This window comes from Pinus tabuliformis, chromosome 1_2 (assembly GCF_031772625.1).
Source record: "Pinus tabuliformis cultivar Carrire ecotype Pingquan chromosome 1_2, CPIR1, whole genome shotgun sequence".
NCBI classification, from domain to species: domain Eukaryota; kingdom Viridiplantae; phylum Streptophyta; class Pinopsida; order Pinales; family Pinaceae; genus Pinus; species Pinus tabuliformis.
This window is the reverse complement of record NC_142298.1, coordinates 100596743-100668831: the sequence shown is the minus strand read 5'-3', so window position 1 is coordinate 100668831 and position 72089 is coordinate 100596743. Positions and strand designations below refer to the sequence as shown.

At 39.0% G+C, this 72089-nt stretch overlaps 1 pseudogene; it reads left to right on the top strand.

Annotated features, from left to right (window-relative positions):
• The first annotated feature begins 20669 nt into the window (after positions 1-20669).
• LOC149204681 (serine/threonine-protein phosphatase PP-X isozyme 2 pseudogene) lies at positions 20670-69278 on the top strand (annotated as a pseudogene).
• Positions 69279-72089: the final 2811 nt, after the last annotated feature.

The following is a 72089-nucleotide window of genomic DNA, read 5'->3' as shown; positions in this document are numbered from 1 at the left end:
GCTGTCAAGTCTATGAAGTAAACAAATGACAGAAACACAAATGAAATGAATAAAAAAGTTCTTCCCCAGTGGAGTCGCCAATTTGTTGTGGGGAAAAATGCCTATTTAGGACGATCCTATCCACCTAAGGTGTGACAGCGCCTTAGCAACAAACGAATACAGCTATCATGATTTCTTCCTTTATGAAATATGACAGAAAGGAGATCGGCAGACTTACTATTTTCTTCCGGTTGTCCCTCGAACTAGATCCTCTTCTCTTTGTGTGTCCACAACTACTTGCCTCCTCGCTTGATCAAGAGAACAGCTACTTGAATCCCACGAGATCACAAGAGAACAGCTACCTGTGACAAGAGAACAACTACTTGCAACAAGAGAAGAACACAATACAAAGGCAAATATACATATTCATAAATGATTCAAGATTAGAAGTAAATCAAATATACTAATGCAATTACACAAAATACACCAGCATATAGGAAAGAATCAAGATAGCTTTATTGAAAGTAACAGTGTTTAGGAAGAGATACAACCCATAGGGCTCCAACCCAGCATCTCCTTCCCAGCAGAATGGACTTCCTTCTTCAGCTCCTTTCAAAGCATAACACACCCAATGTTTCTAGCCACAACCAACAGCAATTCTTTGCAAATACCAAATTCGAGCCTCCTCTAGACCTCATGAGAGAGATCTATATATAGGAGTTTTGGAGAAAGGATGAGTCAGTTTGAGGCTGGCATGAAGCTGACTAGTGTCCTCTCCCACTTCAGTTCTTGAGTCCACTTGGAGGTTCTTGCTTCCACTTGGAGATTTGGAACCTCTTACTCATCACCAATCGAATTCCTTGATCCAAGTGTCATTTTGGAAGCTTCCTGGGCATTGACACCTTGAGGAATGACTCTGCCACATGTCCAAACTCGCCCAGCGCAGGTAGCCTTATTTTCAGTTGACATTAAACGCAGGTAGACAGTGGAGCAGTTGACATTCAGCGCAGATGCTCAGTGGAGCAGTTGACATGATCCAGAATTGCCTTGTTTTTGAGTGTTTTCAGGTGGAGAACTTTTGTTAAGTGTTGTGGTTTGCTGGCCTTGTTCTTCTAGGGGTAAGAACAACATGTTTAGGGACTTTGGATCCCTTGATTATTGACATTTCATGCTCAGTGATGCAAGGCACAAAAATGTCTATAACAAGCGGATACCCCTATTCTGGTATCAGTGGGCGAAGGTACCAGATCCTACCCCCAAAGACCCGAGGTTAGTGAGATGTAGTCAACTCATGCCTCGAGGAGGGATGGGTCAGAATATGCACTACCCTCCATAGTTCTTTAGTTGGTTGCAGTGCCAATTACTTGTGGTGGAAGATTATGCATATGGTGGCACAGATTTCCGATGGGATCCAAATCTACCTCTACCACCAGGAGAGAAGTGGATCGATGCAGGTAAAGACTTGTTTTTTGGATTTTTTCAAGTCTTATGGTTTTTTTTGTAAAAGTATAAACTGATACTCAACTTATGATAAATGTGCAAATACAGGACCTAAAATACCGCCTGGCATGTTGCCAATATCACGGCAGGCTTCTCATCAGATAGTGGGCATTGACTATGAGGAAGGGGAAGACCCCTTAACTGAGATGGATCACAACCTAGAAGCATTTACTCGGGGAGTTCTGGGGTATGCTACTATAGACTAGGTGCCACTGTGCTGGTAGAGACACATAGTTGGAGTGTCCACGAGACTGCGTCGGCTGTTAGGTCGAGTGATCAAAGCAGTCTCGTGCTATCATGAGCATCGTGCATGCTGATAGCCTTTCTAGATTTTTTACACATTTTGTAGGCTTTGAAAGCCAAGTGTCCCATAACACTTTATTTTTTAAGATTTTGATGAAGAAACTTTGACAAACTCAATACACACACACACACACACACATATATATATGCATGTGTTATTTCCTACTTATGCATCCAGAATATGATCAATTTTATAAATGATCCAAATGTCGATCAAGAACATAATTGGCTAATGCATCTGTTAATGTATTCAAATTGCGTGGAATGTGTTGATATGTGATAAAATCAAAATTTCTTTCTAGTAATCGAACACATAGATACATACACAATATTTGTGGATTTCTCACTGAATAATGATTGTTTAACTGTAACACAATGAGCTATGAATCTAACTTGACAACTAAATTTCTAATGCCAAGAGCAACTACTTCTGACAATAGTTCAATGACTGCACTGTATTCAGCAATATTGTTAGTTGTTTGACCGAGGCATATACCTTGTAAATAAATCAACTCATCATTAGGGGCAAATATTGTCCAAGCTGCAGAGGACAAATTTGGTGTGCTACGACAAGCACCATTAGCAAAACCAAGATAATTTATTGAAGACATCAGCAAACCGAGTGGAACACAAGGTAAGTAGAAAAACACATGTCTGCAAAGAAAACAAACATACCAAAAATAAAAAACGCACACTAATGAATTCACACATTAATGTACAAAAAGGCATTACATGAATTTCACGCATAGTATATTTTCAAATACAACCCATTTTGGGGTTGTGACAATGCATTTCCTTCATAATCAACTAGCTCATAGGCGCCTTTCTTCAAAATAGGTTTGACAATATATGGCCCATGCCACATAGGTTCGAACTTTCGAGTGCCTAAATTATCATTAGCCTGATCATAAAGGAGGACTAGGTCTCCTTCAGAAAAAGTGCAGGGAGATATGGTTTGATCAAAATGACCTTTGACATGTTTCTTTTGGGCTTCGATTACCATCGTGGCAGTGCGACAAGTCTCATCAAGCCTCTCAAGGTAGAGTAATGCTCCTCTTCAAGCGAGGTGTTAGGAAGGAGTTCGAAAGCTAATTTGAGTGAAAGGATCTCGCATTCAATCGGAAGAGTTGCCTCTAAACCATAAACTAGCTGGAATGGAGTGAATCTAGTGGTCATCTTAATGGAAGTTCTGTAAGCCCGGAGATCTGAGAATAACATCAAATGCCAATCCTTTTTGTGCTTCCCAATCGTGCATTGAAGCATAGTAATCAAAACTTGATTAATTGCTTTGACCTGGCCATTGGCCTATGAATAATAAGGAGTTAAACTATCATGATGAAGGTCCAACTGAGCAGTCAGAGGAACTGAGCAACAGTAATACCGTCGTCATTGTATGTGGGCATCACCTCAGCCCATTTAATGAAATAGTTGATGGCGATGATAATATATCCATACCCCCCAGCAGAGCGAGGGTTACATGTCATAAAGTCTATGCCCCATTTAGCAAATGGGCCAATGGTAACTAGTGGGTGTAAGGGTGCTGGTAGGGCGCACTACTTATGTTTAAAAATATGGCATTCATGCCATTTCTGAATAGCCATAATACAATCCTGAAAGATAGAAGGCCATAAATAACCAGCACATAGGATTTTCTAAGCAGTGGCGTAGTCAGACGTGTGACCACCACAGGGACCAGATTGGCAGTCATTCAAAACCTGTTCATCCTCTTCAAGTGTTAGACACTTGCGAAGAACAGAGTCCACATCAACTTGGTATAATGTGTTGCCAAGAATCCGATAGGGTTGAGAATGATGTTGGATGTAGTGTCGGTTAGATCTAGACAAATCATATCGGAAGGTCTGGGTTTGAAGATAAACGATAATATCTCCATACCACAAGTCAAGAGTGCTAATGAGAAACAAAGTTTCATCGGGAATCTGCTCAGGAAAATCAATAGGAGCACTTGCAGATGGTAGGGCACATATCAATTCAATAAAAACAAGTGATTTCTTTGATTTTGTGGTAGTAAATCCCAAATAAAACTCATGTAGGATAACAATCCACTTGGGTTATTTTCCACCCAGTAATTGACAAGTCAATTTATAGGTTATGGGGTTGCAATTGGAAATCACCGTGGTTTTCCGTAAAAGGATATAATGTTGAAATTTTTGGACAGCAAGGACTACTGCCAAGGAAAGCTTCTCGATATGGGAATATCGAGATTCAGTGTCAAGAATATTTCAACTTAAATAATAAATGACATGTTCATTTCCATCGTCTTCATCTTGAACTAACACCATAGCAATGGTAGTCTCAGATGCAACCAAGTATAGGAAATAGTCACGTCGATAATCAGGGGGATGTAGGAGATGAGCACTGATAAGTGTGTCGTTCAAAGCATCAAAGGATTTATGGCTAACTTCATCCCAAATGAAAGGGACCCCTTCTTAATCAAGTGAGTAAAACTCCCAGCGAGTTCACTATAATTAGGAATGAATCAATGCAGAAAGTTAGCCTTTCCTTGTAGGCTTTGCAATTGTAGTAATGAGGTAGGGGGGTAATTTGAAAATAACCTCAACTTTTAAAGGATCGATTCGGATATCATTCCAAGATACCACGAAACCCAATATTTGACCAGATTAAACGCAAAAAATGCACTTGTGCAGATTAAGATGGATGTTATAATGCTGACATTGCAGAAAAATGGATATTAAGTTATCTGAATGGTCATGACACTTAGCAGAATGGGTTGGTAATTCGTCAAGGTAAGGCTGAAAAATGTGTCGAATATTTGTGAAACGCATAAGACATTTCTCTCTGGAAGGTAGCACCAACATTTTTTAAACCAAAAGGAAGCTTCTTGTAGGCAAAAGAGCCCCCTGGACAGATAAAAGTCGTCTTGTGTTAATCAACAGGTGAAATGTTGATCTAGTTGTAGCCAAAAAAACCATTAATAAATGAGAAAATTTCACTCCTAGCACACTCATAGATGATCCGATCGATAAATGTAGTGGGATAATTTTCTTTGGGACATGCGTGATTGATGTTGCGGTAATCAACACACACACGGATCCTGCCCTTTTTTTGGCAACAGGGACAATGTTGGACACCCAATCTGTCAATGGGATTGGATAGATAAAGCAGACTTTCAAAATCTTTTCCACTTTTTCTTTAATAGTAGCAGCCCTTCTAGGATGCATGGGGAGAATTTGTTGGCCAATAGGCTTGGCACCAAGATAAGTCAGTATTTCATTCACCACTATTACTGGATCAATGCCAGGAATTTCCTCATATGACCATGCGAAGAAATCTTGAAATTATTTGAAAAGTTGAGTGTAAACCTTGATCTCATCAGGAGAACAAGAAACCCCAATATGAATGTTCGACAATTCCAGGATTAATGGAAATGTCAAGAGGCATAGTAGCAGTAATGTTTCGCATATTACCCTTTGACAGAACTTCATGTACCAGGATAGGGATTTTAAGTGGATGTGTTAAGCAATGAGAAACAAATGCTTCAAGACATGAAGGCACCTTACCGAGGTTGGGAAGAAATGAAGAACGATTATGGAGACCATTCCAAGGAGTTTCATCTGGAGACATGACCTCAACAATACTCTCATCAATGGGGAATGTCTTGTTCAAAGGATCTAGAAAATCCAAAGAACCAATCCATGAAGATGGCACATAAGTATCTAGGTTCATACTGAAGATAGTATCACTTTCTGAAGCAGTCATTGAAGCTAAGACAATTTTTTGATAATTTTGCTCCAATGGACTTAAAGGCATAGAGTCACCAAAAGAATCAATTTGATCTACAGTAGGAATAATCCAAGGATCTGTAGAAATCAAGATCATATTGATCGAAGTAACATTTGGACATGGGAGAGTAAAAGTACCCATTAAAGAAGAGTCTTTGAAAAGACCTTCCGCCACACTCTCATAAGGAACCTCATTATTTCGCACATAAGGGACGTTGTCGCTTAATGAACCAGAAGAGAAGAAAGACATTTGTTCGATGGTGATAATCTTTCCTTCGTGAGGAAAAAATATCACTTGGAACAAAGAAGAAACCACACAAAACACAGTGTGGGTCCAACTTCGCCCGAGAAGAAGGTTGCAGTTGAGATTTGCATCTACAACTTCCACTTCTAGCTCAATGGTCTTTCCTTCTAACGTAATCGGCAAGTTTGTGAGAATACTATATGGACAGGAGCCTCTACCATCAAAGGCCTCCAAAGTGTTCAAGGATTGGTTAAGAGAAGGAGAGCCAATGGCCTTCCAACATGAAATAGACATGATGCAGGTGGAATCACCTTCATCAATAACAGTCTGATGAATCGTCTTTCCTTTAATGACAACTTGTATTAGAAAAGAAATCCAATGAGGAAGATGAGGAATGTGGTTTTCAATATCAAAGTTAATTAAACTCAAATAGGCAATATCAATAGCACCAATAGCAGAAAACAATGATTTCCGCAACGTTGGATAGGTTTGAATAACTTCCAAAGCAGACATCGTCAAAGGTGCTTGAGCTAAATCCTTAACAATATTATAATGTTGTGCAGCTCTAGCATTCGGATTATAAGATGATTTCCGAAGTACAACTTTGGGAGGTGGTCGAATTACAGACTCACTGTTAGGGAACTCTATATGCAGCAGACCAGAATGAGACAGAGTGGAAGTAGAAGGTATATCAATGACTTCTTTCTCCATTGTCTGCTTGTGCAGGGTTTGATAGTCCTTTGTTCGAGTAGTAATTGAAATAGGTGATGAACCTTGCATCATGAAAACTAAGGAACCAGAGGAGGTAGAGGATTGTGGTTGGTCTACCAACTACTTCTACTGAGATGGAAAAGGTTCTTTCAAAACATCTGGAGTCCCTTTAAATAAGTAGTTAACTTCAGAACGTTGGAAACAATCCTTGGTGTAATGATCTTCCTCACAAATGAGGCAAGGATATTTTGGCTTTCTCTTAGAGCATCATCAGTAGATGATTTAGGAGGATCCTATTTTACGGTATCAGTTTTGGCTTTACCTTTACCCATTTTCTTACCTTTGGAGACCTTATCTACTCTGGTAGATTAGACAGAATGTACCTCATCGATTTTATTAGGATTTGATGAATTTTTAGAAGGATTATTGGAACCATTGTTTGAAATATATTTATGCTTAGAGGAATCCTTTGTTGAGTTCTGAGGCATGGAACCAATTACACCATCAACAGGTGGTACATCGGGAAACTTTAATGATGTTAGATCTGAAGATGGTCTTGTAGCATCAGGAAACATCTCATACAACATTCTAGATTATGAATAGACTATGTCTAGATATGGAGAACGGGCAATAACTTGCTCTTAAGTAACACATCCACCCATAGCTATATCCTTAGTAATATTGGTAACAAATGATTTTTTGAAACATTCAGTCAACAACTCATCAGCAATCTCGAATTTGATGAGCCTGTTAGATTGTGTTATATTCTTTCCATGACTAGCTACCCTAGTTAACTGGGGGGTTATAGGTGAGGCAGAGCCCCACCTTCATTGCGCTGATGGTATAGAGGGTGGGTCACATGGGGGAGAGCAGCCCCCCCCAATCCAAAGGGTTTGAGGGGGGCGAGTATCCCCCCTCTACGAGGTCTAGGGAAGCACCCCGGGGAAAAAATAAATTGGACCCTACATTAGGTGGGGCGAACCTACCTATGGTTTTGTGCATGGTTTTCGCACATGGTTTTGGGCGCGATGGTTTTCGATGCATGGTATTAGATTCTTCGGCATGCATATATATGTATTGTAACATTGAAACGAATACAATGGAAAAATCAAGCTGGTAGTCCCGGTTTTGGGATCTACAGCAAAATCTTTGTGTATATGTTTTATGCTCTCGCTTTGTTTATTTTCTTTGTTTTAGTATTTGTAAGTAGGTAATTTCTGTACAGGGTTAAAACCTACATTTGGTATCAGATTTGTTTTGGCTTCAAGGGGACTCCTTTGTTGCTGAGGGGTTTCACTCAAGCCTGTGGTGGACCTTGTTCAGGGGGAGATCTGCAGGATCGATTCCAGTGGTGAAAGAAGATGGCGAGCAATGGAAAGATAGAGATCGAGAAATTTAATGAACAGAGTTTTCAGTTATGGAAACTCAAGATGGAGGATCTGTTGTTAGATAAAGATCATTGGATTGCGATAGATCCGGGTACTAAACCAATGGGAGTTTTCGATGAAGAATGGAAGAAGTTGGATCGGAAGGCTAAGAGCACAATACGATTGTGTGTCTCAGATTCAGTATTTATGAATGTTTTAGGGGAAGCTATGGTGAAGGCTTTGTGGGACAAGTTAGGGACTTTGTACCAATCTAAGTCTCTAGTGAAAAAAATGTTCCTACAAAAAAAGTTGTATAACCTAAGGATGAAAGATGGAGAATCGGTGATAGAGCATCTGAACGCATTTAATATTGTGGTAAGTCAGTTATTAATTTTTGATATTAAAATTTCAGATAAAGATAAGTGCATCAAATTGTTGTGTTCTCTACCAGATTCGTGGGATAGTCTAGTTATTGCAATAGGTAGCAATGCAACTACCTTGTAGTTTGATGAAATAGTCTCATCCTTGCTGACGGAGGAGATGAGGCAGAAAAATATGGAGAGCCAAAATGGTGATGCCTTTTTTGTATGAGTACGGTCCCATAATAGAAACGAAAATAATTCATCGAGTGGGAGATCTAAATCTAGAGGGAGGTCTAAATCTCCAAGAAAACCTATAAAGATGATGTGCTAGAAATGCAGAAAGGAAGGGCACTACAAAAGGGACTGTAAATCTAAAGCTCCTGATAAAGGAAAGGGATTTGATCATGCTCCTTTTGTAGAGGAGAAAACCACCTCAGATGAAAGTGGGGATGTGTACTTGGCTTCTTCAAGTACACATGTATATCATGAGTCATGGTTGATTGACTTAGTTGCATCCTTTCACTTCACTCCCCATAGAAAGTGGTTCTGCGAGTATGAGAAATATGATGGTGGTGATGTCTTCTTATGGGATGATAAGAAGGTTAAAATCGTTGGTCATGGAAAAATAAAGTTGAAATTTCAAGGTGGAAAGGTTAGAACACTTCCGGGTGTTCTACATATTCCTGCATTGGCTAGAAATCTGATTTCTATAAGAAAGTTGGATGATGCAGGTGTAAAAATAGTGTTCGAGAAAGATACTTGCAAGATGGTTTGGGGAGCACTGGTATTGATGCGGGGAGTTCGGATTAGAACTCTGTACAAGCTACAAGGTAGCACTATTATTAATGGGTGCAACAGTTCTATGGTTCTTTAAAGTGGAGTAGAAAATATAGTGGTCTTTGGAGAAAATACCATGATATGGCATCAAAGGCTTGGACATATTGGAGAGAAGGGCCTTCGAATACTTCATGGTGAAGGTATGGTAGAAGGTATAACTAATATCTCTCTCGATTTTGATTTCTGTAAAAATTGTGTATATGGGAAGTAGAATCGGGTGAGTTTCCCCTCTGGTGGTAAGAGAGCGAAACAAATATTAGAGCTTGTGCATAGTGATGTGTTTGGACCTGTGAAGGTTCCATCACTGGGTAATTTTGTGTACTATATATCATTTATAGATGAGTTCTCAAGGAATACATGGATATATTTCCTCAAGAAGAAATCTGAAGTCTTTGATAGATTTAAAGAATTTAGGGCTCTGGTGGAAAACCAGACAGAGAAGAAGATAAAGGTGCTGAGGATAGATAATGGTGGAGAGTTTTGCAAGAAGCAATTTGAAGAATTCTATAAGATGTGTGGCATAGCACGATAGAAGACTACTCCATACACACCTAAGAAAAATGGAGTTGTAGAAAGAATGAACACGACGTTGATGGAAAGGGCAAGAAGCATGCTCAATGGTTCTAGGTTAGGACAGGAATTCTGGGTAGAGGCATTGCATACAACATGTTACCTAGTCAATAGATCACCTTCATCAGCATTGGAAGATAAGACTCCATAAGCGGTATGGACTAGTAAGAAACCCTCTCTTTCACATCTGAGGGTATTTGGATGTGATGCATATGTACATGTTCCAAAGGAGAAAAGAACAAAGTTTGATAGTAAATATGAAAACTGCATCATTATTGGGTATAAGGATCGTTCAAAGGGTTATAAGCTTTGGAACCCAGTAACAAGGAAAGTTGTGTACAATCGAGATGTGGTGTTTAAAGAGGTGAAAAATGTTATTAAGCATGAAGTCCCATCAAAGGAACTTGAGAAGATAGAGTTTGAGATAAAGGAGGAAGAATCAAACTCTACAGCTAAAGACGAATCAGAAGATGAAGAGCCACAAACTCCGGTTGTGAGAAGATCAGTTTGAGAAAGAAGATAGCCAGAAAGGTATAGTCCATCTTCTTTCTATTCAAATCTTTCTTTGTCTATTACTGATGTTGATCCCACAACTATTTAGGAAGCAGTAGATTCCGAGCATGGAAAACTATGGAAAGAGGCCATGGTTGATGAAATAGTATCTTTGCACAAAAATGTGTCTTGGAATCTGGTGGAGTTGTCGGCTGGAAGGAAACCCATTGGTAGAAAATGGGTGTTCAAGAAGAAGACAAATGTAGAAGGAAAGGTGGAGAAACAAAGAGCTTGGTTGGTAGCAAAAGGTTGTTCCCAAGTGCCAGGAATTGATTTTGGTGATATTTTTTCTCTTGTTGCCAAGGTAGCTTCTATTAGATTACTTTTATCTGTTGTTGTTTCTTTTGATTTTGAGGTAGAATAGATGGATGTGAAGAAAGCATTTATTCATAGGGATATGGAAGAGGAGATCCACATGAAGCAACCTAAAGGCTTTGCAGTGAAGGGTAAGAAAGAACTAGTATGCAAGTTAAAGAAGTCTCTATATGGGCTAAAACAATCACCAATGATGTGGTATCAGAAATTTGATACATTTATACGGGGACTTGGCCTCACCAGAAGCAAAGCAGATCACTATGTGTATTTTAAATTAATTGGTCACTGTGTTATTTATCTGATCTTGTATGTGGATGACATGTTGCTGGTTGGAAATGAGAAAGAAATTATCCAAGATTCGAAGACCTGATTGTCCTCCAAATTCAACATGAAAGATATTGGTGCTACAAATTATATTTTGGGCATGGAAATCAAAAGAGATCAGGCAAAGATGAAGCTCTGGTTAAACTAGAGGAAGTATGTTGAGACAATATTGTAGAGGTTTAATATGCAGGATAGTAAACCGGTGAAGGTTCTTATTCCTATAGGTGTAAAGTTATCTGTTGAACAATGTCCCAAGACACAAGAAGAAGAAGAGGACATGTCACGTGTTCCATATGCAAGTGTATTCGCTATCCTGATGTATGTGATGGTCTATACTAGACCAGACATTTCACATGCAGTGGGATTATTGAGCTGGTTTATGTCAAAACCAGGGAAGGAGCATTAGACAACAATGAAGCGGGTTGTCAGGTATTTGTGTGGCACTAGTGATTATGGTTTGTGCTACCAAGGAAGACCAAGATTGGACATAGTTTTGGATATTCATGGCTTTTTTGATGTAGACTGGGATGGAGATCTGGATCAGAGAAGATCTACAAGTGGGTATGTGTTTAATCTATTTGGAGGTGCAGTCAATTAGATGAGTAAGAAACAATCTGTAGTGGCACTATCAACTACAAAGACAAAATACATGGCATCCACTCATGCAAGCAAGGAAGCCGTTTGGTTGCAGAGATTGTGTTCAAGTATGGGGTTAGTACAGGGAGCTATAAGGATAGACTGTGATGGAAAAAGTGAAATTTTCTTGGCAAAGAACCCTGCTTACCATTCAAAGACAAAGCACATGGATGTTCAGTATCACTTTGTGAGGGATATGATAGAAGACAAAAAGTTGTTGCTGGTAAAGGTGGACACTTTGAAGAAGACTGTTGATGCATTGAAAAAATCTGTGAGCTCTGAGAAGTCGTCTTGGTGTAGAGAAACAATGGGCATTGCAGGGCTGGATAAAAGACTAAGCTCTCCTTTGGCCCCCTGTGGAAAGAAAACAACAAGTGGGAGAATGTTGGGTTGTGTTATATTCTTTCCACCCTATATTAGGTGGGGCGAACCTACCTATTGTTTTGTGCATGGTTTTAACACATGGTTTTGGGCATGATGGTTTTCAGTCCATGGTATTGGATGCTTCCTCGTATATATATATCTATTGTAACATTGAATGGAATATAATGAAAAAATCAAGCTGTAGTCCCATTTTTGGGATCCAGGAGAAAATCTCTGTGTATATGTGTTTTATGTGTTATGCTCTCACTTTTTTTATTTTTTGTGTTTTAGAATTCGTATGCAGGTAATTTTTGTACGGGGTTAAAACCTACAAAGGTGACGTTGATGTCTCCATTCATGGATATGATCAGAAATCTGGGTTGTTGTATCTTGCTTAAGGGATATGAGCAAAAGAGTGCCAATTTCATACTGAACTGGCAATTGGAAGTGAGTGAGGAATGACATATCTAGAGAGTTAAAGTCAGCATAGGTAGCTCAAGGCAACTCGATATACCATTTTGCGGCAGCACCTGTTAAGGTTCTTCGAAAGAGGTGAAGATGGATAGAATCGTCAAGATATGAATTTGAAGAGAACCATAAGTGATATGTCATCACATGGGCTTGCGGGTCCTCTTTAGATTTTCCTTCAAATATTGGGAAATCACTTGGAATTTTGGTTGGAACTTGAGGCCAGTAAGGTGAATGAAGAATAGGATCATTTCTGAGCCTCGAGATGTCAGGAAATTCCAATGTAGCCAAGAAAGGCAATTTCATATTGGATGGCATGTAGGGCCTTTGAGGAGACCCAAACTACGGGTTCCAACCTTGCTAGTAAGGATTTCCCCCCCATAGTGGAGGATTTTTTCAATATGGGATTTGATTTTACCCCCACTGAGGGTTACCTTGACCATAAGGTGGATTTTGTCTAGGGTGGGTTTGATATTGCCCTACCATAGTGATGAGCCTCTAAATTAGACATAAATTAAGGCCTATGACCATCCTTCAGCACATTAAACCTCTCTTTTTGCATTAGATAATGTATTTTGAACTTTAATATATTCATTAGGAAGGTTTATAAATAATTGGATATTTGTGCCTAATATTAATTATTTTTGTGGAATATTATGAGAATATTGGGCAGATTATGAAGATTTGGAGGAGATAATTTAGGGACTTGTTCCCTACTAAAGGAGGATCACTATTAAATAATAAATCAACAAGATATGATGCAATTATGGAACATATTGTGGAACTCCAATGATTGAGAAAATCTAGGAATTTGTTCCCTGCCATTTAACGCAAATTCCTAGTATTGGGGACCAGATCCACTAATCAAGGGATTTTGGTGGGGAAGGCTTCCTCCATTCATGGGGAATGATTCTATTCATTTTGTATAAGTACCAAGTCAAATTTTCCTCTAGGGGGAGATTTTCATTAGTGTTATTGTGGACAGAACTTGTATTTTTGTAGCTCCATTGTATTTTCTTGCAGGGATGTAATTGTATTGATGAAAATAATGAAGATTGGTGTCATGTTCAGCTTCTAAATATTGTTGTCCTCCATAGGTCTCTAATTTTCCTTGGGTTTATCCATACTAGGAGCCTCAGAGCCCTTTTTTATCATTTTCTTTCCTTCTTTTCACTTCTTATTCACATGCATCTCTTGTATTTATTTCTTTCTATTTCTGCATTTAGTATTAATGATTTCTTGTTGTAGGATTGAGTTAAATGGTTAATGTAAGTTCTTTTGCAGGATCACAAGCATTATTTCATCCTTGGAAAAGATTTTGAAGTTCATAGTGTTGACAACTAATCATCAAGATTGGGTGAATAACTAAAATTGATGTAAATAAATAATAAAGAATATGAATAGTCACCGGGAGATGAAATGAACAGTCTCTCCCTCATGTATATAATAAAGACCAACCTGAATGAAAATCAATGAATTGTTTTTGAGGAGTTACTGCCTGGTCTGACATGGTATCAGAGCCAACGCCATTTTTGGCTTCTATCTGCCATTGTAACTCCCTTCTATCATTTCTTCAGAAGTTTGTCAGTTTGTCCTGCATTTTTCTGCCAATTTTGTAACCTCCCACGCTCCTCTGACTAGTCCAATAACGTTGCTTTGATACGTTGCTCTCTCCACACTACTGGCCTCCATATCATATCACATGGTATCATACTTTGATCAATTAACAATACTACCCTTGCTTTGGATGAGCACAGTTACAGTGTCTTCCTTTTCATAGACCTTTTCTTCCAAATTTCTCAATTGTTCCTAGCGCCACATTGCAATGGCGTCCGTATCATTTCTATGTTATGTCGAATCAGCGTAGTTTGTGAAATCTATGGTGAGGAAAATGTCGAGAAATTGGTGAGTGTGCGTACTTGCTACAGGAAAGGCAGTTAGCCTCGCATAGTGTCTACACTGTCTATCTTGTCAAATCATGTGTGAAATGCTCAGTGCTGAAAAAGTCTTTATCTGCGAGGAACAAAGGAGTCTTGCCATATCAAATTTTATTGTAGTGTCCATTCCCTACACGAGTCTCGCCATATAAAATTTTAGTCTAGTCTCGATTCCCTACAGGATCCGAACGCTAGGTTCATTTACATAAAATAGTTTTTAGATCTCTTTTAGATACTAATATTTTTAGCTGCGTTTGGCATTCTGGTATTACACTGTTGCCGACGTTCCATTAGTAGAACCGAGACCTCCATTTCTCCCAACAATATGCATTGGTAATGTTGCCTCCATATCCCCTCGGCATCACGCCTATCTACTCTACTACACACTATAACCATTACCAATGGAGCAGTCCTTAGTACCAGAACCGAGACCACATTCTAGTGTATGATGCACAGTGGCCAGACAAATGTCTGAAGCGGTGGTGGGAGCGCTAGTGGTGGGAGCCCTAGTGGATCTGTATACAGTATATGCTTCCTATGCATTAAAGATTTTTGGAGACTACATTAAACATTTTTTTTTGAAGATTGTGTATGCATGCTCTAAATGCCTTTTATTTGGTGCATTGGATTTTTCTGCATTGGATCAGAAATATGTATGTTATCCATGGTGCATGCGTTGAGAAAAGACCTCATTAAAAAATTCGGTTGAAATATTTTGTATGTTGAGCCATATGTGATCGATATATAATGGGCATATAATATATGAAGTGCACGTCAACTTTAGAAAATTTTCTATCAGCAAAAGTTTTTTTTCTATCTATCAGAGTTGCGTAGCAGAAGTATTATTTTTCTATCAGCAGAAGTATTTTTTTCTATCAATAGAAGTATTTTTGTCTATCAGTAGAAGTATTTTTACGGCACCCAGATTTTACAACGTATTCAATCATATCCATTGTGGGAATAGTTCTCACTGGCAAGGAGAACTATCCTGAGTGGTCCCAGACGATAAAACACACCCTCATTTTCAATGAGTTGTGGAAAGGAGTGTGTATTGGAGACGAAGACAAAGAGCTAGAACAGCCTACCTCAGATAAAGAGTTTGCCATTTGGGAAAATAAGAACAACAAAGCCTATGCATTAATTGCAGCATCTGTAAGTGAAGAGGTGAGTCACCATATTTCACCATTTTCAACTACTTTCGAGGCCTTACAAATGCTGAAATAACTCTATGACTCACATTCTGCACTTAAACTCGTTCAACTCATGATTAAACTCTTCACTCTTGAATTACAAAATAATGATCCTCTTGGTCTTGCATCCGAAGTAAAATCTATAATGCATGATATCAAAGCCACTAAGGTTGAATTGGATATTCCTCTTATCGCTTTTCTCAAGGTACTTTATCCTACTTACTCCAGTTATCTTGAGTCATTGCAAGCAAATGGAAATATCAAAGATATTACCTTTGATTCTCTTGTGAAAAAATTTGTTGAAAGAGAGAAAGATTTAGGAAAGAAGACAACCCCTAAATCTTCTAAAGAGGATGTGTGCCTTGCTCATAAAGAAAAGAATCTTGCCGAAGATTCTTCCAGAGAAAGAGGTGGCCAAAGGGGAAGAGGAAGATATTTCAAAGGCAGGGGGGCAGACACTCTCAAGGAGAAAAGTCAGATTTGCACTGCATACGCCGCAAAATAAATGGATCACATGATGCCTCTACATACAGGCTACCTTGGGACAAAATTGAGCAACAAAGAAACCAACAAAAAGGTAAAAATAATGACACTGACAAAGATAAAGCACCTGAATCCGCTCATTATGTTGTGGCACAATGTAATATTGAAGTAAATGAAGACTTATTTAATGCTTCACTTGCTTCTTGGAAAAATGATTGGTTGCTTGTTTCAGGAGCAACTTGCCACATGACTCAGAGAAAATATTTTTTTGAAGAACTTACTAACAATTTTGATGGGACCGTATACTTTGCAGACCAATCAAAAATCAAGCCATCAAGGCTTGGCACAATCAGGCTTAAATTTCTTGGTCTTCTAGACTTTCTTCTGCATCATGTTCTATATCTCCCATAGCTGAAGAGAAACTTGTTGTCCTTGGTCCACATCCACTAGCAAGGTCACTCCATTCATATGTTTGATGGCAAGCTTGAGGTGAGAAAAGCATCTGACCACTCACTTGTCATGAGGGGGATAGAAGATAAAAGGCTTCTCAAGCTGCAGGGTACCTCTGCTCGTGCACAACATTTCTCATACAACTCTCATTATGAAGAAGGTACACTTCCATCAAGTTTATTATGGCATGCTAGATTTGGACATTTGAACTATGACAACCTTCACTTGTTGAAGAAAAATGGTGTTGTTGGTTTGCCTACAATTCCTAGGAAACTTAAGCAATGTGATGTTTGTATTCTAGGAAAGCTTAAGAAATAGTCTTTTCATAATTCACATTCAAGAGCACATAGAAAACTTGAACTCATTCATTCAGATTTATGTGTTCCAATGCCTGTTCCTTCTGCAAATGGAAATAAATATATGATGACATTTATTGATGACTACACCAGAATGTGTTGGGTTTATTTATTGAAGAACAAATCTGATGCTTTTCAAACATTCAAGAACTTTCATACATGGATTAAAAATAATGCACAATCTCATATTGTCTCTATTCGCACTCATAATGGAAAAGAATATACTTCAAATGAATTTGAAAACTATCTTCACCAACATGGGATCAAACATCAAACAATTGTGCTTTATAATCCCAACAAAACAGTGTATCTGAAAGAATGAATAGGACAATTGTAAATATGGTACGCTCCATGATGTTTTTCAAAAATGTAAAGTTGATGTTTTGGGCTGATGCAGTTCTATGTGCTTTATATATAAAGAATAGATGTCCGTCTAATGCTATCAGAAACAAGACTCCCTATGAAATGTGGTATGGGCACGTTCCTTCGGTAAAGCATCTCAGGGTCTTTGGTTCCACCTGTTATGCCTTGATACCAAAGGTACATAGAAACAAACTTGGTGCAAGAAGTCGTAAGTGTATCTTCCTGCGGTATTCAAACACCTCCAAAGCATACCGTCTCTATGATGAAGTCAATAAAAAATTTTTTGTATCTAGAGATGTAATCTTTCTTGAATCATCCAAAACTGACAATGTTGTTGAGAAGTAACTTGATCGCTTGGATAGATTCGCAAATGCAAAATCATTTCAATAATTTGATAATCATATTCCACATCTTGAAGGGGGATTCCAATACTAGATCAACATGTGGAATCTTCTTCTGAAGAACTCTCTCCCTCGCATGAAACTCCAACAACGGATGATACTTTAAGTGATGTGATTGATAGAATTGGGAGACTCAATCTTGATTCAGTCCCAACTCAATCAATGGAGCAACCTGGACCATCTAAGAAAGGTCCCCCAAAGTGGCTGACAAAGACACTTGAAAGTGTTCATCCTAATGAGGTTGGAAAGACAGGAACTAGAAATTCAAACTGGCAAAATGGAGGTGATGTAGATGACACTGATTCATCTGTTGATATGGATGTTTCTTATGATTGTGAATTTAATTTGTCTATAGATTTAGAACCAACTTCCTTCAAAGAAGTTGCTTCTCATGATGAATGGAAAGAATCAATGCAAAAGGAGTATGATGCCTTGATAAAGAATGGCACTTGGAAGCTGGTTGATCCTCCATTAGGAACCAAACCAATTGGCTGCAAGTGGGTCTACAAGAACAAGTATAAAGCAAATGGCTCACTTGACAAGCAAAAAGCCAGGCTTGTGGCAAAATGTTTTGCATAGAAGGAAGGGGTATATTATGAGGGCACTTTTGCCCCCACAGCAAAATGGGCTACCATCCGGACACTCTTTGCCCTAGCAGCTCAGAACGGTTGGAAAGTCCATCAAATGGATGTAAAAACTACTTTTCTTGAATGGAGATCTAAAAGAGAATGTTTTTATGTCCCAGCCTGAAGGTTTTGCTGTGAAAGGACATGAACATAAAGCATGCAAACTTGTGAAATCCTTGTATGGCCTCAAACAAGCACTGCGATCCTGGTGTGAAAAACTAACTGAGCATCTTCTGAAACTCAATTTCAAACATTATGATCTTGATGATGCAATTTTATTTGTCAAGAAAGTTGGCAAAACAGTTGTATATCTTGTGGTATATGTAGATTATCTTTTGATGACAGGGAACAATGAAAGCTACATTGCACCCATAAATAAGGGATTGAAGAACGGTTTTGAAATGACTATTTTGGGCTATGTTCATTGCTATCTTGGTATTGAAGTAACTCAACCTCCGAAGTCCATATTCCTTTCCCAAAAGAAGTACATTGGAGATCTGTTGAACAGGTTTGGCATGATAGAATGCAATCCTCTTACTACTCCAATGGAACAAAACTTAAAGCTCATATCCATTGAAGGAAAAGAATTTGAGGATACAACGTATAGACAGCTTGTAGGAAGTCTCAACTACCTAACTACTACCTGACCAGACATTTCATTTGCTGTTGGAATCCTCTCCAGGTTTATGCAAAAGCCTTGTGAGGGACATTGGTCTACTGCAAAAAGAGTTCTAAGGTACTTGAAGGGAACTCAAGACTTTGGAATCAAGTATACACAGGTGGACGACTTCAGCTTGATTGGATACTCTGATTCAGACTTTAATGGAGACAAAGAAAATGGGGTATCTACTTCAGGTTATGCTATGAGTCTTGGATCAAGAGATGTCTCCTGGAGATCACACAAACAATCAGTTCCAGCAGATTCCACAACAGAGGCAGAATATGTGGCAGTAGCTGAGGCAACAAAAGAAATTGTGTGGCTCAGGAAAATTCTTGAATATTTGCAGGTAAAACAAGTACAATCGACTCCACTCATGATTGATAATACCTCGGCAATAAAATTGGCCAAGAACCCAAAGTTCCATGATTGAAAGAACCACATCAATACTAAATATCATCTGATTCGACGTCATGTTGAGGTCAAAACAATCCATCTCCGTCATTGTTCCACTAATGAGCAAATTGCAGACATCTTCACCAAAGCACTTGGAAGAGAAAAGCTTGAAATATTTAAAACGATGCTTGGACTCACCAACATCCCTTCAGATTAAGGGGAGGAATTTTGACACCTAATCATAAGGATTGGGTGAATAACTAAAATTGATGTAAATAAATAATAAAGAATATGAATAATCACCGGGAGATGAAATGAATAGTCTCTCCCTCATGTATATAATAAAGACCAACCTAAATGAAAATCAATGAACTTTTTTTGAGGAGTTACTGCCTGGTCTGACACATAGTAATCATTGAGTTGCTTGGATTAGTCTTGTTATTCCCAAATATAGATTTCTGGAACTCCTTTATGGCAAAGAACAATAAATTTCTACTCTTTTTTAGAGCATGCTAACAAGCTTCAATTGAGTTGGTTCCACTTTCATTAGCTCACAAAAACATTCTAGTTCATAACAAAAATTACCCCATTTCATTTGCACTTGATTAGGTTAGAAATTTTTTAGATTTACTAGCTCACTAGTTCTCGAATTTCTAGATTTTCGACTAGTAATGTTTTTCTATTTTTTTGCATGGGATAACAGAGGTCTTTTTGAGTGATTCCACTTGGAAAGGGGACCTAATACATCCTAGTTAATATAAAAAATTGTCCCATACAATTTGGATTTGATTTTCTTGGTCATTCAATGAATTATAATTTTGTAAGGTAAATTTGTAACATCCTGTAGTAAATCAGGGGATCCCGTAGGAAATCACTATAGCATCCTGTAGGAAATCCACATCCTGTAGGAAAGCATGGTTTGACCCAAATTGAGAAAAATCATCATTGAAGCTGGGATTAGGCCTATAATTGGCCTCCATGTCATCAAGACCATTTTAACCCTCTTGTTCCCCACTTGTGTCCCCTGCCAAAGATCAAGGAAAGATTAGCATTTGCATTCATAAAGAAAAAATATTTTAAAAAATGAGTTCTTTTATATTTACACATGCACACAGCAGTTAGTACTCTCTAGTTCAAATTTCATGCTCAGTTAGTTTAAATCATTACATGTGATAAAAAGGGTTAAGCTAGGTTTATTTTACATTTATTTCATGATCTTTACGCAATTAGAATAGGTTTCTTTCCTTGTACTTTCTTTCTTGCAATAGGTTAAGGTTCCATTTCGAACATTTCATTTTCTGCAATTAGTTTAGGATTTGGCTTCAATACATGCACTCTATTACATCATGATAACAAAGGAAAGACACATTGTATGCCACACATATAGTGTCGATATCTCTTAAGTTTGTATGAACCCCAGGTTGATAATTAAAGTCAGTAGCCTTAGGATTTGTAGCATTCTTGTTGCAATACCGAGGCTCATCACATAGGTTGTTGATAATAATTATACACGGCGTATGGATTGTAAGGTTGTTGAACTTGTTGACCCCGGATCTAAAGAGTTTGGCCCTGTTGATGTAGGGGTTGACCGTGTGCTTGCAAAGGCTGACCTTATTGATACGCATATGAAACTTGATGCTGCAGAGGTTGACCTTGTTGCTACAAAGGTTGGTTTTGATTTTGTAAAAGTTGACCTTCTTGCTGCAAAGGTTGACCTTGCTTTTACAAAGGTTAGCCTTGCAAGTACAAAGGTTGAGTAGACCGGTAAACAAACTGAGGTTGTTGTTGCAAAGGCTGTTGAGACTACAACAAAGGGTGCCCCTGTTGCTATAACAATTTCCCTTGCTACTACAATGTTTTCCCTTACTGCTGCAATGGTTTCCCTCGCTACTGCAAAGGTTTTCCTTGCTTCTACAAGGGTAATTGGACAGTTCCTTGGGATATACCCTACGGGTATTGGTAATTTCCAAATCAAATCTGACCATCCACCAAGAATAATGGATTGACCAGGTTGGACATAAGTTCTGGCTTGAGGAATGTAAGATAGATTGACCAAGGCTTGCGAACCATATCGGACATAAGCCTATTGGAGTGGAACCTAAGCCATATAAGGGTATTGATATTGGATGTTACCTGACCCAGATGGATCAACTAGATTAGGAATACGTCCATAATAAGGTTGATTAACTCCAACCATGTAAGTTTGTAATCCACTCATAATGGTCTCACCTGATACAAGAGGAATATTCGTATATTCCCCCCCAGGCAGTGGCATATTCTATCCACTTGACAGAGGGGTAGAAGAAATAACTGAAACCTGACCAAAAACAGTTAGTTGTACCAGAAGAGACGGTTGAAATGACGATACAGACTGTGATGGAATCGTAGGTTGTACAGGAATTGACATGACAACAGCTTGTACAGAATTTTGAGAGGCTGCATTTGGAATGAATGGAACAGACGTAGGCATTGCATTTGAAGACCAAATGGGATTTTGATACAAAGACGAAGCACTAGGAGTACCCAAAACTAACTGAGCTAAGGTTGTATAACTGGGTGGAAATGTGTGTCCACTAGTTTCAGGAAGCGTGAGAGATGGGACTATTCCTATAAAAGGAAATCCTTCTTGAGGAAATTCATACCCTTTTTTAGCATTGACATGATGATTATGGGTAGCGGAAACTTCTGAATGACCCAAAGAAGAGGTTGGGATTTCACCCTCTAACTCCATAGATGGAAACAACTGATGAGGAGGAATCCATGATGTGTAAGGAGATAACTCCAAAGGAATACCATGTCAAACGTAAGGACTATAAGGACACTGAGGAGATATCACAATAGAATTGAATAATGGATTCGGTGGATGAATAACAAGCCTCTGTAGACTCTCAGGGGTCTATGGACTCTCGAGGGTCTAAATAGAATTTTCTGGGGTCTCAGGTTCAGATTCTTGAGGTGGCCAAGAATCCGATGGAGGTGAAAGGGAAGACAGGGGTTGGATACTTGGAATAATCCCAATTTCAAAACCTTGATCTACAAGTGACTGAGGAAGCTCCAGATGAACTCCTTGGGAAGACCCTTTAGTATCGGACAATGAAGTGGCACTATGAGATGAACTCAATGCTCTAGCCATGATGACTTCCTCTCAAGAGCAGAAAAGGAAAGGAGATTCATTGAGGGCTTATTAACAATCTTGAAATTAATAGGGAATTACTCAATATTGGTCCAAGAAGCAACTACTTGGGTTCAACATGTTCACCATGGGCAATTATTTTTAGAAACAAAAACTTTTCCTTTTCATATTTTAAGAGTCAATAAAAGGACGAAAAGGTGACTCTAGTCTCTTTCAATAGTTTAGCGAGCTTGAAAGGACAAGTGATCAATGATGTCTTCAAATTTAAGGGGTCAGAAAAGATCGAAATGACCACTTAGGTAACTCTAGGAAAAAATGAGTACCAAGTAACCATGAACTACAATATACACCTCAGCAAATAAACTTACCAAGGACTTGACGTACGTGCAGGCAATCTCCCTAAATGTTGTGTTCGGTGTATCACATTTATAGGGCAGCAAACTTGGCTTCCTATGGATAAAGGTTTGCAACCTATGAGGGTCTCACTTTATATACTCGATAGTACGGGGAGCACAAGTCCATGCTAGTGTTGTCTAATGCAACAGTGAACGATTACTGCTAAGTTTTATAGAAGCCAAACACATCTCTAGCCTAGTCCACTAAGTATGAACGTTGTTTCAAATGATCCTTAGATTAATTAATATATTTTAAAGTTGATCTTGAAATTACGTTTTGATTTCAAGGCCTTATTGATGTCACATGTTCCTAAAATGCAGCTAAATGATGAAATTTAAATCCTCTCATTCAATGAAAACTACCTATTTAGGGAAGAGAAACACCCAAATCATGCATCAAAACAAGCAACAATGCATCAATGTCAATTTTCCAATACTAAATTCAAAACATGAATTCTAATCTTTCATATGATAAGCAAATGCAATGCCAAAACAAAATCCCAAAGCGTATTACCTTAAGATATAATGATGATTTCTTTTTCAGTTTAATGTAATCAACGTAATATAGTGAAAAAAGAAAAAGAGAATGCAAACAACTTCAATAATCATGAAAATATCTTTAACATTAGTGATTTTGAATGCAACAAATGCTTCGAAAACTACTTAAAAGATAAACACTTTCACTTTCATTTTTCGAAACACAAAATTCAAAGAAAATATTTCCTTTCAGTTCAATTGAAACAAACAATTTTGTAATATATTTCTTGCCAAAGGGAACTAAAGGGAATTTCAAAGCATCTACTCAATTCGACACTAATGAAAACAACTTAATACCCAAGAACCAACAGTGATTTGCAAAATACATCCAAACACAAAAAGACTCTTTTAAGAAAGGTAATCGATCTCTGAAAAGAAGACCAATTAGTGAATGAAGGATGGCTTAGAAAACCTAAAACCCTAGAAGGTGGATCAAGCTCCAAACACACTTAAAACCAAATAAAGAGGCAATTGTAATAAAAAAAACATGTCAAACAAGACAAGGACACTAAAATAACACCGGTAAGCCACTGAAAAAAGGAAAAAAACTGAAAACAAGAAGACAAACGCTAATTTTCATTAACCTTTGTTATCATCGCACCTATTGAAAGAAAATCATCGATCATCGCTAGTGTAATGAACATATCTGCAATGCCATCACGACTATGAGGGATAAAACTGAGATGGTTGAGAAAGATAAATAAAAAATCTTCAAGAGCAGCACAAATCAAGAACCTTCAAGCAATTACGAGGAACTGAAATTAGTTACAGACAAGAAAACAAGTCTGGGATTGGATGGTTGGTCAAACTCATCACAAAAATGAGGTGAAGGATTGGATGGAAAGGATGATAGGGTCCCCAGTGGAGTTGCCATTGTATTGTCTAGGTAAATCCTCTCTACGATCAAGACGATCCCTCTAGCCCAATGAGTGGGTCTAGCAACCAAAGTGACAATCTACTAGACACTTTCCTAAATGCAATTGGAAAGAGAGATGAAGAAGATGGCCTACCTCATTCTATTGCTATCTCGATCTCCTTTGTTGAAGACCTTGAATCGCTTTCACCATGGGCTTGTTCCTACTGCTCCTAGAGTTTATGCACCTACACAAGAGATCAAGACACAACAAGGCATGCAAACATGAATAGCATATCCAAAAGTAACCTACTTAACTGATCAAGTAATGTTAAGCTAAATGATACATGAACATACACATTTAGGGAAAATGAACCAGCAGTTGTATATTAATAGAAAATAAGGGGAAGCATACAACCAAGCCTTGATGTTGATAGGCTCTCCTTGAATGAATATCCAAGTCCAAGCTAAGCTCTCCAAACACTCCTTCTCCAAGCCAAATGAATAGCATATAGGCACAATCTTAGCATAAGGGTGCAAATAGGCATAGACCAACCATTTGGGAATGGGAGAGGATGAATATATAGGCTGGGAAAGGGAGTTAGGACCTCTCCAAAGATAGGATTAGGCCCTCATCTCAAGGAGGTAGATCATAGGGATAATACCAAGAGGTCAAGTTGGGAGAATTTGACCTCATTTATGCCAAACAACCTCCAGTTCGCCGCTTTGGAAGCTTCTAAATCATGAAGCTTCTCATCCACTTAAGGAAAGTTTCCTTTTTGGGATCATCGCAGGTATACAAGGGAGCAGAGTGATACCATTGTAGGTCAAGTTCAATGCAACAGGTGATCATCATCCTTTTGAGTCCCATAAGTGCGATGATGTTCAAATTAGGGTTTTAGAGCTATTTCTTCTAGGGAAAGCTCAAGGCATTTTCCAATCAATGACTTAGGAAGGATCTGAGCTGCATATATGAATGAGTACACTGCATAATGGTCACATTTCAGGCACTTCGGGGTATGTCACAGGGAAGTGTAGGAGGTGTGACAAAATATTGTGTAACAAAGAGCAAGAGGGATCTTGTAAGTTTCCTTCCCCAAGAGTAACCAAGAAAATATCTTCCTATCTTTTTAGGGTAGAGCTACCAATTTCAGATTCTTACCAGATACCAGGGATGACTTATATGAGAAAAAAATCCTTCTTCCACAATGTTGTTACATCATTGTATCATGTAATAAAAAGGGAAGAAGCATATAGTTGTAGTGGGAAGGTTCCTCATTCTTTTTGAGGAAATTATGATGATATTAATGAGTATTTTTGGAAAAACAAGTGTTTTTATAAATTAGGATGGCTTCTCAAGGAAGGGAGTAATATTTTTTCTTAGGAACAAATTTCACGCAAAACCATTTGGTGCTTGGAATCAATTTGAAAGTTGTCATAATTTTTATGAGCCAAATAAATTGGATGGAAATTTCTTTTCTGAGATGCATCTCAGGTTGCAGTATTTGCTTTCAGATTTTACACCAGGATTGTAGATGATTGTGGATTATTGACTCCATAATTCAATGAACAGAACACCGCTATTGATTTATTTTATGCTCAAATATATCGGTTCACAATCCATTGTAGTAGGTGGATGTTTGCAATGAAATTTCAGATTCAAAACAAGATACAAGTTTCAGTTGGCAAGTTGCATGTCGCGGTATATGAATTGGCATCAGTTTGATTATATGAGATTGCAAGATATAGGTGGCAAGTGATTGATTATTTTTTGACAATGACTCCATGCCCAACATATTCAAGGCACTTGGTCTACAATTTATCTACATCCCGCAGGGGGAATCACTCCAAATTGGAGCAAATATTGTGGCATTTTCTTGCACCCATTATCGAGTGAAAATGCTTTAAAAATTTTCAATTTTGTTCCTGGCCATAATCCTAGGGATATGAAAATTTTATGGGAAAAATCGTTATTCTACAAGTCACTAGGTTATTTTGAATAATAATTTTAATTTTAGTTTTAAACAAATATAATTTTATAAAAATATAATTATATTATTTTTATCAAATTATTAGTTTAAAATATAAAATTGCTGCAAAAACTATTGAGTTGAGCCCAATCTCTGGGTCTAAGTCTATTTCAAAATAGAGGGTTCTTCATCCATGAAGTTGACCTAGAGTTCCGCAATGGTGAAAGCCACCAATCACAAGCTAAGGCAGTACCCAATGCCTCAAGCACAAGTTGGGGAGAGTATACTTTTCACTACACATCGAGTTGGCCTTGAAGGGAATGGTGTATATAAACACCATGATATTTGTTTACACAATCAATGTGTGATTATTTCCCATTAGTAATCAAATAAAAAATTTGGGTTTGTTGGAGTTGTTAATAAAGTAAAACACACCCAAATTATCTCTCATATGGAGTTTCAAATGAACGACAACAAAGGAATGTTTAACACCAATGGTAAGTCACCAATAGATTAATGCAAGATGTGAAGTATGTTAGATCAAATTTCCCAAGTATATTATCCAAATGTTGAGTGTTAAAGGCCAATGGTAGTAGTGCACGAGTAAATCGCAGGCAGTTTTCAATGGTGATTAGATGCACTTGTAAATCAACATAGATGATTTCATTGCGGAAACCCCAAGTGGTTCCACATATAACGTGGCTCAATCTGTAGAAATGCATACCCCCTCAGCAAAAACCACTCACCAGCTAGCCTCCCCTGCAATCCCTTTTGGTTTTCTTCATACCAAGTTTTGATTTTGTCAACTTCTACAAGTTTTGAATTATTTGTGAAACATGTGTATCAGTGTTGGTCATAGTATACCATGCCTCTATGGCATCAATATATCCATAGTGATCACACAATGTCTATGAGAAACAACACCTTCACAAACACGTAAATGAAATTTGATAATGCAGAATTTCACGGGTTAATGGTCAATAAACCAAAAAAATGATGGATTGGATCGAATGGATAAATTAGTTCTCTGAAGATTAAGAAATTGTTGAAGAGAATCCAAGGAGATTAAAAATGGGAACGACGAAGTTGAAGCAAGGAGCAACTTATTATAAGATCACCTATACAAGAGGCAAGAAAATCGTGAACTTGTGCCAAGTTGGTGGAGCAATCAGGGAGAAAAGGCTTTCCTACAAACTATTGACAACCATTCTCTAATTTTGAGACGGAGTGATATGACAATCTAAAAAAGTATCAAATGAAGATGCATTTTGTAATAGGAATAAGAGGATGTTATAACTATATATCTTAATAGTTTAAGTTACTAGATTTAGGATGAGATCATTGTGATGTTCATTTCATGTACAAAATTTAATGTGAAAGCACCAAGTTCTAGACACGAGGAAATCTGGCAGAAGAAGTTGTTGCAATAGATATGAAGCATCAGGAAAAAGATAAAATCATCTGAATTCACCTATCTTAATGAAAAATTTGTTCCTTTCAACTTTTTTTGCACAAGTTGTCTTTTAAAAATATATCTTTTAGATTTGGCTTAGTGGGAAACCTAACTATTCTATCAGCTACACCCACCCTTCCAAATTTTGGCTCACATGCAAATTTTGGAGCCTAACTCGGATCATGTGATTGATTATCCTTGGTCACTTGATTGGTAAGCTGATGATTTCAATCTCCCCTCCTTGATCTTAAGCCTTTTCTACGTTCTCATCTTCAAGCAACACGTGTCATATTTGGGCACAGGGGTTGTTTGTCATGCAAAGGGGATGTTGTCTTGCTTCAAGGGAATTGTGTGCATATGAGTGGTTTTCATCACATAAACATGTTTCACACTCATCTCATGCACTCACGTCATGAAGGTTGTTGCATCAAGAAAAATATGTCTTATGTATTTTGGATGGTCTATGTTGTGTCACTAAGTGTCTATGTGCGATCACAATCGAGTCCTATCAATGTTTGCATATGTTTCATGGATCTCACACTTAACCATTTTCCCAATCAACCTAGCCTCATCCTGCTTCCTAGAACTATGTGCTTTGTTTCTGCAACCATCAAGCTTCCTCCCTTACCTGTTGAAACCCTCCAATGTGCAAAGACACCAACCTCTCTTGCCTGCTGAAACCCCATAGCTCGTAGAGGCCCAAGCTTGCACTGCTTTCCAGAAATGTGCAGAGCAGCCCAACTACACTGCACTCATAAATTGCATAGAGATCCTCTCAGGACCCCCGTCCCACAATAGTGATTTGAGCCTCAAAACTGTGTAGCATTGTCCAAGTTGTCATCTTGCATGCAAAAATTGCACAGGCAGGCCTCCCAGCGCCTCATTCTAGCAGCAGTCATTGTCTGCTGAAATTGCACAGATCTACCTCTTAGTGACTATAGGAAAAGGTGACATGTTGAAATTTCTTCCAAGGAGTTGAGGAGAAGGACCAAGGAACTGAGTAATGGGAAAGATCAAGACTGCATGCAAACTCTATCAGATGCATGATCATCTTGAGGGTAAGTATGGTAAGTACAAAACATATTTCGAGGTACACTTCTTAGCTAAGTTTATAAGATTTCTTTTCATTTTCATATCACCCTATCCTCGATAACATGCATGTGTGCAAACATGAAAATTCATCTTATGTTTTTCTTCTACATGTCTTGCTTCTTTTTCACTTGTTTAACCAACTATCATCTTCCACATGTTGATTACTATGTCATGCTTGTGACCTCATTCTGGTGATGTTGATGGTTGTTTTTGAGATGTTTTCGTTTTGTAAACATCTATCGCACTCACACACGATGTTGTATCCACTTTCATGCAAGCATCGTCGTGGTCGTTCAACGATCTATCATAAGTGTCGCGCTTGTTGCTCGAACCGTCGGTTAGTCACATAGAGTATATGGTCTCTTGATGGTTTGACATTTTTGGTCATCGAATCATGTTGATTGTGTGTTCGCAAGGTCATGTATGCACAAGTTCAGTCGTTCACACACTTAGTCATTTTGTTGAAATTCTGATGACTGGATCACCCTCCAATAGTCAGACCTTTGCTGAGCCGCATTGTGTAGTTTCAACCCTCAGTGAACATGTACTGCTACCTAGAATTGCACAGAACTTGAGGTTGTTTGTTATCACCAAAAAATTTATCATCTAGCCTAATTTACTAGATGGATCAAAGTACACCATGTAAATCCAATTTTACCATAGTAAAATTGCTTTCATTGTGAAAAATTACTTAATAAACCATATTTGTTAAGTAATTTATAATTAAACCCATGAAGAATAATTAAATAAATCACCATTTATTTAATTACCTTCTAGGAATAATTAATTAAACCATTGTTTAATTAATATTCCTTGTCATATTTGGCCCATTTATGAAAAGTAAACAAATAAAACATTAATTATCTTATTTTTCTCTAAGAATAATTAGTTAATCACTAATTAATTAGTATTCTTTGTCAAGTTTGAGTAAATCCCATTGTTGCCCTTGTCTCGATGAATTTCGTGATTTCCTTGAGGCGCTTTGCGAATACGAGACCACTCGTATTGGATCACCTACTCCTCTACCCATGGATTCTGGTACTACTAGTAAACTAGAACAGGGGGACTCTTGTCCCACTATCATGGTCCCTCCCCCGATGTCGAGATGACAAAATCCATGGGCCATATCCTTTACGTGTCATCATCCTTGAGTTCCTCATAGAAAAACCTTTATGAGGTTTATGCGCGCGCTTCTATCGAACCTCTTTAGACAGAATCCCAGGTCTCAATATTCATAGATCCTCCATATACTAGCTCGTTGTCTACCATTCAAGATGATGCATATGTGAACCTTATTTCTCAGGTTGATGCACCAGGTACCTTCGCCGCATCATGTATTCATCCTTCCTCCCATCTGCCCATCTTCCATTCTGATCAAGACATCATGGAAGCTATGTCTACCCCTGATTACTCTTTTACCTAGGCAAGTGGGCATATCTTTTGGAGGATTTTGAAGGCCATTTCCTTCCTAATTCTCCCAATGCACTCTACCTCAAGAAATTTGTCTCATAGCGTATCCCTGTGATTTTCATGTCTTTATTTCTGTCATGAAGTTAGGTAGGTTGCATCATCTCATCCATTGTCTTTTTCACCTTTCAGATGGATCCATCATCCACATCGTATATCGTCATGTCGACGGTGCGAGTCGCTTCTCCAAGAATCTAGCCTTGGCAGCCTGGGCTATTTTTATCCCCTTGCATACATTAGTCCTTTCGAACAGCGTGTGCATTGGATCTGCCACCAATAACCAGGCCGAATATGATGCAACGATAAGTTTGTTAGTCGACACCCTCACCCATCACATCCTTCATCTTCATGTTCATTTAGATTCCTTGCTACATGTCATGCAATTGAATGGTGTGTATCATCTGCATAACCAAGTCCTATTTAGAAAATATCTGCGAGTTAAGCTATTGGTACATGAATTTGAAACAATAACTTTCAGTCATGTTCCTAGAGCCCAAAATAACTATGTAGATACCATTGCAAATAACATTCTATATTGGAATTTATCACATGTAAACCACATAAGGCAACCATAAAACACAACACATGGCGAACCCTCATCGTCATATAAAAATGCATAATCATATTATGTATCACATAAAACATATAAGTGTTTGGAGTCCACCACTCTATATACATCCAGTACACCCATAGCATACTGGGGGGCAAATAGGCCCATACATCTCCTTATCATCCTTTGGAGGATCTCGTTCCAAGTTGGGCCGAGATGCTTGAATCCCTTTTTAGAGCACTCGGAACACAATGGTGTTAGGGGGCATCATTCCCAACTTTGCATACCAGATCAGTCCCCTCCATCACATATGTTTGCAAGCAGTATCCCATGCTTGGGGGCATGATGGTTTTCCCCTGGCCATCTTCTCAATTGATTAACATAAGTCTCGGCCTAGATCCCACTGGATCTAGGTATGGCCAATTATCCTCCCATTCCCTAAATAGGTTTTCCTACTGACCTCTCCAGTGAGCCATATGCACATCACATATCGTAGATGTTTGATACCATATCTTCAAATATTCTACTCTATGTCCACATAGTCCCCATGTTTGACTTAGTGGGTGAGAATGATTCTAGACCTCCTCTAGTAGTTCATTCTCATTTTCCTCTTCCCTTAATTGTTCACCAGGAACCATCGTTCCAAGAAGCATTAAGGCCATCTTTAGACAAGTAAGGCCACTTGCATAAAAGTCAAAAATATTGATTCCAATGTTCATTTTGCCTGCTACGATCTCCACAAGCTTTAGGTCCTCCTCATCCTCTCCAAATTCACCACAGTTCACTTAGAAGATGAATTAAATTGGAGGGGAAAATCCCTTTTCTAGGAAAACCCACAGTTTTTCTGTTGCACATTGCGAGTATACCATAGCTCCATCTAACAAAATCTTAGCACCATTGGAAATATCTCACCGAGTACTCTAATGGGTCTCTCTTCGTTTTTTACGATTTGACACTTCACCTGGAAGCCATTTTTCCAAGAAGGGTCACTTCATCATCTCTTAAAATCAAATTTATTCATATGTGACACTTGTACCTTAGGGACCTCCTTCCCTTAATATTGGCTGCCCCACGTGTCAATTTTCATCATGAGTAACCATCAGTCACTCATGTTTTCATGGTCCCCACCGGGCCTATTCTGTGTGGAAGCGTCATCGAGTCACCCTTGTTCAGAGCATCTATGATGAGTCACCTTTGGATCCATGGAGTTTGTTTCACATCCCATTATATCATGTCACAGTATTCCATCCATCTTTGCATATCATTCATCCTATGTTTCCCATTTCAGCCTTCAGTCATATTGTCGCCCATCCCCTTCGAAGTCAAGTTAGTCGCTATCATGTCAACCATGCACTTTATTCTTTAACAAGGGAAGTCGTCTATTTGTCCCTCAGTCCCATTTTCTCCATATTCCCTGGTGTCAGTCCATCAGTCACATTTCTATTTTCTCTCGTGCCTTAGTTGAGGAACCTTATTGCCTCACCTATCGCAGGCCCTATTTTGTCGACATCAGCTCATTTATTCCAAAATAATGGCCTAGAGGGTTGTGTATCTTAGTTCCATCTTTTATTCTTGTCCAGTGCCTATGATCAAGAAAAGGGACTCATCATTTCCCTTTGACTTGGTTGTTTCATGTTCATGATTCATACACTTGTTGGTCCAGTGATGCAGCAGATTATACCAGTGATTCCCGCGTGTGTGACATGATTAAGACCCCATGAGGGGGTGGTCCTTTAGGTAGCCCCCCACATGCTCGGATGCCTTCATATTATTTTACAGTCTCAGATGCATTTCTGCAGATTTAATGGGTTTGGTTCCTACCGATCATAGTGTTCATAGCATGCACGTCTCCTTCAGATGATCCATTCAGTTTTACAGAGCCCTTCCTTGTTTAGCAGGGCTTCTTCGCTTGTTCTAACCTCCCTCCCACCCATTTTATTAAGGGAAGGGCCATTATATCTCATCTACTCACATATTATTGTATTCAGTCATGGCTCATGTTTTTCCAAGTGCATTATGTATATGGGACACATTGTATTATTTCCTCTCTCAATTATGACAGTGTTTCACGTACCATTCAGCATGTACTTCATTGCTCAATTTTATTTTTATGGGCGCATCAATATTTTTTTACTAATTTATCTTGGTGGGCATATGTATGCCTCCCCCGCCTCACTGAGATCTAGTACCACTACATAAAAGAAGACTTGCATTGGTCTCACCCCCTCTATCCCTATCCTCTTTTGCTTTAACTCTATTGGTCCCTCTCTCTCTCTCTCTCTCTCTCTCTCTCTCTCTCTCTCTCTCTCCCCCCCCCCCCACTTTATTGTCTAGTGATTGTTTCTTTACAACATACATTGGTCATACGTTTTGATCCTAACACTTGTACGTTGAGGGACAATTTGTTATCACCAAAAAATTGATCATCTAGCCTAATTTACTAGATCGATCAAAGTACACCATGCAAAGCCAATTTTCCCATAGTAAAATTGCTATCACTGTGAGAAATTACTTAATAAACCACATTTGTTAAGTAATTTATAAGTAAACCCATGAAGAATAATTAAATAAATCATTATTTATTTAATTATCTTCTAGGAATAATTAATTAAACCATTGTTTAATTAATATTCCTTCTCATATTTGACCCAATTATGAAAAATAAATAGATAAATCATTAATTATCTTATTTTTCTCTAAGAATAATTAATTAATCACTAATTATTTATTATTCTTTGTAAAGTTTGACTAAATCCATGAGGAATAATTAAATAAATCATTATTTTTTTATTATTCCTTAACCAATTTCTTGAGATGATAAATAAATCATTTATTTATTTATTATTTCTAAATAAAATTTTAAATACTTTTTCCATCCTAACCAAACGTACTAAAATATTCCAAGTGCTTATTCCAAGAATGGGGTTAATAATATTTTATTATTCTTCATTGTTCAAAGATAACTCAAAATTTTGTTATAAATAGAAGGGTTTTCCATTCATTATTCACTTTTGATTATTTTCATTGTTGCACTCGCAACTGTAACTGATTATTATCATTGTCGCACACCATTTTTCTTCCATTTTGAGTTCCCATTGAGCTCAAACATTTTATTTGTTGGGTTTACACATTATATAGGAGAGAGGCTCTACACAAGCTCGAGACATTTGAGGATAGACAAGAACCCATCCCATAAAGGGGGACCGGTAACATTTATTTGTTCCCTTCACATGTGTTATAATAAAATTTATTCTTTGTATATCTAGTTTCCTTTGGATTATTGGAGTTATTATTATTATTTCATTTTTTTGTTTAAATATGATTGTGGCATAAATTAAGACTTTGGCAAGTTGTTTTTCTATCAGTTGCTACAGATCTACAATGTTTAGCAACCATTTATATTGTTGAGACTGCTTGTCATCCACAATCTTAGGTGATTTCTTTCCGTACAACTTTGAGAAGAAAACACTACAACACTATCTCCCAAGAAACCTAAACCACACAATCCTGAAATTGACTGGACCGACTGTCATCCAGAAAAGTGCAGAAGTTCCTCAACAAGCCATCTCAATATTCGTTGCTCGCAAGAAAATCAACCAACCCTCTTGTTGGTCAACTGAAGAGTTTGACCTGGCATTCATTTGGGACTCACTCCCCTAAAAAATTGTGCAGAAGCTATAGACCTTGCCTGCTTCGCTAATTGAGAAAATTGCACAGATAGGATGGACAGACACCTAGTTCCAGTTGCTGTCTCCCTCTAGAAATTGCGCAGTTTTTCTAGCCAGCCACCCAAATAGTCAGTTGACTACTAACCTAGATAATTGTGCAAAATTCATGAGCAAGCTCCTCAGCATCCCAACATCCCACTCAACTCAGAAATTACACAGAGGTGTTCAGCAGGTCAGCCTCCCAGCAATTGCGCAGTTTTTGTCTCCAGCTACCCCGCAGCCCACTGCCAGCTCCCTCTAGGAAATGCATAGTTTTTGTTGCCAAGCCATCCCGCAGCCCACTACTAGCTCCCTCTAGGAATTTCGCAGTTTTTGTTGCCAAGCCTCTTGAAGCCCACAGTCAGTTCCCTCCAGGAATTGGGCAGTTTTTACTGTCAAGACCCTCTGCTGCCCAAACTACTTCCCTCCATAAATTACACAAATCTTCCCTTGAGTCAATTCAGATCCCACGGACAGACACTGCTGATCCAGATTGCCCATCTCAGTCCCCTAGTGACCTCCATGCAATTTTCACCAGCAGTGTTCAGATCTTGCATCCCAGCTTGAAACTTGCCTCACGCAGTTTCGTAGCCTTGTCCTCTCTCCATCCGAAAGCGAACAACCATGCATCATGGTAGACTAGGAGGTTTAAGGATTTGATGTCGTCTCATCATGAGTGACTACAAATACAGGTACATGAATAAACATGACGTGAGGACAGATGGGATGAACAAGGAGAGTACATGCAAAAGGATGTGTTCGCGAACAGATGAACATATGATTGATGCAAGGATATGTGTTCACGAATGGACGAATGGACGAAAAAATGATGCATGCAAGGAGATGTGTTCACAAACGAATGACCATGCAAGTATGTGTTTGCAGATAGACGGACAAATGAACATGTGAGGATATATTTTTGCAAATAGAAAGACATGCCAAGCATGCCAAAGTACAAGCGAAGAGTAATGCGCACATGCAACATCAAGCGAACCAAATGCCCATCGAGGACTCCACACATCTTTCCATGCGGAGGTGAAGTTGTGATACACCAAGAGGACATCCATCACTCAACAATACTACAGCTCGACATGCACACCAGCAACAACATGAACATGCCAGCACTGTCATGACAAGTTGTGATATGATTCATGTCGACCACATCATTACTGTGGGCCATACTGTTGTCAATCAATGTAATGTAGCGTGGAAATCCAAGAGAACCACTTGTAATCTGAAGGTTCATGTAATATGAAAAGTCATGAAAGTCAAACAATCATGACGGAAGTCGAACATTCACAAGGGCCAGTTTCACCCTTAGCTATAAATACCCCCTCATTTGTACATGTAAAGGACTTTTTTCCACCTTGGCTCTTCCCACATAGCCTTGAGAGTCTGTAATCTTTTCTTTGAGGAATGAGTAGTGGCTCCAACGCCGTGCCCACGGGGTTAGTGATAGATGATGTACCGATGTGTCTTGGAACTTTCGCTTTATTCAAAATCCTGCTCACAGGCCATAACATTTTCACGCATGTGTTGTAACTGTTTGTAAGAATTAATCTTGAACACTTGTAATACATGTTGCTTTAACCTGTGTTAAACAATTGAACTCATTCAGTTGTTCTAATGCATATATTTATGAAAATGTGTTGTATAAGTTGTTAACTATGTCTTGCCCATGTTGGTTACCTACTCGTGTTGGTTACCTCCCTGAACATCAGACAAAACCTTTCACATAAACTTATTATAACGACTATCGCACTCATGCGGACTGCCCCACTCAGTGTTGTACGTTTTATCTTCCTTTGTGTGTTATGATTTCCGCATTTGCATGGATTGCTCTTCCGGAAGCTATGCATGCCATGTTGTGTTGTGTGTCTCTAACAGAGTTGGGACTTCCTCCCTTCTGACTGGAGATGCACTCCCACCCTCTCTCTGTTGTGAAAGAACCTTGACACAAGTAACACTAGCACTCACCAGGCATGCGAACCTCATTGTTTGAAGACAAAGCAGACCACTCTCACATGCTAAAAGGTAAGAACTAAGACATATCTTTAAGATAATGGCAACCGGACCATCGTACCAAATGGGACTCCTACACCAAACGGTGTGAGGTCTAGTTGGGACTTCATACTGGGGAGATCCCCTGATGTTGGTGAATCCACCACCATCAGCATTAACCAAAGATGATTTGAAAACCCCTTCATAGACAAGGTCAAAGTGAAAGAATTGGAAAATGTTTTGGATACTCAATGTCAAAGTGAAATCTGGGAATGCATAAGGGTGGAAGACAAGAAATCTATTAAATATTCTAAATAATGAGAAGACAACATATGTGGAGAGTTAACTTTTTTTGTGGTGTTGTGTTCTTGGATTTCAGGAAAATTTCATTTCAATGACTATCAAATACAATCAGAATGCTAGATTAGAAAATTGATACAAAAAAAGAGAATAACAACACAAACATTGCAGTTATTATGGCTATAGATGGAGGCTAAATATTGTTTAGAAAGGAAACAAAATGTTTGGTTTTCTAGATAAGAAGGTTGCATATCTATCAAAGGATATATATGTGAAACTTATGTGTTAATGGATTGGGTTGGTTTATCAGATATATCTAATGACTAGAAATCATATTTTTCCTGTGAGGTAGAACACATTTCGTGGTAGGCAAGATGGCATATCAATGACATATGTGACCAATTGGAATTGATAACGAAGATATGACTATAATACATTTGGCATAACAACGCCAACATCCCCTTTTTTAATTTGGAAAAAGAGTACAACATACATGGGATCATGCCAATTTTCTAGGATGCACATGGATGGGTTCAAAATCTCGAAAGAAGAGCATGCTCAAGTCTCAAGGAACAATTTACCACTGATGCATGATTCTTGATAATTGTTGAATTGAAATGAAATTCACTTGAATTTGACGATGAAACATTCAATGCAAAATATTGAATCCTTCAATTCACCTTTCTAATGACAATAATGACCATGTTTACAAGTGTTTTGGGTATTCAAATGGGAGCTCTATGGCGATAAAGCAGATGTATCTTTAGAAGTGAATAATAATGAGAAGTACTCAGAAAAGAGTGCCCATTTTTTTGAGAGAATTAACAAGATTACAAAGCTAGGTTTTTTCTTTTCAAATCCAAATTATAAATATTAGAGGCTGGAAATTACAGATAAATTTGTGTAATGAAAATATCATCACCTATTGAAATGATACTAAAAATTGCAATGAAAGACAGTTTTTGAAGCAGTGTTAGAATAAAAAACTTGGAAAATCAGGGTTGTTCCCTTCTTGGTCTAAATGACATATGGCTTTAGATCAAACCATATCATGTTTTACAGATTATATGATATCATTTGTAGGGTTATGTGAAAAAATACTCAAGTTTTCTACAGGAAACAACTTCAATTGGAAATTCTTGTAGGAGATATAAAGGAATGTCTCCATAAAAGTATAATTAAAGACTTGTAGAATATCTAGCAAAAGAAGTTGCATATATTTACGAGTGTGCACATTAAATGAAGGGTGGAAAATAAATCATATATTGATGATTAGCAATTGGGGATTAAGTCCAAATTTTTAGGGATTTTGTGAATGTCTTCAGGGAGTATTAAAGATTTAAGAACTATCTGGCAATAACATAGTATTCCAAGACACAATATGAAATACCATATTCTTTAACAAAATATTAGCATTCAAGGATCAATTTAGCATATCCAAGAAGAATTTTATATAGTTAGAAAGTCTATTCAGGATTCGAGGATCAGTTCAAGAACATGAATTCTGGTGGATGAGGTAGCAGTCAGTTAACATGTGCAATAGGTTGCCAAGGTAGGATATCAGTGAAAAAGTGCTAATCCCATATTCTCATACACAAAATCACCATTCAGTCAATGGATAAGTGGTAGAACATTCCTATTTCAAATGAATTTGGTTCCATTTTCAACAATTCGAGACAAATTGTAATCATTTTATATTTAGTTTTATTTTTAGTCTTTAATTGATTTTATTTCCAAAATGTTTGTAAAAAATTAGATATTATTTTTAGTGCATTGTTAAGATTTTTATTCCCAAAAGCTTGAAACAGATTTCGGAGTGTAATTTTAATTGCAAAAGGGTTAGATTTTGAGCCCAAAAACACCTTCATATTTTTCTAAACCGTGATATTACAATGTTTTAATTCAAGGGTTCTTTGCTTCGGTTTGTTGACAAAAAATGTGTACATGTGAATGCTATGTGTGATTACATAATATTTTATGCATATATTTGAGGTAGTATAGGACACGAGGAAGGGCCAAGATGAGTATCAGCCTCCCTAATGTCCCTAATGCAGTGTTATTTTCTATACTAAGTAAAATATTGAATAATCTATTTAACTAGTGACCCAGAAATCATTAGATTGTTGCTTCTATGTTATACTTGACTGTATTTATCTTCACTATAGAGGTTCTTTTATATGTTTTGGATCCTATTAGATAATTGAATATTCAAGGAGGGTATCTAATTCTCTAATTTCTCCTATATTCCACTATCAAAACCTTTTTAGTTATGATTTTATCTCATGGTTGAACATTGGCACTTTGATTAGGCCTCAGTAAGAGAAGGCCTTATTTGTTAAGTAGGGATTTGTGACTCATCAACGACCACCTATACAACAAACCCTATATTTGGCAATTATGATTCATAGGTTGTTATTCAATGACAATTAAAAATGTTAAAGCCTCGTAACACTTGAGGGAGCCCCCTTTGGTTTGAGGGCCAGTTTGAACCTAAATTTGGTTGAGTTGGTTTCTCAACGTAGTTTCACAGCTAGGAACTGCCTTCAAGAAACATATAAAATAGAACTATTTGTTGCAGTTAGTATCTCCTTTGAATCTGTGTTAGAAGTCATAAATGTTTTTGTAGATGAACTATTGATTTAGGGATTTGGTTTTTTGGTCTAGTTTAATCTAGAAAATCTTAATTCAATTGGGAATTATGTTGATCCTCATATATTATAAAACATTTAAAGGTATCCTCTATAGTGAGAAAATCCTTATTTGGACATCATCATCAAACACTCCATCTGGAGATGTTATTTGGAATTGATGACCTGAAACGGATTTCCACAAAATTTATCCTGAGAAAAATTTTCCATGGCAAGAAGTCTAGAGGCTACATTAGCTAAGAGATCAACATCTAAAATTTGTGAACAACGTACAAAATATGACTCAAAGCTATTGAAATTTCAATTTAAATTCCAAAACTCCTAACTATACTTCTTTAGGTGATTAGAAATATGATGAATGGTTTTATTAACTTGTCTAACTGTGATTTTAGAATCACCTACGTATTTAAGTTTTTTAACTTTCATTTCTATAGATTTTCAAATACCTTGTAACAAAACTTCATATTCAACAACATTATTAGTGCACTAAAAGGCAAGTCTACAAGATAAAAGAAATTTGCTACCTTGAGGGTCCAAAAATACACAATCGACATTGATGCCTTCTTCTGACTTTGAATCACATACTATAACATCCAAGTATACATCAATAAAATAAGAAGAAGAAGCAACCTGCATGGAATCAGAAACCCTTCTAACTCTTCTACAGGAGATTATTTAGATGCATATTTGCCAAGATATGTTTCAAAAGAATAATTGTTGAGTTATGCTTTAGTAAATATAATGGGTTTATTTTGATTTTGTAAATCAATCACAATATATTTTATGTTTTTTTTCTTTCAATTTTGATTCTATTAGTTTTACCATTTAGAGGTAACCATAAGTGTGACCAATATATTGTAAATCGCCCATTTATCTTTTCGAACCAATCTCAACTCAACAAAAAATCTTATGATTATGGAATACCAACAACAATGATATCAATAATCTAATAAATTTTTGGATTAGAAGAAGGCCTAACCAATACATGTTTAACTTCACCGAAAACCTTAACATTAGATCTATCGAGTTACACAATTTGTCTAGAAAATTTTATGGGAACTAAATTTAATTTCTTGCCCATTAAGTATGGCATGAAATTAGAAGAAATCCTGAAATCTACCATACAATTATGTACATTTTGATTACAGATTTCAGAAGTTAAAAGGAAAGGTGGAGAAAGAGAGATGATCCTGTCTCCAAGCAAAGCTACATTTATATTAGATATTTTCTTTGATAAGGCATTCTGAATGTTTCCTATAGTAGTAGGTTGATTTCTAGGTATATTGACCTCTAAAGCATTAAGAAGTTTATTCTTTTGTTGAGTTAACTTGGATAAATCAAATAATTAAATGTTTTCATTTTTCATATCCTCTACTAGGTCATACTTAATTTTGTCGTATACAACTTTACTTGAGGAAGAATAAGTTTTATATGCAACGAATGGACCTTTTATAAGCAATTTTGTACTTTTGGACTTCATGAGTAGAGAGGTTATCTTCATTTAAAAATATATATATATTGGGGGCTTCGTGGCCCTTTCCATAAGTAAATTTTTACAACTTAGAAATGAAGCACCATGTTCACTAATCTACTGTCACCAAAGGTAGCACCCATCAAAATATAGCATCGACATTGGTGTATATATACCCAAACAAATCACATTGTATTATGAATATGGGATATTGGTATTCCAAAGAAAATGTGTATATCAAGTATAACACCGAAAATAACTCTACCAAGACCGACTCATCACGAAGCTAGGAAACCCTAGAATTAATGGAAAGACTTTGATACATGAACCAAAGACTAAAGCCACAACCTTTACCCATTGCATCTTACCCATGTGGAAAGAAAAAGATCACTTGCGAGGGCTGCATATACAAAAACATAATTGTAATAGTGTTATTAGTCCTTGCCTTCAGCAGAGCAGGACTATAGCGATCATTTGATCGCTGACCACCAATTAATTCATTGGTTGACCTAATTATTTTTGGTTTCTATCAATTTAAACTAAAGTGTTAAGTTGGAAATTTCATTCATCAAAATTTTAACCAAAGTATTTGAAGGGAAAACATTCTACCTCTTATTGTAAACTTCACATACCCCAATGCAGGAAGGTTGGCCCAATTTTATTTTAACGAAAGCACGATTGTGGCAAAGTCTCTTATCCAAAGTTTTCTCGTGAAAAAGTTTTTTCTATAGCAAAACTTTTATAGCAGTGCATATGTCTAAAGTTATTGCAGCCAATGTCCTTCCAAGGTCCTTTCCACATGTCCTTCCAAGGACCTTTCCACATTTCCTTCTGCATGCATGCAACATTAGTATTGTAAGCTCCAGTATTGTAAATGACTCCTTCCTTAGCTGGTGCATACCTGAGAGAGCAATGAGTTGATCTTCAGATGTAAGCTCCAGTATTGTAAATGATGCCTTTCTTAGGTGGTGCATACCCCAGAGAGCAGTGAGTTGATCCTCGCCTCTGAAGACATTATTGCTCAAACTTTTTCTTTGAGAGCAGTGCGCTGATCTTCACCTCTGAAGACATTGATGTTCGAACTTTGGCTTTGAGAGCAATGAGATGATCTTCACCTCTGAAGACATTTTTGCTTGAACTTTGGCTTTGAGAACCAACAAAGAACCAACAAAGGAGAAATAGACATTGTTGCTTGAACTTGGCTTTGAGAGCCTCCAAAGGAGAGGTGCAACGATTGGCCTCGAGTTTCTCAGTCAATTTTGTGAAGTTAACTCTAAACTTATTAAATCTTGCTTCCTTATTTCCTACATTCTTTGTCGCTTTCTAGTTTTTAGGTCTGGTTTCCCTTCTTGCATGCCAATCTTTCTTACTTGGCTTGCATTCTGTGTAGCTTTCTCGTTTTCAGGTCTAGTTTCCCTTCTTGCATGCCGGTTTTCTCACTTGACTTGCAATTGGTATTGTTAATTAACTTGAATGTGATGTTTATTGCACCCATAGTTACCTGCAACCAAATCTTTCAACTCACCAGGTAAGACCTTAAATCAGCTTCTAAGGGGCAGTTGTTATCTCGAAACTATTGCACTTGCTGCAAAATTACTAAAGAATAAATAGCATACATATATCTCATCCACAAAGAAGCCAAATAGTTGATGATGATTGTCACATTCTATTTACTGCGGGGATGGTACAAGCGGCGTAATCGAGAGGCATGTTCTCTAGCCTCAACAATATTGCTTTATTTATTTTTATGTTTGTTAATTTTCAGAAACAAGGTGGCTTCTAGTGCATGCAAAAAATTAGGGCAGAGCACAAAATTCGACATAGATTATCATATACCATTTATTGTTGTATGCCTCCTGAACTTCGATGTAATGAACAAATCCTATGATGCATTATGCCCATCAAATGACAAATTCTAGGGAAGGTTGCTTCATTAGGAGTAGATTAAGAAGGAAAACATAGTTATGGGATGCAATTTCAATTTTATTGCAAGCAAAATGTAAATATGGTGAATTGGGAATAGGACAACGAGAAATCTGTATCACATCTGAAACCTATCAATGTAGGGTATGAAACCTGTCTATGCAAGAATTTTATAGCATATTATAGTTTTGAGACATAATAAAATACAATTTTCATGGTTGGGGTGCTGACGATCGTAGAGTTACACTAAAGTTCTCCTTGTTGCACTACCCTCCAGAAAATTCATTTGTAATTGCACTACCCTCCAGAAAATTCATTTGTAAACAACCGCTTTTCGTCTAGATTGGCTTGAACTTTATCAAAATTAAATTTGAGGAAAAGAAAAAACACTTACTTATTTGGTGTAGATGTCAGAAACAAAAATTTGTGAACGAATATGTTGCAGTGCTTCCAAGGAGCGATGCTCTCTGTGATTATTGCTTTCTTTTCCTCTTTTGAAAATTTCGTTGTCTCTCCCTAACTAGCTAGATTAGTGGCATCTTAGTAATAACCAATCGCATTCAACAATCCTTATAGTGGAATTCCTTCCTTGTAAAAGAAAAGAAAAAGAAAAAAGTTGAAACACCTGGGCCACATGCAGTACCGCATGCCTACCCAATCAGCGTTTTTTTATTTCTTATTAAGATTTCTAATTTCTAATTTCAATTATTATTTTCGTGCCATAGTATACTTTAATTGAATAAATAGAAAAAGGATATTACACAGGGTTATGTAACATAAATACTAAAAATAAATAAAATGATAACTAATTACCTGAGAAAAAAACGTGCAGCTAGATGAATACATAAGTCCACGTCTCTACTTCATCATCTGTGCAGATATGGGTAGGAAACTTTAATGAGAGCCCCTCAACACTAGCTATGGTACTTCATTAATTTATCTAGGTTTCTGCGCTACCTGTAGGTGAATGATTGGCCTCTGATTGCTTGATCCTATGCTTATGCCTACTAACATTAGGACTTTGAGGTCGGGTTCCATACCATGCATTCATTCATTAGGCCCAAATCGTGAATGGTTGGTCCTTGTATGACCAGCATGCCCAGGGACCAACTTTGAATAACACCATACCTTACAACAATAGAGTATGTTGAAGTGTGGACAATATTTCTCAAATAAGGAATCAGAATACACTACATTAAACTTCATTCAGCTTATTTTCCATGTCTTTCTCTTGTTATTTGCAGGTGGGAAGGCCAAGCTGTTGGGTCGGTTTTAGAAGTTTTGAGGGATAGGAAGGCACTGGGGAGAGTGGCAAGGAGTTGCAGCCGCTGCAACTGGAAAGCCTGCATACCTCGAATAAAGGAGTCAAAATGAATTTTAGTGGATGAAAATTGTATCTTCTATGAAAAGTTTCCTCACCAAATTTGAGAGGGGCTTGTCAGCCCCTCGTCTGTCTCACTATGGGAACTTTTTCTGGAATTTTTGCATATCATATTTCTTTTTAGACTGTATGGGTCCAAAGGCAAAAGTATTCGATGAAGGTATAAAAACAACTGATGAAAAATTGTATCTTCTATGAAAACATTTGTCAATACGGCAATTATTTCTGGAATTTCTTATTCTAACTGTTTATGGAATCTCTGCATATCATCTTTTTAGACTGTTCGTATGGGCCTAGTGACAATAGTATTCAATGAAGTTCTAGAAGCAGTGGAAGAAAATATTGTATTTCAATGAAACGTTTTGTCAGCATGGCAACTGTTTCTGCATTTTTGCATATTATCTTTTTATACTGTGTGGGCCTAAAGGCAAAAGTATTCCATTATTCAATGAAGGTCTAGAAAATTTACAGTCATGCTCTATATTATTATTATTATTATTTTCTAAGTTGATTTCATGTTTACAGTCACTTGTTTTATTATTATTATTTTTTTTGCAAGTTGATTTTGGTATTTTTTTTCTAAATTGATTTTCTGTTTACAATCATGCTCTTTATTATTATTATTATTATTTTCCAAATTGATTTCTTGCCAATTGCAGTACACCCAGTATATAATCGTTGGATTTTAAAGCTTTTAATTAGCAATGCCATCTATTGGTTTTCTTTCCAAAGCCACAGTCCACAGTTATGTAATCATTTTGGATAAACTAATAAAACAAAATGAGTGAAATGCCATTTTTCAGAGAATGAATGGCACCTACTACCTCGCGATGGCAATGCTCCTTGCAAAACCACTTATGTATTAGTAGAAAGAACTACAATTTTAATATGCCCGATTAATCTCACTAAATAATAATATTGAAAATAAATAGACCTAGGTAAAGTAGTTCTATAGGGAGTATAAGAAAAATACTTTATTAATGGAGAACTTGAATTTGGTCAAAGGCAGTAAAAACCGAAGAGCGTGGAGAGGTGAGTATCGACAGAGAGATGGATTTCACCACCAAACACATTGACAAAGTCTATTTCACTGTTATCACAAATTAAGAAAAGTAAATTAACCGAGAATTTCATCGTTTATCCTTTCGAATGATTTTCAGGGATGAGGACCTGTAAACAATATTTTTTCTCTACAAAGAAAAAACCGAGTTCAGTAATAATGTATCAAGCATGCTATTCATGTTATTGCATTCTAGAAGAATATAGACGTTTGGTTGCCACATACCATGAAAGTGGAATAATTTATGACTCATGCATTTAGATCTCCCTTTTTCAGAGATAAACAAATTCTTTGTTTTGTCGTTGGAAGACAAAGTGCTCGACATGTGTTCAGGCAAATGCAGGAGTAAGTTGTCTGTTCATATTGGCTGATCGCGATAATGGGAATATATATATTTTGTGTATATGCTCCATTAAAGAAAACCCATTGGCTTGCGGCTCAGCCGGTTCTGCTAATAATAAAGGTTAATAGGCTCATTCACACAGCATGCTCAGATATAGTAAATGAATATAAATTGCAAAATCTGTGAAGCAATTGTTGCGTGCCTGACTGTACCGTACAAATCATTCCACTACCTTAATGATCACTGGAAAGACAGGCCCAAAAATTCATTTAAAAATTTCACAGCATAACTGTTTGGTCCTGGTCAAATGATAAATCATTCATCTTTTCCGCATGTCATATTTTTGTTTTTTGCACCAACGTTTCCTTTCAGTTACCCGAGGGTTCTCTCCGTACATATGTGGAGTGAACTACCTACACAATCGTTGATCACTTTACCGTTGAATCTTTGAGTTGCTTCTAATATATCGTGTGTTATCTATCCATTAATGGGCAGGGTAGTATCCATAATCATTGACCACTTTACCGTTGGATCTTTGGGTTGCTTCTATATCCATCGAGACATAAATATCTGAGTGTAAGCATTTATCACCAAGTTCGTCATCCCTTGCAAACAACTACATAGAGTTGTGTTTTCATAAACTCTGGGAAATGATTTTCATGTTCAAGAGGACTTTAGCAATCTTGCTCCATTAGCGTATAGGTGTTTAAATCTGCAACTACATAGTTGTGTTTTCATAAACTCTGGGAAATGATTTTCATGTTCAAGAGGCCTTTAGCAATCTTGCTCCATTAGCGTATAGGTGTTTAATCCATTAGCGTATAACTGTATATTAAACACACAAGGTTGTCATTTTTTTCACTTCTGTCAAGGATATATTGCCCAAAGAAGCCTGTAGCAATCATTCAGGAGGGTATTATTTTATCTTCCATTGCATAGTTGAACTGGAAGTATAGGTAGGGAATGAAAGACATCTGTAGTCTGAATTTTGTTCATTGATTGGTAACAATTTTTAACCTAATTGTTGCAAAACTTGCAATATCTGGTAATATTGTATAGTTGCAATACTTGTAATATAGTGCATTTATGTTATTTAGGGGAAGATGTTCCTTGGTAGGCCTTCGGAACTTGTAAAGCGTCATAAAAACCTTATTTTTTTTTTTAAGCACTTGTTGTTAGCATAATGTCCTTTAATATTTCAGACCCGGCAGGGACTGAAGCTGCCTGCAGCCCTTCTTTATCTTAACAAATTAGATAAGATCCATCGCTTTCCATCAGAGACGGACTATAAATGAATATGGATTAGCCGCTTGATTTGAAGGTGCACTTTTGAATAGTGTGCTCATTTTTTAAGTATCCGATTATTGCTCCGCCAAATCAATACAAGCTAGCTCTTTTATCGGCATTTAATTCGTCCAATTAGTATAACACCGTTATGGATATAAATAATATCATATGCTGACAAGAGACAAAGTTGTATATTAAAACTTATAACCTTGGCTTCATTATAATAAGTAAATGGTGGGTTGATTTGAACTGAAGGGGCAACTATGCGAAATATAATCTTAAACAAAGGGTTGTAGCAGTGTTCTTCAACTCACATTACCTCCTTTCTATTCTAGACTATTCTGGATACTCTTTTAATTGGCAGATTGGTTTCATAATCAAGCGGCAACCCATCACAATGATATAAAATGGAAAATTTGATTTAGCGTAAATGAATAACAAAGGTTAACATCTAAAGGTCATTGCATATTCTGTCATATTGAAAGATTGTTTCCAAAGAGTTGATGCTCCCGTGACAGTTTGTGGGGACATCCATGGGTAATTTTATGATATGAAAGAGTTGTTTAAGGGGGGGGGATTATGGAAAGACCAATTATTTATTTTTAGGTGATTTCGTTGACAGAGGCTTTTACTTTGTGGATATTTTCTTACTGCTTCTTGCGTTGAAGGTTCAATACCCTGATCAAATCACACTTATCAGAGGAAATAATGAGAGCCAACAAATTATACAGGTATACATATTCTATGATGAATGCCTTTGGAAGTGTTGGATACCTATACCAATAGGTTTCATATTTCATGATGGGCAAGGGAAAGTCCAAATATGCTCTGCTTTGATATCACAAAGATCCCATATTTCCTAGAGAACAAGAGGTGTGTAAAGTGTTTCAAATGTTGATGACCTTATTTCAATTTTGGTGGATGACCCAATAGTTTAACCTGGATCATGCCATGTTTCAATTTTGAGTTATAGAATAGAGAAAGAAGTCTGTCCAAACTGCTTAATCTTGGCAGACAACTAGTTCAGGTAGAGAAGAAAAGGCTCCCAACAGCTTAATCTGGGACCTTGGAAGAGATAAGGGTAGAAGTAGATAGAAAAAGCAAAAGAAAAAGCCAAAGAAAAGAAAAGGCAAGTAAGGGTCTGCAAGTCCAAGTGCACCCTCTAAGAAGAAAAAATGCTAGGCAGGTAGTTGGGTAAGTAGTTGGGGTTGCAGAAAAGTTATCCCTACCATTGCGGAGATGGTAACTGTGGGTATCAAAGCAAAGTCAATTAATTGATTAAGGTGTTCTTCTTCATCGATTTGCAGCAGGAAGCATGACTAATTTCCCTCATTCCCCTCCAATTTCATTTCTAACATTCCCCATCAGCTAAGATTCATGGAAAAAGACTAAGCTTTCATGGTGGTTCATAATCTTCAAAAGCCACATTTCTTGTCTAAAAATCTTTTCATTTTGATCTACTCTCAAAACCAAGTTTGTTTCACATAAACTTAGTGGTTTCCCCTCCACTTACCCTCTCATCCATGCTAACACTAACCCTATTATATAAATCCCTTATAACACCTTTTTCCCTAATATTACTAACACCATGGTGTATAAACCCCAAAATTTTATAAATATTTCCCCTTTTGGTATTATAGCCAATAAAGTCTCGAGTCAGGGATCAAATGACACCTGGTCATGTTGATAAACCTATGCCAACTACCCCTTCCCCTTCATGAGCTAATTCCTTCATTTCGACCCCCTCTTTACACATAAAACCCCTAAAAAGGCCTAATTCTCACCTTCACCCGCTTCAAATAGCAAAAATCATGAAAAACCCACTTTCTGCTCCCTAACCAAGGTTAGCGCATACAATTGGATTTTTTGAAATACATTGGAAAATCGTTCAAAACATGTATTCATGCCTCCGCCCGCGGCCGTATACACTGGCCATGTCACCTTCCTGATGGCCGTTGGATCAGGCCTTACACATCCAACGGCCCTGATCGCGTCGGACTCTTTCCGACGTCCGTAAATTAACTACGCTATCTCCCTGTCACATCAATCATCCGATCACCGTCCGATTTGGCTCCTCCAGATCTGACGGCCACCATAGCGTCGGAGCTCATCCGATGCCCGAAGGTTATCTCCCGACGTCCGTATTTTGGGTACGTCACTCCGCTGCCACGCGCCCTCACCACAGCGCGTCGGAGGTACAACCGCGGCAAACCACCACCGTACCGTAAGCGGTGCGATATGAAACCGCTGCCGGTTTCCGGTTTTCCCATTCCGCTTACATTACGTCCTCGCCGCGTCAACTCCCCGTCGCCTTACGTCACCGCCACCTATGCCGCCACGTCAACTGTCGCCCCAGTCATTGGCCGATCTGTCCCGCCACCTCATCACCCCCGTGGGCCAGTCAGGGCTCGCTACGTCATCACAAAAAGGCGCCAAATTGCTAAAAGTCTATATTATGGCCAAAAAATCACGTTTTTACGTTCTTTTCATTCATTTGTCCGTTCTTGCTGCTGCATGCGTTCACGTCCGAGCTTGCTGTCAACCTGCTAAATCGACCAGGAGACCTCCAGCGTACGAGTCCAACCTGCATATACGTCCTTTGCTCACTGTTTTACCAGGTATTCTTCATCATTTGTCCTCTATGCGCCTGCAATTCTCTATAAATCACTCTGAAGGCTTAAAGAACGTTAAAACTTATGAATTCACCAGTGGATTCCTCTGCATAGCTTTTAATTTCCAACTACCACCTCGAAAAACACCAGCCGAGCTTTGTTCTACCTACATTCTGTTAAAAAACTAGGTTCTGTCTGCGCAATCGCGGCAGGCTCATTTAAACCAAATTTCACCATTGAGAGAGACAAGGGAAAGCCAAACCTTGGTCCTAGTTGCTGTAAATAGTATTCAAACTGCTGTAGACTCTGCATTCACCCTTTTCCTCAGACATTTTCATTCTTTGCAAAGAGAACTCTGGTTGTGTTACTCTGCATAGTAACACAGTCCTTGAAGAAACAGAAATCCTAAAGGAGAACAATGGACCCCCCTGTAGCTCCTATAGCCCTCAATGTAGCTCCCCTGAATGCCCCTAATAGAACATTGGACACAAGAGCATTAGCAGACTTGGACTACAAGATATCAGAGGAAATGTTGAGCAAAAGCAGGTTCCATTTACAAATCCTAAATGAAATAAAGATCAAACATGAGAGGGGGACAGACATCCTGGGAATTTGGGATTCATTTCTCCCAATATTCAAGCTTCCTCAGGTTAATCAATTCCCTGAGCTTGTCCACTTAGTTGCTGACTACTATGATGCATCCCAGAGGGCAGTGCTGGACTCTTCAGGCTCAATTCTGTTCCTCATTACCCCTGAAGCCATCAGGGAGATGTTGCAGTTCAAGACAGATCAAAAGTTGGTCCCTCTATCATTAGCTGATTTAATAGTACAGGGAGCCAGGATAACAGAGGCACAAATCACAAAGCTTAATCAGATTTTCATCAAAGCTGATACTGTGCAAATTCCTCCCATCAATTTTGCCTACCTTAACCAGTTGGGTTTAGACCTTGCTGACATGATCAGTCCCATCTTGGGATATGATTCAGTGGAGTATGTGGATGAAACTGTTCTACAAATGATGCTTATGTTCTCCCCAGGAAAGAAGCCAATCTACTATGATTATGCCACATACATATCAGATAAGATGCATGAGCAGTTGATGAATCTGTCAAGAGAAAGGGTATTTAAATACACCTCTTACCTATATCATCTGCTCCTATACTTCCAGCATGATAAGTTCTCCTTCCCAAAGAAGAGAGTAGATGCACAGGGCAATCTGAGATCAGTAGTGTATTGGACATCCGTTTTTCACATAGTAAGCTGTTCTCCATACACCTACTGCGAATTTATTGATCTTTTCATCCATCCAGCCTTGACTCTACTGTTGGGTTCACCTCCTCCCAGATTGACAGACAAAATGCAAAGACTCCTGCATTTATCAAAAGCATACAGTATTGGGGATTGGTATTTCTACCAACACCACACCGTTATCAGACTATATGGGTGTGAGTTGCCCCCATTTAAACTACCTAAATTTGTGCCTATGAGGCTACTTGCCTTGGAATACTTCAGGCAGTTTGGTTATGTGGATATGCTCCACTTTTCAGGAAAAGGTAAGAAGGCACAGTTAAAAGTCAGAAATCAACTTGGCCATTTCCTTCTCAATGAAAGGGATGAAGGGTGGAGAGAGGCAGATAGAATGCTTGTGGGCCTTGGTCTCAAATACAGCTTTATATGGAAACCCTATGACCCCAACAACTTCATTACAATGAGGAGGCTCAAATACAAATTATCTGCTTATGGTCATTATAGCCTTCCTCATTTAGAAAAATATGCCAACCAAAGCAAGTGGAGAAGAGGAACTTTAGAAGAAAATGTGACCCAAGAAGAGCTTAATCAAAGAGCTCTAAGAAACCTTAAGAAGTTGGCTGACCTTGAGTTTTATTCACAGGTCCCCTCACTACCAAGCACACAAATTGGAGCAGCAGCGTCTTCCTCAACTGCCCAACATCAAGCTACAAGAATTGGTGAAAACATCTCAGAAAAGGGCAAAGGCAAAGAGATGGAGCAGGAACAGCAACAAAAACAACAGCAGCAAGTAGAAGGGCTGCAGCAAGGGCAGCAAGAAGAACCAGAACAGCAAGAGCAACAACATCAAGAAGAACAAAGGCAGGAGCAGTCTGCCCAGCAAAAGGAAACAGTGGAGACTCCTCAGACCACTGAAAAAACGGTGCCTACAAGACAAGACACTACCTTTGATGCCACGGTCCTCCAAACCCCTCAAAAGGAGGATACATTTGTCTTTAGAAAAAGAGACAGAGAGACTCCCCTGACATCCTCTATAGACCAGGGAGAGAAAAGGCAGAGACTCAATGATTTTCCAGAGGAGGATATAGCAATAAGAGAGGCATTGGGCATGGGCCCACCCAGCAGAGAAGCTTCAGCAAGTTCCTTCCAGCAGGAACAAGACAGGACCATGGGAGGGGAGGTCAGCTCCTCCAGCCAGCAGAAAGAGGGACAAGTAAGCATCAAGCAGCAATTTATAGACATCAAGAGGAGGAGTGATCCTATCAAAGTACAACTGTACAATCACCTGCTAAACATGGCTCCTTCCAATCAGCAGAGACTTATGTCTGCTTTTGATGTAAGTGAAGGAAAAATGATAATGAGTCACTTTATGCCTACGGCACTCCAGCCACAATCCACTGCTGACTATCTTAGGACTAACCTAGAGGTCCTCGCCAAGGACATACACCCTATGGACAAAATTGAGCTGCATAAGCAAACTGGCGAAATGGTGTATGCTTCATTGGCCGACAAGACTTTGGATAATTACAAATTAACAAGCAGTCTGAATGCCACAGCTTCCCAGCTAGAACTGGAGAGGGCCTCTTCTCAGGCCAAAGACAACAGGATAAGAGCCCTGGAGGAAATCATTGTAGAAATTGGGCACAATCCCAATGACATCAAAGGGATACAAGAGATCCTGAAACTTAGAGATGCTGACATGGCTGCACTAAGAAAGAAGATCAAAATTCCAGCCACTATCCATCCTCAGACTGATGAGGTAGCAAAGCAAAGGTATGAGCAGGATTCTACTGCCCTGCTAGTTTCCATTTACAAGGAGCTTGTGAAGGCACAAGAAAAATTGGGGCAATATGAAGCTACACAAGCACCTCTGCAAGCATCATCAAAACAAGCACAAGAAGGGCAGACATCTCAGCCCCCTCCTCAAGTCATCAATCTTGAGGAGACTGTTCCTACTACTGTGCCTCCACCTCAGCAAGCTGAACAAACAGCCACATCTACTTCAGCAGCACCCATCAGCACAGATCAGAGCCTAGATATGCAGAAGCTAAAGAATGAAATACAAATTTTGGAAGCCCAGATGACAGAGCTGAATGAAACTAAGGAAAAGCTGGCCAAGGTAAATGAAAGGCATGATAAGACAAAAAGAGAGGTGGGAGAAAAGGCCAAGGAAATCAAGGCCCTTAAAGACAGGATCAAAGAGCTTGAGAATGAGCTCAAGCTAGATAAAATCATATCTGAGATCAGAGCAATGATATGGTCCAATATTGGTAAATCCATCAACAACCAATGGCCATATATCGAGACAATCCATGAGCAACTAGAGCTCATCCCAAAGGCACAGAAGGAAATCCGAACATCAAGGGCCTTATTAGGAAATATGCCTGAAGTTGCTACAAGAATGATCAATGTGCTTAACCACAAAACAAGTTCTCAGTTAGCCACCATTGGAATCACAAATAGAACTGAGACCATTCAAATGATCAAAAGGGTTCTTACTCTTAGAAGTCTAGTGTAGACATTGGACAGGAGAACCCAGGATATGCAGACAGAGGTAAATAAGTTCATGGAGAAATTTCAGGTGTTGCAGAGTAGAGGACTCCCTAGCTTACTGAACAGCGGAGGGAAATTATTCACCCATGAACAGTATGCTAAAAGAGTAAATGTTTTTGCCTCAGCACAGGTCAATGAGAAGGCCAGCACTTCAGAAGACACAGGGCCTATTACAGGACAGATTTTCTATAGTAAGATAGAAAATCTACTTTTTATAATGAATGAAATTAATCACTTGTTTGATGTAGCCCCAAATTTTTTCAAATATACAGAGGCTGAAGAGACAATGGAGGCCATCCTCAGGCATCAGCTCCCTACACAGGAATGGTGGACAGATGCGATCCAGAGAATTTTGTAAACAGTAAGTTATCCACCAACTTCTGTTTTTTCTACAAATTATGATGAAAGGAACAGTCAACAAAGTCAGCAGGCATCATAAAATCAGAGCTGAGCCAACTCAGCGGATGTAGCGGCCAACGAAGCAGAAAAAGAGAACCACAGCTGGCAGACCCAAGAACGCACTGCGCAGCCAAAAGTAAATGCGTATCTCCAGAATTAAAACAGAGTAATGCAACCGACTCAGTGACACTCAAAAGTCAAAACAGTCCTCTGACAGACATAAAGGGCATTTACGCTGCATTTAAGATTGTAATAACTCCTTGCCTACTTTCTGAACGTAACAATGTAGATATTTTCTCTCTGAGATGACTCAATGCCTGAGATATTTTGTATACGCATTTCTATAAAGTCCCCTTCGCATAAGATTGCAAGGGTTGTTGTTGATTTCTCCTGAAGAAGTTCTTATGCTGTAATCCTTTTCAGAAGTTAATAGAGCAAAGCAATGGAATTTCTTGGATTTCTGAGGTGTTGGATGCGTTCTGGTGGCTGTTGATAACTACTGGATCCCTGTGTATTTCATCATACAATAAGTCTCTGTATCTCTCTCTGTTAATTAGCTGTTTTTGTTAAAATCCGTATATGTTATCTGTTTTCAATACTAAGCAACAAGGAAAAAGAATAGCTTTCAGGATTTATTCACTGAGTAACCTGAGTTCAATCTGCGTTGTTTATCAATGTTTTCTTCAGCTGTAATCTAGTTAAGTGTAATTCTTAAATGCTGCACTTTCTGGAATACATCTATCACAGTGACCTTTGTCACAGGAATTCAAAGTTTTGCTCCTGTGCAGTGTGCTCACTTTCACCCACCAGCTCAATAGGAAATTCTTGATTGCTTTCTGTTGAATCAACGTACATCACCATTTGATCTAGTTTGTCTGTTTAAAATACTCAATAGGCCCTGCAGTTAGAACAACACCAAACCAGCATATCAGATCATTTCACAACTCCAGACTCCATTGCCCAATGGTATTATACTGTCTAAACACTGCCTCATAAGACCTGAAAGAAATCCTTCAACCAAACACAAAACAAAACCTGAGCATAATAGCTAGCCTAAAACACCATCAAAACAGAGACAAATCATAAAGAGAGAGCCCTCTCTGGTTGCAGTTAGGCTAGGAACTGTAACCCAAAGATTGGTTAGTGGTTACCCCGGCCGTATTCCCTTGGGAGTCATAGGGAACAACCTGGGTGTTAACATAATTGGCGACTCCACTGGGGAAGTTCTTAGGATTTTTCAATTACTATCTGTTTTCTAAAGTTACCATCAAACCTGAAACCAGCCAAGAGGCCTTAGAACTGTTTCTGTATCACATTAACAACTTTAGGGAGGAGCTTGTTTGGGAAATCTTCGTCTCAGCTTTGAGAATATATAGCCATTCCAAAATCTTCATCCAGTCCTTGCAGATATAAAAACTTCCTACAAAATCCCAAAAACAGGTTGGAAGCTGGCTCCTAAGAAAAATCCTCGGCATACCAGGGCAAATCCTGACCCTAAACCACCCATCATTGTTGATGATCCAAATACCATCCAAAGAAACATCCGGAGACAGCAAAAGCAGGAGGAGCCTGCTGATGCAAATATAAGTTCGGATCATCCCAGCCTCATTCCCACTCCTTGCAAAGTTTTTTTCCGGTCCACCCCTGGTTCCCCTAGTTCACCATCAACATCGCAAAGTCCTCATCTCACATCTTCATCCACTGCACATACTCCTTTGACCAATCTCCCACTAGCTACTCATCCCATTAACCTTGTTATACCACTGATCCATGCTGTCCCATTTGTTCCTATTAACCCTCTAAACCTCATAAATATGGCTAACAGGTATGCACCTCTGCAGATACCAGCTAATGCTGCGGCCTTACCTCAAGATTATCAAAGTAAAATCTCATATTTTGACTCAAATGGCTCTCTAACAGCTATCCAGCATGCCAAGAAGATGCAAGACCACTTTGAGACCTATGAAATAGATGATGACATTGTCAGAATGAGAATTTTTGTTCAAAGTTTAACTGGGGATGTTAGAACTTGGTTCAGATCCCTCAATGCAAACTCCATTACAACACCTGATCAGCTTTACGAAACTTTTACTGAGAGATGGGAGAAGAAGAAAGATCCTCTCCACGTACTTGGTGAATATGACACTATTAAGAGAGGTCCCCAGGAGACAGTTTTGGAATATTGTGCTAGGTTTAACAATGTATATAATGCTATTCCACAGAACTTAAGGCCTCCTCCTGATTTAGCCCTGTATAAATTCCCTGATGGTTTTGACCCTGATATGGCCTATCAGTTGAAGGAAAGAGATCCTCCAACCCTTGAAGAAGCTCAAAGGGTTGTTGTCACAGTGGAAGCTAACCTAATTGCCAAAAGAAACAGGGCAAAATTGGAGAAAAGGACTGCCTTCAAAGAAGAACCCTCGGGCTTTGATCAAAAGCTGGATGCAATACTAAATAGCATGAAGAGATTGGGTGAAAGAGTGGAATCAGTTGAAAGAAAGTCATCATGGGAAGCACCACAAAACAACCCTCCTAGAAATCCGAATTTTAGGAGAACCCAAAACCAAAACATTGGTAGAACAAGTGCTGACCAAGACATTAGACCCCCTTTCCAAGAAAATTATGCAGAAACTTCAACATCAACTGAACCTAATGAAGACCCTGAGATTAATCTAATGGGTCTAGATGGTAAAAGCCAGGTTTTCTTAACACAAGAGGACCATGAGGATGATGAAATCAAAATATTCCAAACTAAATCAGGAGAATCCTTTGATTTTAAACAAGGATATGACAGTGCTGTCTATGAAGTTCACAAACAATACAAGCTAAGGAGTAGGACTGTAAATGTAAATCAGCCTGAAAAGATAAAAGATAAACAGCAGTCTAAAGGAACCATAGTCACAGAACCTAATGACAAAACAAACTTGCCTACAGAAGAAGTAGTGGTTGAAGAGGTCACCACACTTTTGTCACCACTACAACGGCCTATGGCAACGTTGTCCTCTCACCCTGACTTAGATATTACCCCTCCAGACATGAGCAAAAGGGGCAGGTCTCAAAGTCAAGATGAAAACCAACAAGAAGATGTAATGAGCAAAGAAAGGGCTGCTATCCATAACTCCAAAACCCAAGCTGATAAACCTTTTGACCTAGGCACAGAGATTGGCAAGCTAAAGATAGCAATTCCCCTCTCAGAACTAGCTAAGCATGACATCTATAAACAACAGATTAAGAAATCCCTTCAACTCACTAATAGCAAAGATGATGTAAATGTGTTAGATGACACTCCAGAATTACTGTTTGGCCCAGAGGTAGATGGAAAAACAGCAGTTACAGGGATATTACCTTTTTATGTCAGCTTGCATATTCATGACAAAATTCTGCATAACGCGATGTTTGACTCAGGTGCCTCTCATAACCTCATGCCAAAAGCAGTCATGGAAAGATTGAATTTGGATATAACAAGACCATACAAGGACCTGTTTTCCTTTGACTCCAGCCAAGTCAAGTGTTTAGGTCTAATAAAAGATTTATGTGTGTCCCTGGTTCAATACCCCAACAAAACCATTCTAATGGATGTTGTAGTTGCTGATATCCCACCTAAATATGGGATGCTGTTATCAAGATCATGGGGAGCCAAACTCCAAGGCTCCCTGCAATTAGATATGTCATATGCCACCATCTCTGTCTTTGGGCAACCAAAGAGACTCTACAGAGAAACACTCATGAAATACATGGTCAGCAGTGAGGAAAAGCCTCAAAATTTTCCTGTATATGCTGTCCATTCAGACATAGATTCGTTCATTCTCTTCAATGACAGCGCAAGCCTCCCAAACAATGACATTAGGACCGAAACCCTCATGCAAGAACAAAACATTAGTCAAGGAGCTACCACCCATAAAATATCGATCAGTCAAGCACTGGACACGACCCCTCCTCTAGTTGTCAAAGATTTTCAATCCAATGATGAAACTGTCCTAGAACACAAGCCAAAGAAGAAACCCCAACTCCTGCTTACATTGCCATCACATGAACAGATCTTTAAATCTCCTGTCAAGCAAGATATCCTGTGGGTCTTAGAATTTGATGGCTCAGTCAACAAGTTAGGGGCAGGAGCTAGAGTTTGGATACATAACAAAGAGAAAACCCATGCAGAAGGCAGAGCTTGTAGGTTAAACTTTAGATGCACTAATAACATGGCAGAGTATGAAGCTCTGTTACTAGGTCTCAAGCTAGTAAAGGCATTACAAGCTCCTACGGTTTCGATCATGGGAGACTCTGATCTAGTGATTCAACAAGTGAAAGGAAGTTTTGTCACCAATGACAAAAGGTTGAGGTCTTACAGGTCTGCTGTAATTGAAATATTGGACACTTTCTCTGAGTTCCTTATCACAAAAATTTCAAGGGGCCACAATCTCCATGCACACAGTTTGGCAACATTTGCCAGCACGTTCAAATTTCCACTGGAAACCAACAATTGCTTCACAGCCGAGGTCAAGTACAGACCCTCCATTCCAAACAATGTTAAAGAATGGCAAGTATTTGAGGATGATATGCAAATAAACAATTTTCTAACCTTACAACAAGAGTTTGCAGGATTAAATATTGACACTGAATCAGCAAGTCAATCACAAATACTTGAATCAGCAAGTCAATCACAAATATTGTTTCAACAGATGGTTCATCCAATATCATCTAGAACAGCAAAACAATTACTGAATCCAACCATCTTCAACAACGAAAACATTCAGCAAATTCACCAAATTGACTGTGAAGAGGTGACCAGCGCAGAAGCTGAAATCATACAACTCAAAGACAATTTCCTTCCAACAGGCCTTACCCCGCTAGAGGACATTTTTGATTCAAATGACATCCCTAGGAAGCCAAAAATGCAACCATTAGATGCAGCCATTGAAGAATGCAATATTGGTACCATTCACAAGCCCAAAATAATAAAGTTGTCTGCTTCTTTGCCCCCTGATAAAAAACCCAAGTACATTGACCTCTTTAAAGAGTTCCAAGATGTTTTTGCATGGGGCTATGAGGACCTAAAGTCCTATGATACTTCTGTCATTCAGCATACCATTCCCCTCAAGCCTAATCAAAAACCATTTAAGCAGAAGTTGAGAAGGATCAATCCTATACTCCTTCCTTCCATTGAAAAGGAATTGCAAAAAATGTTTAAAGCTGGTATCATAGCACCAATCAGGTTCTCTGAGTGGATTTCAAATTTAGTCCCTACAAGAAAGAAAACTGGTGAGATTAGACTTTGTGTAGACCTAAGGAATTTAAATCAAGTATCACTCAAAGATAATTATCCTTTACCCAAAATGGATCACATTCTCCAAAGAGTGGCGGGGGCTTCAAGGATGTCATTGCTTGATGGATTCTCAGGCTTTAATCAAATCCTAGTACACCCTGATGATCAAGACAAAACTGCATTTACAACCCCATGGGGAACTTTCAAGTATGTAAAAATGCCCTTTGGATTGAAAAACGCAGGGGCAACTTTTCAGAGAGCAATGGATATTGCTTTTGCAAAAGAAATTCATGACTTCCTGGTCATTTACTTAGATGATCTTACACCCTTTTCAAAATCTGACCAAGAACATCTGAAACATTTGAGACAGATTTTCCTAACATGCAGGAAATATGGTATTTCCTTAAATCCCAAGAAGTCATTATTTGGCTTGGAAGAAGGCAAACTCTTAGGACACATTATTTCAAAAGATGGCATAAGAATTGATCCAGATAGGATACAAGCTATCCTACAAATGCCTCACCCAAGGAATGTCAAAGAGTTGCAAGGATTCTTAGGAAAAATCAACTTTTTAAGAAGGTTTATCCCAAATTTAGCAGAACTTATCAGATTATTGAACAACATGTTAAAGAAAGATTCAAAGGTAAAATGGACTGTTGAAGCCAAGCAAGCCTTTGAAGGCATAAAACTGGCCCTTACCCAAACCCCAGTGTTGACCAATCCTCAGTTTGACAGAGAATTCATCATCTTCTCTTTTGCCTCCCAGCATACCATTGCTGCTGTCTTATTACAGAAAGATGACCAAGGGAATGATAAGCCTATTGCCTTCTTCAGTAGGGCTCTTAGAGATGCCCCTCTAAAATATCAAATTATGGAGAAGCAAGCCTATGCTTTGGTCAAAGCTATCAAAGACTTTAGGATTTACATCCTTTACTCCCATGTTGTGGCTTATGTACCAAGTGCTATTGTCAAAGACATTCTCACCCAAGAAAACTTAGAGGGCAGAAGAGGAAAATGGATTGCCAGCATACTTGAATTTGACATTGAAATAAAACCTACAAAGCTAATAAAAGGGCAAGGCTTGGCCAAATTAATGACAGAATCAAACTTCCAGGCCCTAGATATCAATCAGCTGGACAGTGAAACAAAGCTGGCGACTCCAAAGATCAATGTAGCCTTTGAACAATCTCCTTGGTACTCTGATATCTGTTATGTGTTACAAAACCTGTGTGCTCCCCCAGGACTGTCCAGAACTAAGTGTAGGTTCCTAAAAATGAAAACATCTAGATTTTGTGTGATGGATGGAAATTTACTCTGGAAAAACCATGAAGGTATATTGCTGCACTGTCTAATGGAGAATGAAACTAACAATATCATGCAAGATTTCCATGCAGGAGACTGTGGTGGACATTTGTACTGGAAGTCCACTGTGGACAAGATATTGAGGGCTGGTTATTACTGGCCCACCATGTTCTCTGATGTTAAGAAATTCACAACCTCATGCCACAAATGCCAAGTATTTGAGGGCAAAAGACAGTTGCTGCCACTCCCCTTAAAACCTATTGCAACAGAGAGACCTTTCCAACAATGGGGCTTGGATTTCATTGGGGAAATTCATCCCTCATATTCAGGCCAACACAGATGGATTTTGACAGCAACAGACTACTTCACCAAGTGGATTGAAGCTGCCCCATGCAGACAAGCAAATGATTCAGTAATCATTCAGTTTTTGGAAAACAATATACTGGCTAGATTTGGCTGTCCAGACAAGATAATAACAGACAACGCTGCTGCCTTCAGATCCAAGAAGATGGTGAACTTCTGCCATAAATTTCATATTACTCTGGGCCATTCTACTGCATACTATCCCCAAGGAAACGGCCTTGCTGAATCATCAAACAAAAGTTTAATAAATATCATAAAGAAGGTGCTGGAAGAAAACAAAAAGAACTGGCATAAGAAACTAGTCAATGCTTTATGGGCAGACAGACTAACAACAAAAAGATCAATTGGGACCAGCCCATATGAGTTAGTCTATGGATTAGAAGCCAGATTCCCTTCAGCACTAGGAGTGCTGGTTATGAAGCTTCTGCAAGAGAGTCAAGCAGAGCCAAATGATATGCAAAGGAGGATCAATCAGATAATCTGTTTACAGCAAACTAGAGAACAAGTTTTCAGCAGAGTGCAGATATTACAAGAAAATTTGAAAAAGGCCTTTGATAGAAGAACCAAAGCAGAAGATTTCAGGGTGGGAGACAAAGTCCTAAAGTGGGATGCAAGAAGAGAAGAGAAAGGAAAACATGGAAAATTTGATTCTTTATGGAGAGGACCATTTGCTGTCCAAGCAGTACAAGGTAACAACACTTACTTCCTTAAAAGTCTGACTGAAACTGACTTGGATGAAGGTCCTGTCAATGGCAGGATGCTGAAGCACTATTTTGACTATTCCCCATGAGTGGAATCTAAGGATCCCTTGTATATATGCAGATGTACATATTATTTTCTGTTTAGATTGTAAAATACAGTTTTCTAAGTGATTCATCAACCAGCAAAAGGCAAATAGAATCAGAGGTCTTCCAAGAAAGAAGCACACAATTTTGACACATCAAAGCAGCAAATTTCAAGATTGATATGGGCAGTCAAAGAGCAAGGCAATCTGACCTGCTGTTCTTGGTCTTTCAAAGGAAAAACCATCCCCATGTGGAGCCACTGTTGGATACCTATACCAATAGGTTTCATATTTCATGATGGGCAAGGGAAAGTCCAAATATGCTCTGCTTTGATATCACAAAGATCCCATATTTCCTAGAGAACAAGAGGTGTGTAAAGTGTTTCAAATGTTGATGACCTTATTTCAATTTTGGTGGATGACCCAACAGTTTAACCTGGATCATGCCATGTTTCAATTTTGAGTTATAGAATAGAGAAAGAAGTCTGTCCAAACTGCTTAATCTTGGCAGACAACTAGTTCAGGTAGAGAAGAAAAGGCTCCCAACAGCTTAATCTGGGACCTTGGAAGAGATAAGGGTAGAAGTAGATAGAAAAAGCAAAAGAAAAAGCCAAAGAAAAGAAAAGGCAAGTAAGGGTCTGCAAGTCCAAGTGCACCCTCCAAGAAGAAAAAATGCTAGGCAGGTAGTTGGGTAAGTAGTTGGGGTTGCAGAAAAGTTATCCCTACCATTGCGGAGATGGTAACTGTGGGTATCAAAGCAAAGTCAATTAATTGATTAAGGTGTTCTTCTTCATCGATTTGCAGCAGGAAGCATGACTAATTTCCCTCATTCCCCTCCAATTTCATTTCTAACATTCCCCATCAGCTAAGATTCATGGAAAAAGACTAAGCTTTCATGGTGGTTCATAATCTTCAAAAGCCACATTTCTTGTCTAAAAATCTTTTCATTTTGATCTACTCTCAAAACCAAGTTTGTTTCACATAAACTTAGTGGTTTCCCCTCCACTTACCCTCTCATCCATGCTAACACTAACCCTATTATATAAATCCCTTATAACACCTTTTTCCCTAATATTACTAACACCATGGTGTATAAACCCCAAAATTTTATAAATATTTCCCCTTTTGGTATTATAGCCAATAAAGTCTCGAGTCAGGGATCAAATGACACCTGGTCATGTTGATAAACCTATGCCAACTACCCCTTCCCCTTCATGAGCTAATTCCTTCATTTCGACCCCCTCTTTGCACATAAAACCCCTAAAAAGGCCTAATTCTCACCTTCACCCGCTTCAAATAGCAAAAATCATGAAAAACCCACTTTCTGCTCCCTAACCAAGGTTAGCGCATACAATTGGATTTTTTGAAATACATTGGAAAATCGTTCAAAACATGTATTCATGCCTCCGCCCGTGGCCGTATACACTGGCCATGTCACCTTCCTGATGGCCGTTGGATCAGGCCTTACACATCCAATGGCCCTGATCGCGTCGGACTCTTTCCGACGTCCGTAAATTAACTACGCTATCTCCCTGTCACATCAATCATCCGATCACCGTCCGATTTGGCTCCTCCAGATCTGACGGCCACCATAGCGTCGGAGCTCATCCGATGCCCGAAGGTTATCTCTCGACGTCCGTATTTTGGGTACGTCACTCCGCTGCCACGCGCCCTCACCACAGCGCGTCGGAGGTACAACCGCGGCAAACCACCACCGTACCGTAAGCGGTGCGATATGAAACCGCTGCCGGTTTCCGGTTTTCCCATTCCGCTTACATTACATCCTCGCCGCGTCAGCTCCCCGTCGCCTTACGTCACCGCCACCTATGCCGCCACGTCAACTGTCGCCCCAGTCATTGGCCGATCTGTCCCGCCACCTCATCACCCCCGTGGGCCAGTCAGGGCTCGCTACGTCATCACAAAAAGGCGCCAAATTGATAAAAGTCTATATTATGGCCAAAAAATCACGTTTTTACGTTCTTTTCATTCATTTGTCCGTTCTTGCTGCTGCATGCGTTCACGTCCGAGCTTGCTGTCAACCTGCTAAATCAACCAGGAGACCTCCAGCGTACGAGTCCAACCTGCATATACGTCCTTTGCTCACTGTTTTACCAGGTATTCTTCATCATTTGTCCTCTGTGCGCCTGCAATTCTCTATAAATCACTCCGAAGGCTTAAAGAACGTTAAAACTTATGAATTCACCAGTGGATTCCTCTGCATAGCTTTTAATTTCCAACTACCACCTCGAAAAACACCAGCCGAGCTTTGTTCTACCTACATTCTGTTAAAAAACTAGGTTCTGTCTGCGCAATCGCGGCAGGCTCATTTAAACCAAATTTCACCATTGAGAGAGACAAGGGAAAGCCAAACCTTGGTCCTAGTTGCTGTAAATAGTATTCAAACTGCTGTAGGCTCTGCATTCACCCTTTTCCTCAGACATTTTCATTCTTTGCAAAGAGAACTCTGGTTGTGTTACTCTGCATAGTAACACAGTCCTTGAAGAAACAGAAATCCTAAAGGAGAACAATGGACCCCCCTGTAGCTCCTATAGCCCTCAATGTAGCTCCCCTGAATGCCCCTAATAGAACATTGGACACAAGAGCATTAGCAGACTTGGACTACAAGATATCAGAGGAAATGTTGAGCAAAAGCAGGTTCCATTTACAAATCCTAAATGAAATAAAGATCAAACATGAGAGGGGGACAGACATCCTGGGAATTTGGGATTCATTTCTCCCAATATTCAAGCTTCCTCAGGTTAATCAATTCCCTGAGCTTGTCCACTTAGTTGCTGACTACTATGATGCATCCCAGAGGGCAGTGCTGGACTCTTCAGGCTCAATTCTGTTCCTCATTACCCCTGAAGCCATCAGGGAGATGTTGCAGTTCAAGACAGATCAAAAGTTGGTCCCTCTATCATTAGCTGATTTAATAGTACAGGGAGCCAGGATAACAGAGGCACAAATCACAAAGCTTAATCAGATTTTCATCAAAGCTGATACTGTGCAAATTCCTCCCATCAATTTTGCCTACCTTAACCAGTTGGGTTTAGACCTTGCTGACATGATCAGTCCCATCTTGGGATATGATTCAGTGGAGTATGTGGATGAAACTGTTCTACAAATGATGCTTATGTTCTCCCCAGGAAAGAAGCCAATCTACTATGATTATGCCACATACATATCAGATAAGATGCATGAGCAGTTGATGAATCTGTCAAGAGAAAGGGTATTTAAATACACCTCTTACCTATATCATCTGCTCCTATACTTCCATCATGATAAGTTCTCCTTCCCAAAGAAGAGAGTAGATGCACAGGGCAATCTGAGATCAGTAGTGTATTGGACATCCGTTTTTCACATAGTAAGCTGTTCTCCATACACCTACTGCGAATTTATTGATCTTTTCATCCATCCAGCCTTGACTCTACTGTTGGGTTCACCTCCTCCCAGATTGACAGACGAAATGCAAAGACTCCTGCATTTATCAAAAGCATACAGTATTGGGGATTGGTATTTCTACCAACACCACACCGTTATCAGACTATATGGGTGTGAGTTGCCCCCATTTAAACTACCTAAATTTGTGCCTATGAGGCTACTTGCCTTGGAATACTTCAGGCAGTTTGGTTATGTGGATATGCTCCACTTTTCAGGAAAAGGTAAGAAGGCACAGTTAAAAGTCAGAAATCAACTTGGCCATTTCCTTCTCAATGAAAGGGATGAAGGGTGGAGAGAGGCAGATAAAATGCTTGTGGGCCTTGGTCTCAAATACAGCTTTATATGGAAACCCTATGACCCCAACAACTTCATTACAATGAGGAGGCTCAAATACAAATTATCTGCTTATGGTCATTATAGCCTTCCTCATTTAGAAAAATATGCCAACCAAAGCAAGTGGAGAAGAGGAACTTTAGAAGAAAATGTGACCCAAGAAGAGCTTAATCAAAGAGCTCTAAGAAACCTTAAGAAGTTGGCTGACCTTGAGTTTTATTCACAGGTCCCCTCACTACCAAGCACACAAATTGGAGCAGCAGCGTCTTCCTCAACTGCCCAACATCAAGCTACAAGAATTGGTGAAAACATCTCAGAAAAGGGCAAAGGCAAAGAGATGGAGCAGGAACAACAACAAAAACAACAGCAGCAAGCAGAAGGGCTGCAGCAAGGGCAGCAAGAAGAACCAGAACAGCAAGAGCAACAACATCAAGAAGAACAAAGGCAGGAGCAGTCTGCCCAGCAAAAGGAAACAGTGGAGACTCCTCAGACCACTGAAAAAATGGTGCCTACAAGACAAGACACTACCTTTGATGCCTCGGTCCTCCAAACCCCTCAAAAGGAGGATACATTTGTCTTTAGAAAAAGAGACAGAGAGACTCCCCTGACATCCTCTATAGACCAGGGAGAGAAAAGGCAGAGACTCAATGATTTTCCAGAGGAGGATATAGCAATAAGAGAGGCATTGGGCATGGGCCCACCCAGCAGAGAAGCTTCAGCAAGTTCCTTCCAGCAGGAACAAGACAGGACCATGGGAGGGGAGGTCAGCTCCTCCAGCCAGCAGAAAGAGGGACAAGTAAGCATCAAGCAGCAATTTATAGACATCAAGAGGAGGAGTGATCCTATCAAAGTACAACTGTACAATCACCTGCTAAACATGGCTCCTTCCAATCAGCAGAGACTTATGTCTGCTTTTGATGTAAGTGAAGGAAAAATGATAATGAGTCACTTTATGCCTACGGCACTCCAGCCACAATCCACTGCTGACTATCTTAGGACTAACCTAGAGGTCCTCGCCAAGGACATACACCCTATGGACAAAATTGAGCTGCATAAGCAAACTGGCGAAATGGTGTATGCTTCATTGGCCGACAAGACTTTGGATAATTACAAATTAACAAGCAGTCTGAATGCCACAGCTTCCCAGCTAGAACTGGAGAGGGCCTCTTCTCAGGCCAAAGACAACAGGATAAGAGCCCTGGAGGAAATCATTGTAGAAATTGGGCACAATCCCAATGACATCAAAGGGATACAAGAGATCCTGAAACTTAGAGATGCTGACATGGCTGCACTAAGAAAGAAGATCAAAATTCCAGCCACTATCCATCCTCAGACTGATGAGGTAGCAAAGCAAAGGTATGAGCAGGATTCTACTGCCCTGCTAGTTTCCATTTACAAGGAGCTTGTGAAGGCACAAGAAAAATTGGGGCAATATGAAGCTACACAAGCACCTCTGCAAGCATCATCAAAACAAGCACAAGAAGGGCAGACATCTCAGCCCCCTCCTCAAGTCATCAATCTTGAGGAGACTGTTCCTACTACTGTGCCTCCACCTCAGCAGGCTGAACAAACAACCACATCTACTTCAGCAGCACCCATCAGCACAGATCAGAGCCTAGATATGCAGAAGCTAAAGAATGAAATACAAATTTTGGAAGCCCAGATGACAGAGCTGAATGAAACTAAGGAAAAGCTGGCCAAGGTAAATGAAAGGCATGATAAGACAAAAAGAGAGGTGGGAGAAAAGGCCAGGGAAATCAAGGCCCTTAAAGGCAGGATCAAAGAGCTTGAGAATGAGCTCAAGCTAGATAAAATCATATCTGAGATCAGAGCAATGATATGGTCCAATATTGGTCAATCCATCAACAACCAATGGCCATATATCGAGACAATCCATGAGCAACTAGAGCTCATCCCAAAGGCACAGAAGGAAATCCGAACATCAAGGGCCTTATTAGGAAATATGCCTGAAGTTGCTACAAGAATGATCAATGTGCTTAACCACAAAACAAGTTCTCAGTTAGCCACCATTGGAATCACAAATAGAACTGAGACCATTCAAATGATCAAAAGGGTTCTTACTCTTAGAAGTCTAGTGCAGACATTGGACAGGAGAACCCAGGATATGCAGACAGAGGTAAATAAGTTCATGGAGAAATTTCAGGTGTTGCAGAGTAGAGGACTCCCTAGCTTACTGAACAACGGAGGGAAATTATTCACCCATGAACAGTATGCTAAAAGAGTAAATGTTTTTGCCTCAGCACAGGTCAATGAGAAGGCCAGCACTTCAGAAGACACATGGCCTATTACAGGACAGATTTTCTATAGTAAGATAGAAAATCTACTTTTTATAATGAATGAAATTAATCACTTGTTTGATGTAGCCCCAAATTTTTTCAAATATACAGAGGCTGAAGAGACAATGGAGGCCATCCTCAGGCATCAGCTCCCTACACAGGAATGGTGGACAGATGCGATCCAGAGAATTTTGTAAACAGTAAAGTTATCCACCAACTTCTGTTTTTTCTACAAATTATGATGAAAGGAAAAGTCAACAAAGTCAGCAGGCATCATAAATCAGAGCTGAGCCAACTCAGCGGATGTAGCGGCCAACGAAGCAGAAAAAGAGAACCATAGCTGGCAGACCCAAGAACGCACTGCGCAGCCAAAAGTAAATGCGTATCTCCAGAATTAAAACAGAGTAATGCAACCGACTCAGTGACACTCAAAAGTCAAAACAGTCCTCTGACAGACATAAAGGGCATTTACGCTGCATTTAAGATTGTAATAACTCCTTGCCTACTTTCTGAACGTAACAATGTAGATATTTTCTCTCTGAGATGACTCAATGCCTGAGATATTTTGTATACGCATTTCTATAAAGTCCCCTTCGCATAAGATTGCAAGGGTTGTTGTTGATTTCTCCTGAAGAAGTTCTTATGCTGTAATCCTTTTCAGAAGTTAATAGAGCAAAGCAATGGAATTTCTTGGATTTCTGAGGTGTTGGATGCGTTCTGGTGGCTGTTGATAACTACTGGATCCCTGTGTATTTCATCATACAATAAGTCTCTGTATCTCTCTCTGTTAATTAGCTGTTTTTGTTAAAATCCGTATATGTTATCTGTTTTCAATACTAAGCAACAAGGAAAAAGAATAGCTTTCAGGATTTATTCACTGAGTAACCTGAGTTCAATCTGCGTTGTTTATCAATGTTTTCTTCAGCTGTAATCTAGTTAAGTGTAATTCTTAAATGCTGCACTTTCTGGAATACATCTATCACAGTGACCTTTGTCACAGGAATTCAAAGTTTTGCTCCTGTGCAGTGTGCTCACTTTCACCCACCAGCTCAATAGGAAATTCTTGATTGCTTTCTGTTGAATCAACGTACATCACCATTTGATCTAGTTTGTCTGTTTAAAATACTCAATAGGCCCTGCAGTTAGAACAACACCAAACCAGCATATCAGATCATTTCACAACTCCAGACTCCATTGCCCAATGGTATTATACTGTCTAAACACTGCCTCATAAGACCTGAAAGAAATCCTTCAACCAAACACAAAACAAAACCTGAGCATAATAGCTAGCCTAAAACACCATCAAAACAGAGACAAATCATAAAGAGAGAGCCCTCTCTGGTTGCAGTTAGGCTAGGAACTGTAACCCAAAGATTGGTTAGTGGTTACCCCGGCCGTATTCCCTTGGGAGTCATAGGGAACAACCTGGGTGTTAACAGGAAGTATGGATCAGTAAATGTGTGGCAGTACTGCACATATATATTTGACTACTTGATTTTATCTGCACTTATTGAGAACTGTATCGTTAGTATGCATGGCGGTCTTTCTCCTATGATATCAAATTTAGAGCACAATTGATAGAAAGCAAGAAGTTCCTCATGATAGTGCTATGCGTGACCTTATTTGGTCAGATCCAGAAGACAGTGTTGACCGTTGGGGTCTAAGTCCAAGACGCTCTGAATTTCTCTTTGGAGGAAATGTTGCTTCTACATTCAATCATTACAATAAGATTGATTTCATTGGGCGTGCTCACCAGTTGGTCATGGAAGCGATATAAATGGATGTTCAATAATCAGATTGTGACAGTTTGGTCAACTCCAAATTATTGTTACAGATGTGGCAATGTTATTGCAATATGGGAGTTAGATGAAAAAGTTAATATGAAGATTATTGTCTTTGAAGTAGCCTCTTAGGAATCCAGGGGCATTACTTAAAAAAACCAGCCCCAAATTACTTTCTTTAGATTCAAACTCTGACATTTTTTTGCATCTAGTTCACTAATATGATCATATATAACTGCTTTGGTACCCTGACATTGAAATTGAACTGTATATCTTGCAAGTTGGCATCATAATGAGTACCTGGCAGGTGAATTTCTGAGGTCACTATGGCTATTTACAAATTGAACTGTGGACATTTCCACTCTTACCCATCCATGAGCTTCCCTCCCCACAGCCTCTTAGAGCATGCACGGCTGGTCAACCCTCCAAATGACTTTTTTGATCTCTTACAACATCAGGGGGATTGGTGCCACCCCCAAATTTCTGGCACTAAAGGAGATCCTTGTTTCTGCTAATTCTCACATCATATTTATTCAAGAAACCATGCATTCCGCCTCAGCTTCCCTGGCTTTCTTCAGGAAAATGTTCCCATCTTGGCACATGGTGGCCACAGATGCAGAGGGTTTATCAGGTGGTTTGGTGTCTCTATGGGATCCGCTAAGGGTCAAGGCAAAAGCCTACAGATGTTGTGCTGGTATTCTCATCTCGGCCTCCATCAGAGGACGGCCTCATAACCTTAACATTCTTAATATATATGCGCCTTATAGGCATAGAGCCTCATTCTGGGACTCTTTGTTTGTTTCTGGTATTCTTGATATCCAATCTCTTTTAATTGCTGGAGACCTCAATCTCACTCTCAACTCAAAGGAATGCTGGGGTCAGTGTAGAAGGAAGGATAGTATGGCAGATAAAATGAGACAGGAGCTCCTAAACAGGGACTTGGTCGATATCACTCCTGAAAATCTGTCCCCCACCTGGGATAATGGCAGACTTGGCTCAGCATTCATCGCCAAAAGAATTGATAGATTCATCCTCAGTGCAAGCATCATAGAACAGTGGGGTTTTCCATCGGTGTCGACGGGGCCAGTCTCCCCTTCCGACCACAAACCCATTTTTTTGAAGTGGATGTACATGGAGCGCACAAAGGGCTATGCATTCAAGTTTAACAGAGTACACTTGCTGGATGACTCGTTCAATGATTTCATTAAAAAATTTTGGGCAAAACTTCTTCAAACCGAGGAGGCAAAGTGGCTCACTTTTCGTGAAAAAATACAGTCTCTCAGAAGCGCCACCAAAGACTGGCAGTCCCATAAAATAAAGCAAGACAAACGGGATCTAAGCAATATTAACAAGGAGATAGGCATCCTCTCCTCCTCGTTCCCTTACAGCGGCCTTAACATGGACAAAAAGATCCTTCTCTGGTCTCTTGAGAAAAAAAAACAAGAATTGTTGCAAAAAGAGGAAATCCATTGGCGGCTCAAAAGTCGTGCCACCTGGCTGAAGGAAGGCGATCATAATACGAGGTACTTTCACAATGTGGCAAATGGGCGCCGACAACAGAATTCAATCTGGCAGATCGACGATGGAAACGGTGGTTATTTTTTCACCCAGCAGGACATCTCGGCAGAGGCTAACAGGTTTTTCAAAGAGCAATATAAAAGACAGGGACGTGATGTCTCCAACATGATGTGGGCAGTCGAGAACTTGCCGACCATGTTTGATGGAAATAAGAATGAGGAGTTCTTTAGGCCTGTCACGGATAGTGAACTATTGGACACTATAAAGAGCTTCAAGAGGGATAAAAGCCCTGGGCCCGATGGCTGGCCCATCGAGTTTTTTTCACATTTCTATGACCTCTTCAAAACAGATTTGCTGCGCATGGTGGAAGCATCCCGCACCTCGGGACACATCAACGGTGCCCTCTCCGCCACCTTCATTGCTCTTATTCCGAAGAAGGCCAAGTCGACTTCTTTTGGGGACTACAGACCCATTGCATTGTGCAACTCCCTCTACAAGATTACCTCCAAGATCGTAGCAGAGCGCATGAAGAAAGTACTAAATTCTTTCATCACCAAAGATCAACATGCCTTTCTTAAAGGCAGGCTCATCCTAGATGCTGTGGCCATGGCACAAGAATGTCTTTATTCCATCTTCTCCAAAAATACAGATGCTGCTGCACTTAAGATTGACTTACAAAAGGCCTTCGACTGTGTGGACTGGGGCTTTCTCAGAGTCCTTCTAGCAAGAATCGGTTTACAATCACAGGGCATCAGTTGGATTATGGCATGCGTCGAGAGCGTCAATTTCTCTGTCATCATCAATGGAGAGCCCACACCTTTTTTCAAAGCTGAGAGGGGGCTCCGCCAGGGATGCCCCCTCTCCCCCCTTCTTTTCATATTGGTTATGAACTGTCTCAGCATTCGCATAAACTCAGCGGTTTCCGACGGAAGATGCAAGCCTGTTAAGATGTGCAAGGAAATCACTCTCTCACATAATTTATTCGTCGATGACATCCTGATCTTCGCCATTCTCTGCAAATCCACGTGGGCATGCCTCTTCGAAATTCTACAGAAGTTCCACTTGGCCACGGGCTTGGCCATCAATAAAACCAAGACCGTCCTATATCACAATGGTACCAATCTTCATATTGCTCAATGGATAGCTGACTGTTTCGGCATCAACCTAGCGCTGCTCAAGGAAGGTTTCACTTATCTAGGCTTCCGGTTAAAACCCAAAGGGTACCGTGTCTGTGACTGGAACTGGATCATCGACCGCTTCTACAACAAAATTTCAAGATGGGAACAACGCTTTCTCTCCCTAGCAGGCAGATTTATATTGGTACAATCTGTGCTCTCACAACTTGCTGTTTTTTGGAGTCATCTCTTCCTTCTGCCTGCAACAGTCACAAACAAAATGAAGTCTCTTGCTGCAAATTATATGTGGGGCGGTCGCTCATTTCATTCTAAGCTCCACCTGGTCAAAATGGACTCCAT